Source organism: Martes martes (genome assembly GCF_963455335.1).
Source record: "Martes martes genome assembly, chromosome: 2".
Lineage (NCBI taxonomy): Eukaryota > Metazoa > Chordata > Mammalia > Carnivora > Mustelidae > Martes > Martes martes.
The window spans coordinates 199,372,889-199,444,021 of NC_137889.1; the positions used below are offsets into that span (position 1 = coordinate 199,372,889).

Here is a 71,133-nt window from a genome sequence, read left to right on the forward strand (position 1 = left end):
TCAGCTTTGTAATAGAGCTTGACGTCTGGCGTTTTGATGCCACCGACTTTGGTTTCCTTTTTCAACATTCCTTTGGCTATTCAGGGTCTTTTCTGGTTCCATCCAAATTTTAGGATTATTTGCTCCAGTTCTGTGAAAAATGTCAATGGCATTTTGATAGGGAGGGATTGCATTGAAGGTGTAGACATTTTCACAATATTTGGTCTTCCAATCCACGAGCATGGAACGTTTTTCCATTTATTTGTGCTTCCTCAGTTGCTTTCATGAGTACCTTATAGTTTTCTGAGTACAGATTCTTTGTCTCTTTGGTTAGGTTTATTCCTAGGTATCTTATGGTTTGGGAGCAATTGTAAATGGGATCGACTCCTGGGATGCCTGAGTGGCTCAGTCAATTAAGCATCTGCCTTCTGCTCAGATCATTTTCCTGGGGTCCTGGTACTGAGTCCTGCATTGGGCTCCCTTGCTCGGTGGGGAGCCTACTTCTCCCTCTCCCTCTGCCTGCTGCTCCTCCTGCTTGTATTCTCTCTCTTTCTCTCTCTCTCACTCTGGCAGATAAATAAATAAAATCTTTAAAATAAATAAATAGGATTGACTCCTTAATTTCTTTTTCTTCTGTCTATACTGTTGGTGTATAGAAATGCAACTGATTTCCGTGCATTGGTATTTTATCCTGCCACTTTGCTGAATTGCTGTATGAGTTCTATCAATCTGGAGGTGGAGTCTTTTGTTTTCCACATAGAGTATCATGTCATCTGCAAGGAGTGAGTTTGACTTCTTCTTTGCCAATTCAGATGCCTTTTATTCTTTTTGTTGTCTGATTGCCAAGGCTAGGACTTCTAGTACTATGTTGAACAGCAGTGGTGATAGTGGACATCCCTGTTGTGTTCCTGACCCTAGGGGAAAAGCTCTCAGTTTTTCCCCATTGAGAATGATATTCGCTGTGGGTTTTTCATAGATGGTTTTGATGATATTGAGGTATGTGCCCTCTATCCCTACACTGTGAAGAGTTGATCAAGAAAGGCTGCTGTACTTTGTCAAATGTTTTTTCTGCATCTATTGAGAGTATCACATGGTTCTTGTCCTTTCTCTTATTTATGTATTGTATCACACTGATTGATTTGCAGATGTTGAACCAACCTTGCAGCCCTGGAGTAAATCCCACGTGGTTGTGGTGTATAAGCCTTTTAATGTACTGCACAATCTTATTGGCTAGTAGTTTGGTGAGAATTTTTGCCTCTGTGTTCATCAGGGATATTGGTCTGCAATTCTCCTTTTTGGTGGGGTCTTTGTCTAGTTTGGAGATCAAGGTAATGCTGGTCTCATAGAAAGGGTCTGCAAGTTTTCCTTCCATTTTGATTTTTTGAAACAGCTTCAGAAGAATAGGTGTTGGGTGCCTGGGTGGCTCAGTCCAGTAAGTGTCTGCCTTTGGCTCAAGTCATGGTCTTAGGGTCCTGGGATCAAGTCCTGCATCAGGCTCCCCACTCTGTGGGGAGTCGCTTCTCCCTCTGCCCCTCTCCCCCCCAGATCACACTCACTCTCTCTCATGAGAATAAATAAAGTCTTTAGAAAAAAATTTTTTTCTAATTTTTTTTTTCTAATTTTCTAATTTTTTTCTAAAAATTTAATTCTTCTTTAAATGTTGGGAGAATTCCTCTGGGAGGCCATCTAGCTCTGGACTCTTTATTTATTGGGAGATTTTTGATGACTGCTTCAATCTCCTTGCTGGCTATGGGTCTGTTCAGGTTTTCTATTTCTTCCTGGTTCAGTTTTTATAGTTTATACACTCTAGGAATGCATCCATTTCTTCCAGATTGTCAAATTTGTCAGCATATAGTTGCTCATAATATGTCCTTATAATTGTATTTCTTTAGTGTTGGTTGTGATCTCTCCTTTTTCATTTGTGATTTTATTTATTTGGGTCCTTTTTCTTTTCTTTTAGGTAAGTCTGGCCAGGGGGTTATCAATCTTATTAATTCTTCCAAAGAACCAGCTCCTAGTTTCATTGATTTGTTCTACTGGTTGTTTGGTTGGTTGGTTGGTTGGTTTGGTTTGGTTTCTATTTCATTGATTTCTGCTCTGATCTTTATTATTTCTCTTCTCCTGCTGGGTTTAGGCTTTCTTTGCTGTTCTCTCTCCAGCTTCTTTTGGTGTAAGATTAGATTGTGTATTTGAGACCTTTCTTATTTCTTGAGAGAGTCTTGTACTGCTATATACTTCCCTCTTAGGACCTCTTTTGCTGAATCCCAAAGGTTTTGAATAGTTGTGTTTTCATTTTCATTTGTTTCCATGAATTTGTTTTATTCTTCTTTAATTTCCTGGTTGACATGTTCATTCTTTAGTAAGATTCTCTTTAGCCTCTGTGTATTTGAGTTCTTTCCAACTTTTCTCTTGTGATTGAGTTCCAGTTTCAAAGCATTGTGGTCTGAAAATATGCAGGAAAAATGTGTCTCTTGCAGACAGCATATCAATGAGCCTTGCTTTTTTATCCAATCTGATACACTGTGTCTTTTGATAGGGGCATTTAACCCATTTATATTCAGAGTAACTATTGAAAGATATGAATTTAGTACCACTGTATTGTCTGTAAAGTGAGTGTTACTGTATATTGTCTGTTTCTTTCTGGTTTATGTTACTTTTGGGGTCTCTCTTTGCTTAAAGGATGCCTTTTAATATTTCTTATAAGGCTGGTTTGGTAATCAAAAATTCTTGTAGTTTCTGCTTGTCCTGGTAGATTTTTATTGCTCCTTCTATTCTGAATGACATCCTAGCTGGATAAAGTATTCTTGGCTGCATATTTTTTCTCATTTAGCACCCTGAATATATCACGCCAATTCTTTCTGGCCTGCCGGGTCTCCATGAATAGGTCTGCTGCCAGTCAGACCTATTCCTGCCAGGGTAGAATCATTATTCTACCCTAGTAGGTTACCTCTTGTCCCAAGCTTCTTTCAGGATTTTCTCTTTGTCTGTGAGATTTGTAAGTTTCAGTATTATGTCAGGATGTTGACCTATTTTTATTGATTTTGAGGAGGGTTCTCTGTGCCTCCAGGATTTTGATGCCTGTTTCCTTTCCCAGATTAGGGACGTTCTCCACTATGATTTGCTCCAGTATACCTTCTGCCCCCCTCTCTCTTTCCTTTTCTTCTAAAAATCCCAATTATTCTAATATTGTTCTGCTTTATGGTATCACTTATCTCTTGAATTCTCCCCTTGTGATCCAGTAGTTGTTTATCTCTGTTTTTCTTATTTTCTTTATTCTCCATCATTTGATCTTCTATCACTAATTCTCTCTTCTGCCTCATTTATCCTAGCAGCTAGAGCCTCCATTTTTTATTGCATCTCACTAACAGCCTTTTTAAATCTCAACTTGGTTAGATTTTAATTCTTTTATTTCCTCCATAAAAGGATTCTCTAGTGTCTTCTATGCTTTTTTCAAGCCCAGCAAGTATCTTTATAACTGTTACCCTGAACTCTAGCTCTGACATCTTACTTATACCCGTACTGATTAGGTCCCTGGCAGTCAGTACTGCATCATGTTCTCTTTTTTGAGGTGAGTTTTTCCATTTTGTCATTCTGTCCAGAGAAGAACAGATAAACAAGAGAACAAAATATTAAAATGGCAATAGCGACGCCAGAGAAACATACACAAAACAAATCAGAAGAGGTTTAAACCGGGGGGGGGGGGGTGAAGGAAAATATAATCAGGCAAGTAAGCAGAATAGGGCAATACACTGAATTCTGTGTGTATTTTGGTCTGTTTTTTAGAAAACTAGATCCCAAAATTATAAAGAAAAAAATATGAATAAAAATAAAATTGAACACAATGAAAGGGTAGAATGTGTTTGTAAAAATGGAATTTAAAAGACAAGAAAAAAACAAAAGAGAAAGAAAACAACAACAACAAGAACAACAAAAAGGGAAGGGATATAAACAGACAGACAGGTGAGCAGAACAGAGTTATGCACTATCTCCTGAGTGTGTTTTGGTCAGTTTGCTAGAGGAAACTACATCTCAAAATTGTAAAGGAAGAAAAACTTACATGTACAAAAGTAAAATTAAATATATTGAAAGGATAGAATATAACTGTAATTTTGAAAATAAAAGAGTTTAACAAAACAAAAAAAACAAAAAAGGAAGAAGAGGAAGGGAAAAAAAAAGAGAGAATATGATCAGACAGATGGCTAGAACAGAGCCACACACTAGATTTTGGGTGTACTTTGGTCTGTTAGAAGAAACGGCATCTTAGTGTTTTAAAGAAAGAAAAACATTTATACACACACACACACACACACACACACACGGTTAAATACAATGAAGGGATAGAATGCAACTGTAAAAATGAAAATTAAAAAATTTTAAAAGGAGTTGATAAAACAAGAAATTGAAAAGAAAACATTTTTAAAAATAATGAAAATTTAAAAAATTATCTTTGAAAGATTAAAGAATCGTGAGAAAAAAGCCACGAGTTCTATGTGCTGTATTCCCCTGGCGGGGGGCATGGATTGGTAGGTAAACTTGGTCTTGGCCGGATGTTCTTGCTGGTCTTCTGCAGGGGGTGGTGTCTCTGCCCCAGGTGGACTTGCGCTGCCCTGGCGAGGGGCCAGGCTAAGTAATCTGCTCCGCTTTGCTCTGTGTGGCTTTTGTTCCCTCAAGGATTTCTGTGCAGCTTTAGAGGATGAGAAGGACAACGGCGGCCTCCCAATCCCTGGCCCCACTCCTCGGTGAGCCTTCGGGGAAAGGCAGTCAGTCACCCCTGACTCCTGCCGCACTCTGTGCTCACCTGGTCTGTGACCCAACGTTTCTGTGTCTGACACAGGACCCCGTTTGAAGTCTCCAAACCCTGCAGACTCCTGTGGTGCACTCCTGAGCCGCTCCTCCTGGGGAGGAAGAGCGGTGGCCCGACTGTGGTCCGGATCAAGGTCTATGGCAAGGCCGAGCCGAGAGCCCACTCCTCAGCTCACTCTTTGCAGCCGGCTTTCCTGCTCCCACACCTGGGAGCTCGGCCGCACTCAGACATCCCGGGTCTTTCTGTGACCCCGAGGGTCCTGAGACCACACTGTCCCAGGTAGGATCCCACCCCCACTTAGCCACCCGAGGGATGTCCCTCACCAGAGCCGACTTCTACCTGACAGTTCTGGTGTCGTGCTGCCTGGCTCTATGACTTGCCGGGAGCCAGCTGACAGAGGGTCCCTCCCCCATGGTCTAATCCATATGCCGCCTTGGATTCACTTCTCCGTACGTCCCACCTTGCACAAAGCGGTCACCTTCCTATTTGTAGAGTTGCAGCTGTTTTCTTGGAGCGCCTGTGGAGTCTGCAGGTGTTCAGAATGATTTGATAGCGGTCTGGAGGAATTCCTGGGACCAGACGAAACTCAGGTCTCCTACTCCTCTACCATGTTGGACTCTCCTCTCTCATTTTGCTGTTTCAAAGCAGTGTGGTAGTTTAAAAAAAAAAAAAAGCCACATATCCTTCAACACTGCGTCCACGCCATGGTGGAGCCTATTTCTCCTCCGAGACTGTGAGCCGTACGGGATGACTTGCTCCTAGTGAACAGAATACTGCTTTCGTGATGGCATCTGACTTGCAAGACAAGATCACAAAACACGTTGCAGCCTCCTCCTGGCGCTCTTGGATGGCTCACTTTGCAGGAAGCCAGCTGTCAGGCCCTAAGGACACTAAAAACGCCCTGTGAAAAGGTTCCTGTCTTAAGGAACTGAGACCTTTACCAAGAGGGAAAGAGGAACGGAGTCTTCTTGCTAATAGCCATAGGAATGAACTGTCTTGGAAGTGGATCCTCTAACCCCAGCTAAGCCACCCCCAAATTGCTGATCCCTAGAAACTACAGAACAGCATTCATCATTTTAGCCACTAAATCTGGTAAGCTGTTATGCGGCAGTAGATAACTAATAAAGACATGGTACCAGGAGCGTTACCACCCTAACGCCTCGAACTGTGGGCACGGCTTTGGAACTGAGCAGTTGGTGGAAACTGGCAGGGCCCTGAGCGGTACTAGTGAAAGCCTCCAGTTCCGGGACTAGACTGCGAGAAGTGTGACGGCCCTTCGGGAAGCTGCCAGCAGCGGCTTCAGGGGAAGCGAGCAACAAGTTACTGGCAACTGGAGTAGAGTGGTTGTTACTTAGTGGCAGGACATTTAACAACACTGTCACCCACAGGAAGGGGGAAGGTAAAAATGTAATGAAAGTACTGAATGACCGAGCTAGATTTCCAGTCAAAATGTTGACGTTGCTACCACCTTCTTTTTGCTGCATATAGTAACATGTGAGAGAAACTTAGGAGGACAGCCGCAAAGCCTCCTGCAAAGTGGGGTACAGCCACTTTGGAACAGAGTTTGGCGGTTTCTTACAAAACTGTAATACTCTTCCTAGACAGCGGCAACTGCTCTCCTTCTTGTCAATCCAAAGGGGTGAAAACGTATGTCCATACCTGCACATAGATGTTTATAACAGCTTTATTCATAATTGCCAAAACCTAGAAGCAACCGAGATGTCCCTCAGTAGGTGAATGGACAAACACACCATGGCATATCCAAAGAATGGAAAGTTATTTAAATAGCACTAAAAAGAAATGAACTATCCAAACCACAAAAAAACCATGGAGGAAACATAAATACAAACTACTAAGTGAAAAAAAAAAAAAAAAAAGGTAGGAAAATGGTAGATAGTGTCATGACTCCAACTCTGTGACATCTGGCAACAGGCAAAACTCTAGTAAAAGATCAGTGGTTGCCAGGGGTTAGGGGGAAAACAGGGGTGAACAGGCAGAGCATGGAGGATTTTAGGGGTAGTGGAACTACCCTGTATACTGTAATTGTGGATAATTATCAGTATACACTTGTCTAAACCCATAGAATATACAAAACTAAGAGTGAACTCTCATGTAAACTATGACTTGTTGTGATACTGATGTAGGTTCATTAACTGCAACAAATGGATCCCTCTGGTGCATTTAGTTTTGCTGTGATCCTAAAACTGCTCTTAAAAAAAAAAAAATAGTCTATCCAGAGGCATCAGGGTGCTCAGTCGGTTGAGCAGTCCACGCTTGGTTTCGGCTCAGGTCATGATCCCATGGTCCTGGGATAGAAGCCTGCATTGGGCACAGCACTCAGGGGGAGTCTGCTTCAGGATTCGCTCTCCCTTTGCCCACCCCACCCCCGCTCTTTCTCTCTAAAATAAATAAATAAATCTTAAAAATTAAAAAAAAAAAAAAAAAAAAAAAGTTCATTTTTGAAAAAGGATCCAGGACTGGTTTTGAAAATTCCTGGACCAAAAGTATATATGGGAACTTAAGTCTGTCAAAGATGACACTGCTGATCTGTGGAGATATGTGTAACTTAAGTAACTGACTGAGAATTGGTATCCAGAATATATAAAAATCTCCTACAAATCAATACTTAAAAAAAAAAGCTATAAAAAAAGAACGAAATGGCAAAAATCTATGTGAAATGACCTCCATCTCTCTAGTAATCACTGAAATTCAAGTTAAAACAGCATCATTTAATAAAGTAACAGTATTTCCTCTCTTTGGACTTTATTATTCATTTTTTAAACGTGTAGTTTGATTATGCTATAAATACTTTAGTTTGTTCTTTTCATTTATAATAAATATTACCTATTGTAAACATTTTTATGGCTTCAAAATCTTCCATCATGTGGATAAATCATTAACTTAACCATTTCCACAGTGAGGTTGGATGGACAGTTGGATTGACGGAACAATGAAGGCATACAAACCCGGTGTTTAAACAGTACGGAATTAGCTGTGCTCTGTTCTTACCTGCATTTTTAAATAAGTACCAGCTAAAGACTGTACTAGGAAAGAAAAGTTTATTTCCTTATAAAAGAGAAAAAGCACCATATCAGTGCCTTACTTTTCTATTAATTTTCAAGATCTTTTTTAAATCTCATAAAATACATTAAAAAATAAACAATAGTTAATTTTTAGTTTTAATTTTTATACAGTAAAAGGCTGTCATTTGGTAGAACTGTACTATTCTTGGTAACACAGTTTAAAATGTGTTTATCTACAATAGTTTGAAGAAGAGAATATTCTAATTAAACATTCTGATTTAATTCTGAGTTGTCATGTGACACTTTAAACAGATTATAAATTTTCAAAGAATTAGAATATGAGGTAATAAAACACAATTTATACGTAACTTTTAAGAAATTCTACCACTTTTTAAACCATAACTTTTATGATTCAGGAATATTTCCTACTGCGTTCCTGCTCATCACAAGCATCAGTTTGTTAGCAAACAGCCGTTTTCCTCTCTGGCCAGCTGAACTTCCCCCTTTTTAGGATGCTCTCAGCCCTATGCTATGCCTTTTCTGATAGTTCCATAAGCAGCCTTGTATTATACAGTCATTCTGTAAGTCTGCCTCCTTCATTGTGTCAGATGGCACAAACAATGTCACACACTGAGCATTCAATATACATTTTTGTATTTCAAACTAATCCCCCCCAATGGAGGAGGGGTAAAACAAATAATTGTCACAACTATAATCATTGTTTCATTTCACAAAGATGAAACAAAAATAAAATAAAAGCAGATATCTAATCATTGATGAGAAATTTACTGAATGCTCACTTTGTGGCAAATACTATGGTAAGTGCTTAGAACATTCTCAAAATTTTCAAAACAATCAACGAGGTAGGTAGTGGTATATTTACAGAGAGAGAACGGACGGGGAACAAATCATATATTCAAATTCTTGCTAAGCCCCTAACTTCCTAGGCACTGAACCAGCACAAGTGATACAGCAGAGAACAGACTCTGGCCTCTGTGGAACTTGCTGGGGTCACATACAAAATGGGCCAGAATTCTAGGTTCATACATCACCTTGTAAATATTCTGAGCTTGGAAATGGGTGTTCATCCCTGAAATGGATCCATACTTCGGACTGACAGAAAAACAGAGACTGAAAAGTTGGAGCTCAGACTCTGATGACCTCTTCAAAGTATTTTTACCGTCTTCGACCCTGAAAGATCACTCTGCCTTTGCTGACAGCACCCAACCTTGTGAGAATCTCATCTTCAGGTTTATAGAACATATTCTCAAGGGAAGATTTACACAATAAAAGGCATCGGGCAGAATTAAGATACTATGTGATTAAAGAAATAAGAGTTCAGACTTTCACCTTTCCACTAGCTGTTTTTCTATCTTGCATATAAACCTCAGTTAAGAGCAGGGTGAAGCCACAGTACAACAGGAGTCCAAGCACAGAACGGACTTTGGCCTCCTGGCCTCTAAGCGGGGTCCAAATGTCCTGAGGAAGGAAGGGTGAGACTTACAGGTACCGTCAGAAAGAAGTCATGCGGCAAAGCTGTGAACCCTAGGGGCTATGCCATTTTCAATTTTATTTACCTCTCTCAAGGAGACACCCAGTTCAAAAGTACAAACAAACAAACCAAACAAAGAGAGAGAGAGAGAGAGAGAGAGAGAGAAGTTTCAGGTCTGAAATATCAAATTTGCATTGGACACTTCCTGTTAAACACTGAAGCTGCTGAAGGTGACTCTGAGAACTCCTCTCACCCGGCCAGGGTGACTCAAATCACTGAACTTCAAGGTTTTCACAACGGAGGTCCAGTGATCTGAGGCATCTTTGCGGAAGGTCCCAAAGTTTCAAGTAAAACCAAAAGTGAACACAGAAAGTGAACAAGAGAAGTTTTAGAAGCTACTTTCTCATTCTGGTGGGCAGAAAACTGCCTTTTACTCTCAAGTAACAGAGAACACTTTTCTCATCTACCACAATACGATCTAGGAAATCGGAGGCAAAGGCACCCGCTATTTCCAAATCAACGACTTGCAAACAGAGGCTGACCATGGCCCTGTGTCCCCTGAAGTCTACTCAGCCACGCCAAGGGAAGGGAGACCAGCACAGCAGTCAAGACACAACAGGACCTCTCTGAGATTAGGAACCTTTTATTGAGACAAAGCAAACCGTGGGCTGAAAATACCACAGCATGAAGGCAGGCTGAGGAGACCAATCTGACTTCTTTTTCCTCTATGGTGGTCCAAATGACAAACTAAAGACACTCCACGATTACTGTTTATACTTAAGGCAATTTAAAAAGCAAGGTCGTAACAAAAAAGCCTATACCTGGCATTCAAAAAGATACTTACAATTTTTGGATGGACTAAAAGAGCTTCATTGGCTATGAAAAACCTGTACAGCAGGGACCTGTTCTGAGCAGGTAAGCCTATATACAAGTAAGAACCTCTTACTCTTGTAACACTGTCCTGTTTAAAGAGAAAATCTTAACTCCCATGCCCTGCAGAGGCCTCTGTGACCCCAGCAAAGCACAGACCTAGCTCTATTAGAGAACTATTTACACGGCACTACAGATACACATACGACCCACATCTGCCCCCTCGCATTTCCCAAACAGGCTATGAATGCCTTCTGGGAGGGTTAAGGCTCATTCGTTCTTGTACCTACAGTGCCAATCAGCAGGCACCCAACATTTTTCTTCTTTGCATGAATGCTAAGTGAAAATGATTTTACACCACCACTATCGGTTACATTTCACACATTCCCACCATTACCCACCTCCAAAACAGAAACACTAAACTGCTACCAAGTTTACTGTGTTCTTCACAATAAAGTACTTTAGGACTCTTTAATGTAAACAGACAACCTTGATTAATTTTCAAAATAATGATACAAATGTAGCATTCTTCTTGGGATGGAACATTTGCTTGGAAGTTACTTCATTCTTTTTCTCTTTTTCAAAAGTGCATCTCGTAGTGCCAGCTGGAACAGAAGAAAAATTATTTAAACGTGGGAATCTTGGGTACACTGTTATACTAACTTGGTTATACGGCAGTGTACCAGAATGGAATCACTAAATCAACAAATCGTGGATGCTATTCCTCGAATTCCCAAGCACTGTTCTTTGATGCCTAGAAATTTTTTAAGACCCCTAGCTTTTGAATTTTAACAATATAGATACATGTTTTTATTTGTTTGCTTTGAAGAATTTTGGAGGGTGGAATTGGCCTTTCTATCTTAATGTTCAAATTTTTTGGATTTTATGGTTTTTAAGTTATTGATTCCTTGCCTTTATTCATATCTGGGTCTTGGTATGTCTTTGTAGACAGACAGAATAGCTAAGGGTAGACACTTAAGGTAGAAAAATTAAGTTCATTTTAACCTAATTTGTATGGCCGAGGAGGTATTTCTCAACTCATCCATGTCTTAATTTCTCATCTGTAAAATCTAAAATCCCAGTACCTACTCATATTGTTGGATACTGATTAAGTTAGTTAAAAAATGGAAAGCTTTAGAATAGTCAAGGCACAGGGTAAGAACTGTATGTTAGTTGGGGCGCCTGGGTGGCTCAGTGGGTTAAAGCCTCTGCCTTCGGCTCAGGTCATGATCCCAGCGTCCTGGGATCGAGCCCCGCATCGGGCTCTCTGCTCAGCAGGGAGCCTGCTTCCTCCTCTCTCTCTGCCTGCCTCTCTGCCTACTTGTGTCTATCAAATAAATAAATAAAATCTTAAAAAAAAATAATAAAATCCGAAAGGGTACCTCCCTTTACATCTCGGTTTTAACAACCTCTCTTCAAAATGCTGTCACTGTATTATTTACATGATGTTGTTGGACATAGTTTAGAACCAGAAAAATGAAGTAAGCAGATAGATTTTATTTTGTAAGTGTTTTATTTATTTGACAGAGAGAGCCCAAGCAGGAGGAGCAGCAGCAGGAGAGGGAGAAGCAGGCTCCCCACTGAGCAGGGAGCCAGACACAGGGCTTGATCCTAGGAAACTGGGATCATGACCTGGGCCAAAGGCAGACACTTAACCGGCTGAGCCACCCAGGAGCCCCAGGCAGATTTTAAATGGCACCTTAATGTAGTTAATACGCCCCTGGTGCCCGCACAGATGGAACACGGCCCTGGAAATCGGGCCATTAACTTTCTGGCCTGGCAGGCTCATACTGGCTAGCAGTCCAGGAACACCGGTTAGCTCTTGACTTGGTTTCCTGGCGATCCTTCAGAATACATTTAGAAACGCTCTGGTACATTCCCCGTGGAGAAAGATATGAAAACATGAATCTATTTTATTATAATGAATTACTAAATAAGAGAGCCGGCTGGGCAGCCCAGGACTACACAGCAAAGCCTGTACATGGATAAAATGAAATCCCTAAAACCTGTAAACATAAAAGCTTTGCAAAAGGGCACATAAGGAAGGATCGTATTGTATTTCACAGATCCGGTGTCAAGAATGTTAGCATAGGGGTGCCTGGGTGGCTCAGTGGGTTAAGCCTCTGCCTTTGGTTCAGGTCATGATCTCAGGGTCCTGGGATCGAGCCCCGCATCGGGCTCTCTGCTCAGCGGGGAGCCTGCTTCCTCCTCTCTCTCTCTGCCTGCCTCTCTGCCTACTTGTGATCTCCGTCTGTCAAATGAATAAATAAAATATTAAAAAAAAAAAAAGAATGTTAGCATAGGGCTGACCTTACAGACCGTCTAGCTTCCACTCCTTTCATTATAGAGGAAGAAAACGGACTCCCCTTTGGTCACACAGGTGAATCTCACCCCAGTTAGGTGTAGGATTTACATGTCCTGACCACTTCCCCCTCTCCATGCTCTCCAATAATACTACCATTAATCCTAAGACACACATAACACAGGGTCCTAAAGGCACAACTGCCTCAAGGGTAAAGAAGTCTTAAAACGACAACAGTGCTCTAACCAATCAAGTTTCACTGAACTCACCTGCTTTTCTCGGAAGGAACGCTTGTTTTTTGACCGGACGTTATGGCTGTATCGCATCATCATAAAATTTTTCTGTTTTTTCTTCTCTTTATTTGTGGAACTGGAAAATGGGTTCATTTTGGTTTTCTTCCTCACAAATTCTTTTCGGTCTGTCTTTCCGGCCTATTAGCACACACACGAGAACACTTCAAGGGTCACCTCCCCCCCAGATGCGTCTCCGCGATGTCAGGCACTCTACTGGATGCCAAGGACAAAGAGGATGGAACTCAGTCCTTGTTCCCCAGTAACTCGCTTCAGGGGAGAAATGACCATGGTACATTGAAATGGGGCAAGGGAGCTCAGTGGAAGAAAAGGGCCTAATTCAGCCAGTCGGATCAGAGGAGCTTCCTAGAAAGGAATGAGCTGTTTTTGGCAGGATGAAGGCATGCACGGTGGGAGAGAGGGGGAGGGCAGAGACTGTCAGGAAGTACGGACAGAACATGAGAAGGGGGAGAAGGAAGAACATGGATTTTTAAACTCATCTGAACAGGTTCCAGTACAAATGGAATGCAGAGGGTGATGTGGAACCAGTATGGGATGGTGCCCAAAACAAATAAGGTGTAGAAACCAGAGCAGGCAAGAAAGGAGGTTGGAGAGGCTGTAGATGTGCAACCAGATAGGCCACAGCACCTGTCAGAGGCTTTTCTTTAATGACTATAAACATCTCCCTGCTTTCCTAATAGCTTGGATAAATGCACTGAGCCTCCCAGATACCAGCACAGGTGCAGGGCCTTTCTGTGTTCCACATCTTGTTTTGGATTGGTGGTTTCATGCTATCTAGTTGTTAAACCTCATCTAACAGAACACCTAAAGCCCGTGCATTTTCTTCTATGCTATTTATACCTTTATTTAAAACATCAGAATAAAATACTGCTCTTCATTTTATTTCATTTTTCACCTTATTTGTTTTTTGTTTGAAGACCAGGGACTGAAACGGTCCTTCACTTACCATGGCCGTTGCTAGCCGTGTCTCCTTGTCAGACTTCGGTTTCTTATGAAGGCGTTCAATGTCCCGAAGAGAAAGCAGCTCACCCCTGCGGTGAAGGACACATATCGTATGAAACCAGGGTGGAGGTCCTTCTCCTGATGCGCTCACCACCACAGGAGCGGACTGAGGCAGCCCCGGGGATGGGCTGATTTACCTGGACTCCTCATCACTATCGATTTCAACACATTTCCTCTTTTGGGCTTTCCCCGGGGCAGCATCAAGTTCCTTCCTCATTTGGGCCATGCGGATTTTCTGGAAGTCTTCCTGAGTTAAAACTCGGCTCGTGCTAACGGCTGCAGCTTTGGCTTTCCGCTCCTCCACGGGCATGCTGTTGAGCTTCTGGGACTTGAAAGCACACAAGAGAGGTTTAAAGAGCTACTAGCTCAAGCGAGAGCTAAGTCGTCCCCCCCGCCCCGCCAGCCCAGCACGAATTAGGTCTTAAGAAACATCAGAGTGCTGCCCTGTACAAGGACGTTTCAGGACTTACTATTTCTTGCTGTTCTTCGTCAGAAGAGTGGAGCACATCAACCCACCCGCCGTCGGCATCTGCCTCCTCACTGAGACTGGTACTCTCCCATCCATCTGTGTGACACACAAGACATTTTTAGTGCTGTCACTTTATGCTGTACTCACGGTAAGTCTAAATAAATTAAGCAAAAGTAAGGTAAAAGTCAATGGAGCTCTACTGACCAAGAATTGGACAATGTTTATGGTTAAATAAACCACATCAATTTAACTAATTTATAGAATGGGAAATAAGCACTGACCATATATCTACCATACACTAAAACCTTAAAATCACTTTTTTTTAACTCTCATGACTCAACAGAAGAGGAAGATACCCTGTAAGTGAAGATACCTACCCCAAGCCACACTGCTAGAAAACGTGGCCCTACGGTGAAATCATAAAAATCATGTCTGAACCGAGAGCCAATGTTCTTTCCACCAAAACAGCAACTGGACATTTCTCTTGGCCACACAGCAAGGGTCTGACAACTTGTCTAAGCGCATTTGTACATGTTTTTAGAAACTCGTTAGAAACAGTCATTCAGAGAACGGAAGTCGAAGATTCTGGATGTGGAAGGACCTTGTAGATACCTCAATGAGGAGGAATTAGTACTTAATGGAGTCACGGCACAATAAGCTTTTGAAATCACAGACGCTTGCAGCTTTTCAGTTGTTCCCCACAAGGAAGTGGTTCAGCTTTCCGGTACGGCACATACACAACCGCTCCCGCAGAAGCCTCAGCTCTGCCTCTAGTCCGGTCGCTTGCTACATTCCACCCTGTATCCTACATTGTAAGTTTCTTATATCCTTCAAGGCTTTGCTCAGTTTGCCTGGAAAATCTCCACTTTTCTACCACTCCTCACTTATTAGTCAAGATACACAGCTCATGGGTCAGCATCTCTGAGGTTTTTTTTTTTTAAGATTTATTTATTTGAGATAGCACGCAGGACCACTTGAGCATGTGTAGAGGCAGAGAGGGATTCAAGGAGACTCCCCACTGACTGGGGAGCCTGACACAGGGCTCAATGCCAGGACCCTGAGATCATGACCTGAGCTAAAACCAAGAGTCAGATGCTTAGCTCACTGAGACACCCAGATGCCCCTCTTTGAGACCTTTTTTGAACTTCTGAGGTAGACCTCACTTCTCTCTTGCCCTTAGGCCCCATTTCAATCATAAATCCTGGTAACACTTTATTGCTGCGCTATTTAAGAAAGGTCTTCAAGGACAGGACACCATTCATCTTTACACTGACAGTGGCTAGCTCACAGGTAATGCTTTATAAGGTTTTGATGATACAATTAATGAATTAATATGAAGAAGACAGGACTCTAGTAATCAAGGAAAAAAGGCTAATCCTGGAAATCAGAATGGAGTCTTCTCAAGCATTCAATAATGTTCAACAAGTGTTCTCCTTCAACAAGGGGACTGCTTGTTGGGGGACTGCTCAGGACTAATCCTCATCATTTTTTCTAGGCAACAAAAAACGATTATTTTTCCTGAATGCCCCGCATGCTCTATATAAGGGGCAGCCGTCCTGAGGACATGACCTCTACACTACAATGCAAGTTCCCTAAGAGCAGGAACCATGCTCATTTTGATCCCCCATGCCTGTTAACAGTGCTTGGCACATAGTCCTTGCTCAATAAATATCTGTTCAATGGATGTTCAGTCAGCACAAAGATTTCAAGATCAATACAGTATAGGAGTGATTTTATCTCCAATAATGGCGAAATGAAAACGAACCTTCATCGTTTTCAGCATCCTCTTCTTTCTCAACTTCTAGAACTTCTGCTCCTGGAATGTAATCCTTAGCATCCAATTCTCCATATTCTTGCACTCTTGCTTCTAGTGAGGCCTCTGTAGGCTTCCCCTAAAGGAAAGAACATTGTTTTGAAGATTTATTTATTTGAGAGACAGGGTGCACGGGTGTGCTCGTGCTCGTGGGGGTAGAGGCAGGGGGAGACGACGTCAAGCGGATTCCCTGAGGAGCGCGGAGCCCAAGCATGAGCATCAGGAGGGGGTGCTTAACCGCCTGAGCCCTCAGTCACCTTCTCCACCCCCTAAAATAAGGGCTTGGTTTTTTTTAAGTAAGGTTTTTAGTAAGGTTCTTAGATGGCATTATTCGTGAAAAGGATTCTTAGGGCACCTGGGTAACTCAGTGAGGCATACACTCTTGATCCCAGCTCAGGTATAGAACTTAGGGTCGGGAGTTTAAGCCTCCAAAGGAAAGGACTCTAAGATTATGAATGTAGAACGGAGAATCATGAACAATGGAAGTAATCAAACGACAGAAACAGTCGACTCATGCTTTGGGGCAAAGTAAATCCCTCAGCTAGGACTCTGCCTCCTACTTCCTTGCTCTCCTCTGATATGATCCGGAAACTGGCAGTTCGTCGAGAACAGCTACTCCAATTCTCAAGTCTTGAGAGCGCCAGCTCTCTTTCTGTTCCACACACACATTTCTCTTCCTTCCCGCTTCCCAAGAGGTCCTACCTGGCTGGTCCTACTGGCTGATGTCAGTACTGGCATCAGTTACTGACTGATCTCTGGAATTCTCATCTGTTAATGATGCCACAAGCTTTCAAGAGGAAACGGCCTGATGGGTCTGTAAGACTCAGTCAGCATTAAGGAGCGTGTGCCCACTACAGAACAGTTAAAGCGACGAGATTTAATTCAATTGTGTTCTGAGAATAAAATTACCAGTACGCATAGTGGAAGCTTCAAAAACACTAAAACTCACACTGTAGGAAGCTAGTCTCACCTTCTGAGACTGTAACCTTTGATCAACATATGCATGTCTCACTCACCCGGAATTTCTTCTGCAACATCTTAGGATTCAGTGTTCGGAAGAGCTGAATCAAAGTTCTAGCAGACATCATCACATCTGTAAAATAACACCTTTAATCAGGAACTCCAGAGCAAAGAGTCTATTGAGAAAAAAGAGTCACTTCATATTCTTTGATCTACGGAGAATAACAGGCATCTTACTCTTATCTCTGTGTGTTTTATACTGAGCCAGGTCTTGGAGAAGTTCTTCAGTCATGGCTAGAGGACATCGAGCTGTTATCTCTTTTATAGCATTGATTCTAGAAAAGGAAAATGAATTTTTATTTTAATTTTTTAAAAATTTTTAAAAAAGATTTTATTTATTTATTTGACAGACAGAGATCACAAGTAGGCAGAGAGGCAGGCAAAGAGAGAGAGGGGCAAGCAGGCTCCCCGCCAAGCAGAGAGCCCGATCTGGGGCTCAATCCCAGGACCCCGGGATCATGACCTGAGCCGAAGGCAGAGGCTTTAACCCACTGAGCCACCCAGGCGCCCCAGGAAAATGAATTCAAAAAGCCCAAGCATCAATCTCAGATGGTTCAATCTAAGAAGGTTTCCTAAAAAGACTAAATCAAAAGGTATATAAATTGGGGACTTCAGGGTCAACAGTCCATTAAAAACATATCCTCTGCCTCCGGGTACATTCTACATACCCTACTGTCATGACCTCCCCAGAGTTCTTGTCGGTGACAAAATTGTTGGCCACAGTCATGAGCACTGACTGAATGATCTGAATTGGGAATAAAAGAAAAGAGATGAGTGTTGAGAAAATGCCTCTATCTACTCAAACATGCGAGGCTGAAGGGACAATAGACCGTTCACGTAAAACTGTCTTCCATCCTCAGTCTGGGAGCTGGACGGAATCAAGACTGAGAAAGACAGATAAAACTACTTTGGTAGCAGTCTTCCTGGCTATCCTTAGATTAAATTCTGCTCTCTTTTAATATTATTTTTCAAGTTGGATTTAAACAACTGCTTTGACTCAGGGCAACCCAATGATTTTATTTTATTTATTTTTAAGTAGGCTCTATACCAGCATGGAGCCCGAAACAGGGTTTGAACTCATAACCCTGAGATCAAGACCTGAGCTGAGATCAAGAGTTGGATGTTTAAGCAACTGAGCCACCTAGGTGCCCCTCCAATGCTATTTTAACCAAAGAAAGGAATTATCAGCGTTGAAAAGAATTACTATAAATAAGTTTACTGGCACTCTTTTTTAATTTACTGATATTCTTGACTTCTCTGACAAAAGCTTTAGCAATCAAAGGCAGGATTCTCAACTTTTCTAAAACGAACTTTATTTTTCTATAGGAAGTTTTTTTTTTTTCAGTTTCTATAACGAAACTTGTGTGTCCATCTCTTTAAGAGTTAGTGTCTCTTCTCATTTTGAAGAAAAACCAGCCCTGCGGGAAAAGCCACCATGATATAGTTTGTAGTGGCACTGCTAGGAGACAGAAGTAAGGGGTAAGAGTTCTCACCTCGGGGGGTACTAGGTGATGAGATGCTTGGGCAGCATACAGAAGGATCTTTGTTACTTCTAAAAATGTAACAGAACAGAAGGATCACAGTCGGTTTACTGCTCTGCCTCTCAGGACCATTATTAAACACAGCAAGCACATTCTCGCCTTAGACGCTACTGCGGCTTAACTCCACCCGGAACCCCCAGCCCCAGAGCCCTGCAGGCTCACACCTCGCTTCCCTCAGGTCCCTACTCAGTCGCCGCCTTTTCAAAATGTCTTTCCTGATATATTCTAACCTAGAATCTGCCCCAGCACTCTGTATTGTCTTTATTCTTCCCTTTTCCTCAAAATACTTATGTTCATGTAGACATTTTAAACACAGACATTTTAAACTCTCTGGATCTCCCTCCAGAATGTGAGCTCTACGAAGGTGAGGACATCCTTTATGTTCTCTGTGGAATTCTTAGCGACTAACTCAATGTCCAGCCTAGAAATCACTAAATAAACAAGTAACTAAAAACATAAATATATACGCACGCTCTCCCTTCAAAGGGGCGGCGTATATTAGGAACAAGACCTCCGGCAAAAGGAAGAAGTGAGGTGAATCCCAATTTGCCATTTACTTGCCGAGTGACCTGGTCTTTTTATTTCTACACCTCACAGGACTGAAGCGAGGATCTGATGAGATGATTATGGAAAGCACTTATTAGCACAGCACCTGGCTTATGTTAGATGTTCAACAAATGCTGGCTTCCTTTCTATCTTGATTCAAGTTCAAGGCAAAAGCTACCATCTCTTCTTTCCTGCCCTTATGTTGTTTTCAACTGAGAATACATGTGAGGTCAATGATAACGTAACATAAAATTCTGGTATCTATTACAGTTACAGTAGGTCAGATTCATTGGTTAGGACTTTCTACCTGTTTAAAATATTACAAAAAGACATGCTTTGAGAACCCAGTCTTTTGTCTTCTAAAAATAACTGTTTCTTAAAGTTGATAAGCAGATTAACCCATGGCAGATGGGGGTAAAGAAAACAAAAGGATTTCCCTCCCCTTTTCTTAAACAGAACACACTTTACTCTTAACTCTTGCCTTTAATAATTCCAAAACAAAAGGCATGAGTAGTTATTCCCACCCAAGGTCAGCAAAGGAACATGGCAAATGGGAAACTTACCTCTTTGGTGGGGCTGCAGAAACCTTTGCAGAAAGGGGTAGAAATTGAAGAGAAAAAGCTGTAGAAAGAAGCATAATCTTTAATATTTATGTAACTGATGCTCTAGAGTTTTATTTTTCCCTAACGCAATTTTATCACCAACCTCAACTAACTAGGGATCATTTTTTATTTTTGTTTTTTCTCAACAAGTATTATGATCCAATGTACTGTATTACCCAAGGAAAGGGAGGGTATGCTGCTGTCATCCTCCTTATGTCTGGGAGAAGAAGTGCATGCACAATAAACCAGGAGGAAAAAAGGCAACCAAAAATGTAACTTCTTCTACTTTTAAAATCGGTGTGGCTGCAGAACTAACTTTTTTAAGTCTTCAAAGATAAAGAGGATTATAGGAAGGAACAGCAATGATATTAAGGTTCCAAAGCAAGGGATAACATAGTAACTCGAGCCTGAATAGCACGTGGTATAATTTCATCACCCAAACCCCACGGTTCTCATTTTATTACTGGATACCAGTCCAATCACACTGGAGGAAGCTCGCTATTTAGCTCAACACTACTCTGAGCTCTGTATTTTGCAGAGAAGACACTAGCAGTCTGGAGTCCCCCTAAATAAAGGCAACAGAGTCTAGTTACTAAAGCAACTGTAGTTTAGAAATGGTAGTTGACATACAGTATCATATTACTTTCAGGTGTCCAGCATCGTGATTTGACATTACCATACATTACAAAATGTTCACCAAAGCAGCTGTAATCTTTAACTACAAGGAGAGAAACTTTGGAAATGGACTTGTCTTACTTAAAGTTCACCATGTCAGAATAAATTAGTTTTTTCTATTTAGCCACAAAGCAAAACCAGGACCAGACCAGTAATAAGGAAGATGTAGATTCAGTGTAAAGATGGATGCTCAACTATAGTCAGTTGTGAAACTCTAGTATCACTTCTATCAAACCATGCTTAAATTACACATCACTTCTGCTTTCCTATGAAGCTCAAATTCAGGCCTGACATGAAATTTCTGCACAAATATAACATAAATTCACCTGGTAATTGTGCGGTAGGACTACAGCCCATGGAGAAAAGGCATTTTATTCGTTAAGATGTTAAGTTTTTCTTAGGAAAAGGGAATAAGTGCTTTCACCCACATGTACTTTCATTTTTAACTGAATATATGTTGACACTGCTAGATTTTCAACAAATAAGGCTGTTTTACTTTTCTTCTTTAAATAAACTTTTCGAAGGGGGTGCCTGGCTGGCTCAGTTGCAAGAGTGTGCAACTCCTCATCTCAGGGTCACGAGTTCAAGCTCCATGTTGGGTGTGATTACATAAAAATAAATAAATAAATAAATAAATAAATAAATAAAATTTAAAAGCTTTAAAAAATAAATTTTAAAAAAACATTCTGAAGAAGGGAACACATTCAATGATGTACACAGCAGCAAATCTCAAGAGTGAAATGATAGGGAACAACCTCAATGCCATTTCTTCATGGCCTAACTTTCTAGAAATCTCATTTTCTACAATAGCAGTTGGTCTGTGAGTATGTGTGAAGTTTCCATATGTACGCACTATACAGATGTATGTATATATGTATATAAAATACCACCAAGGAGCTCCTATAATTTAATTCAACATGAAATAAATGACCAGAGAATTCAGGTTTGCGAACACTGAAAATCTACCAGAGTGGTCTGGAAGTCAGTAAAGCTATAAAGGGATAAAGAAACTGCAAAATGGAGTAATAGCTGATAAAAATACATGGGTTATGATGGCTCAGAAAAACGTACGTGTTGATCAAATAAAGTAGAAAATCAGAACACAAAATAGTCTGTCCATAAAAATATATGTAGAATTTAAGATCCGTATTTACTGATAAGAAAACAAAGTGATAAAAATTGCTGTTTTCGGAGTGGAAGATTTTATTCGTCTCTAAATTGTATGGGTTTAAATGGTTTTGAGGGATAAAATTAAGCCGCTGTTCTACCTTAGTGGCTTTCCTTTCACCAGGAATAATTCTATTTCTAATATTCTCACCAAAATGAGAAACACAATGTAATTCAAACCTCGTGAATTCCCACCAATCTGGAGATGAGGTTCATGAGCATCATTTTCACCTCAAACCTCTCCGTAGAACTCTCTAGCTGCTTTAGCAGTTTTTCTGCAAAATCTGGAAAGCAGAAGATCAGAGGAGTCCACTGTGAGTTTACGGTCTGTACAGCATTATCTGACAGGTGTAGAGAGAGGCAGTTGTTAGATCAGTGACTGTGGTAGTGAGTGTGGAAGTGAGTATGGCAGATCAGTGACTGTACCTGAAATCACTCTGCTGAACCAGGACAGTTACGAACAGCAGCATCACCGAAGGTGAAAAGATTCACACACAGGTGAATGGACTTTCACTGGTGCCCAAAGTTAAGTCTGAAGGATCCCCAGGATTTTGAGCATCCACATCTTGACTGACTGTTTGATAAGAGCCCCACTTAACAGTTCTCAGTCTTGTTCCCCAAAGTGGGGTCCACAGACCACCGGCCGCTGGTCTACCTCATAGCTTGTTAGAAATACAGCATCTCAGGCCCCACCCTAGACCTACTAAGTCAGAATCTGCACCGACAAGAGATTATCAAGTTTTCATTTAGTCAAGCACAATATCCTACCACTACTGTTCGTTAAAGACACAAAGACTCTTCTTCCACATTCTTCTTTTGCTGTGACTGGGAATTACAACTTTAGAACATAATTCCCCAGCTACAACCAACTAGTAACAACAATTACTGACTGTTTATTATTAAGTGCCAGGGAGCTTATATTCCTTGGTAACAGCCAGAGAAAAGGCCAGAAAGGAACTTGGCAAGTCATAATTATAATACCTTGGGGATCATGAATCAAATGAATAGCTGAAAAGTTAAACACCTCTGGTTTCTTCTTCTTTTTTTGTTTCTGAAATAAAATGAGAAGAAAAACATGTACATTACACCACACTATTGCAGGAGGGGAACCTACAACAAATTTCCTTCAAAAACTTTCTTTCAACTAGAACTAAAGGTGGTTTTTCTTTTTACATTAAACCTCGGAAATGTATCAGCAAATAGCACCCGTGAGACTTAAAAGAATTTAGAAATATAAACACTTAAAGACAAAGAAGGGCTAAATGAATGAGGTTTCAGACTAACCATGACAAAATACAAAATGTATTTCATTGGTATACTCTTCTGAAAAGATGAATCCAGCAAGAACACCCTATTATAGGCCATCTTGATCACAAGTGAAAAGTGAGTTTAATCAAATTTATTCAAGTCACAGACTTTGCTAGAGCTGAAAACATTTCATCATCTAAAAAACCGGTACTTAAAAATTCATCACACATTTCTAAGTTTCTCAAAAATTCTATTTATTTCAAATTCTTAAAAGCTTTTGCTAAAAACTCCATATTCTACAGTCTAATGATTCCTACCTCATTTGCCAGGTACAAGCCTCACCTTGAGTACTTTCATAGCCTTTTCCAACCTCTTCTTGTGTTTGGAGCTTTTCTTCCCTGTGGCGTATTGCACTAACAGGTCTCTCGCTGTTGGTCCTTCATCCTGAAGAAGAAACTACTTTGTAAACAAGGAAAATCTGCATAGAAGCAAATAGTAAGGCTTTCAGAGACTTCTTTGTATTTATACTCTGCAACTGCTATCAAAAATGAGCACCACTTAAAATTCAATAAAAAAGATTTGCCTATGTGTACAAACAGGTCCATATAAAGACTGTCACTAAACACTGGTTTTTGTTTTTGTATTCTGCTTTTAATTCTTACCCAAGTATAAAATACAACTTCATTTTTATTTGAAAAAAGAAACTGGAAACACTGTCATTAGGAAAATGCTTAAGCTATAAAACATTCATATTCTGGAATACGTGGAGGTTAAAAGAATGAGGTAGATCTGTGTGTACTAAATGCATGTATATCTATATATACAACACAAAGAAAGCAGGTTGCAGACTAATGCACATATTATTTATATATATTTCAAAGATCTAATATACATATAACATATACACATAAATGCATGGGAAATAAAATGGTTATCTGTGAAGATAAAACAGAGAAGTACGAATAAGACAGGATCAAGAAAACTTTTACCTATAGTATCTGTAATTTTTTTACAATAAGAATATATTATTCACATATTATTTAATAACAAAATGAATTAAAAGAGCTTATTAAATTGTCTGGTACTGTTACCACAATGCTAATATGAGAAAGGATATTTTTTCTTAGAATTTTTTGATTTTACTAAAAAATATTTTTTAATAAAGAAAATTTCATGACATATATCTTCATTTTGCCTTTTAAAAAGATGCCACGATATTATTCCTCTCCTTCTCTAAACACCCTATGATACTGACATCATCTCAAAAAATACACTGGCAGCAATTTTCATTCTAAGTTTATATAATGAGTTAGAGGTACAGCTTTTGAACTAAGAACAAGGCTAAATGAATCCAATTAGTTCTTTACCCAATCTTAGTGAATGTAAGTGACGAATTCTAAATAGAATAAAATCTCAGGATGGCAGAACACAATAAAAGATAAAGGTAATATGTAAGCGTCTTTCTAACTTGAGCAGTCACGGATTTTACAATTTGTACTGAGAGCAACAATGAAATGTGACAGACTACGGTCAAGTTCAGAAGCATCTATGGTTGAACGTATAACCTCAGATTCTGAGTCGCTGTCCTGTTTCTCCTCTTCATCTTTCCCAAGGAAAAATGTCAAAGCAGCAACTAATATCTAAAGACCAATCAGAACGAAGTCAATTACTCACCCCAGCTTACAACAAAGAATAAATACTTTTGTTTATGCATTATTCTCGCACAGAACTAGGATCTGAAGGAATAAAATCAGACTGATGGGATTTGGGCCCATTTTTCTCAATTAAAACACAATGTTGTTATAACATTATTTGTCCCAAAAGTATATATAATTTTAAAAAGATATATTTAGATAAGAACAGCCAGGCTCTATGCAGTTACCCTTTAAGTAGACTACTAGGAATTTCTACATCCCTGCCCCTACCCCAAAAAGTGACACTGTAGCCTTTCTAACAAAAAGTCAAACATGTTCTTAAATTTCTTTCAGCTATGCCTGGGCCCAAAGGAGCAGGCAAGAATTATAGGAGAAAGTAAACACTAAGGCTATCGTTTACTACAAAGCATTTAAAAAACTCCGAACTTCATTTGCCTCCTCTAAAGCACAGATGACCCAGGGAAGCAGCACGACCAAACGTGAACTGCGAGCCCATACGGCACCTCTTCCTCCCACGCCCGTCTCCTTGCTACTCATGGCCTTCACACAGCCCTGTGGACGCTCACCTTGGTGACCTTGGAGAAACATGCGGTTGTGATCACATTGACCGTTTTGGCATCATTCCTGGGGTAAGACATATGAGTGTTTTCCAAGTAAATTTTCATTCTCTTGCATTTCAAAGCATTGACAATGGCACAAAACAGACAATATATATTCCTGCATGTTAGACTCCATGGTTTAAAAAGTTGTGGGTTGGGGCGCCTGGGTGGCTCAGTGGGTTAAAGCCTCTGCCTTCAGCTCAGGTCATGATACAAGGGTTCTGGGATCAAGCCCTGCATCGGGCTCTCTGCTCAGTGGGGAGCCTGCTTCCTCCTCTCTCTGCCTGCCTCTCTGCCTACTTGTGATCTCTGTCTGTCAAATAAATAAATAAAATCTTAAGAAAAAAATAAAATAAAAATAAAAAAAATAAAAAGTTGTGGGTTGCAAAAAATAAATAGTCATAGGAAAAAAAAATCATGGATTGCTAAATTGTCAACCATAGGTAAACATTTAATTAAACTTTAGCCCAGTCTTATGTCAGAAAATTTTGCAGCCATTTAGTATGGGCTGTTTTGAAGAATTTTTAATGACACAGGAACACAGTCAAGATAAGAGAAACAAAAAAATGAATAAAAACTTAATAGTACTGCAAAATCCAACCGTACCTAAAAATTCATATGTTAAAGGGGGCGTCTGGGTGGCTCAGCTGGCTAAGTGGCTGGTTCTTGATTTCACCAGGTCATGACCTTAGGGTCTTGGAGTCTAGCCCCATGTGGGGCTCTACATTCAACAGGAGTCCGATTGAGGATTTCTCTCCCTCTCCTCTGCCCCTCCCCCTCTCCCTGCTTGTGTGTGCATACGCTCTCTCTTTGTATAATAAATTTATTTTTTGAAGATTTTATTTATTTGACAAAAAGAGACACAGCAAGAGAGGAAATACAAACAAGGGGAGTGGGAGAGGGAGAAGCAGGCTTTCCACCTAGTAGAAAGCCCGATGCTGGGCTCGATCCAACGACCCTGGGATCATGACTGGAGCTGAAGGCAGACATTTAACGACTGACAGGAGCCCCATAAATAAATAAATCTTTAAAAAAATTCACACTAAAGAAAAAAACAGGAGAAAAATATCATAAGCTATAAACAGTGATCACCTCTGGGTGATGAAACTATCAAAAAAAATTAAAAACCCTTTCTAGCTTCTCCTAATTTTTTGTTGCAATGAATATTACTTTTATAGTAAAAAAGATATGAATTAGGAGCAATGTATCAATAAACCAAAGTTTACAGAGCCTGATAATTTACATACATGGGATTAACAGACTTGAAAATCCTCAGAGTGGCAGGGTAGAAAGAGCACAGACTTCAGTCTGACATCTGGGTTTGAAGGTCAGCTCTGCCCTTGCCTAACTACTAAGCTTACACTCCATGAACTTTAGTTTTGTCACCTATAAATGGGGATAACGCCAGATAAGCTACATTATGTTGTTCCAAAGGTTGAAAGAGATCCTATGAGGCGGAGGCGGCTCAAGAAATGGTTGCCGATGTTATTAGTTATTTGGATTGCTATTTTTTAAAAATTTCCAACTTAATCTGTGACAGAGATCAAGAAAAATATTTGTGTACTTTGTAGTAATTATAAATGAGTGAGAATCTCCTTCTCAAGAGAGAAACATATACGTTACCAGATGTTTTTTCTGTAGAGCTCAATCATCACATCCAAAGATATCTTAGCTGCAGTTGCATTGCTGTCTCTTAGCATGGTGTACATGAAATTCTGCAGCACCTTAAGAAAAAGAGGAGAAAGAAGACTTAATATAACACTGTATTATAACATATACAATGTATAACATGTATAACATGTACACTGCTGGTGCATACTGCGAACATGGGAAACAAAAGGGTACTTACTATGTTCACCTTATTGTTCTTGTGTTTTGCATTGATATTCTTGATATCAGTGACGATATGTGTGTACAAAGTCTAAGGAAAGGAAACAAAAACATACACATTTAACTAACGTTTCTTTCTTTTTTTTTTTTTTTTAAGATTTTATTTATTTATTTGACAGGCAGAGATTACACGTAGGCAGAGAGGCAGGCAGAGAGAGAGAGGAGGAAGCAGGCTCTCTGCTGAGCAGAGAGCCCGACGCGGGGCTCGATCCCAGGACCCTGGGATCATGACCCGAGCCGAAGGCAGAGGCTTTAACCCACTGAGCCACCCAGGCGCCCCTTAACTAACATTTCTAACCTTGCTCAGTTTGGAGAAAAGTACAAATGTGTGGGAGAATTTAACTTTACCTACTTTTCATTATATAAGCACCATAAACAAAACACAAAGCAGCAGCAAAAATGCAAAAGGGAAGTTGCCCTATTAAGGCTGAACAAGGAGTTACCATATAACCCAACAATTCCAAGAAAAATGAAATATATTTTCACACAGACATTCACAGCAGCATTATCCATAATAGCCAAAAAGTGGAAACAACCCAACTGTCCACTAACTGATGAAAAGACAAACAAAATGTGGTATAACTATATGACGGAGTATTACCTGGCAACAAAAAGGAAGGGCGTACTGACACATTTAACAACGAAGATGAACTCTGAAAGCAATATGCTAAGTGAAAGAAGCCAGACACAAATACTACACATTGGGTGATTCCATTTATATGAAATACCCGGGACAGACAAATCTATAGAGACCAAAAGTAGATTAGTGGTGACCCAGGCCTGAGAAAAGATGGGGAAATGGGGAGTGAATGCTAATGGGAATGGGGTTTCTTTTTGAGGGGGATAAAAATTCTCCAAAATTGACTGTAGTGATGGTTGCAAAGTCTGTGAATATAAAAAAAACCGCTGAACTGTACATTTCCAATAGATGAATCATATGTGAATTATATCACAATAAAGTTATTTTTATAAAGGAAAATTGCTCCATTTACTTACCCCCTAACTGGTTTACCAATACCACAGGTACCCAAAATATGCTCCCACAGACAACTTTTATCTCACAGTTAGGCCCAGAAATACAATTGCTAAAATCAAATGGTGGCAGTCTCTTAATACTTGGAAAAAAAGTTTTTTAATAAATGCAAACTTAAATTTTTCTTTCTTCAATTTCTTTCACAAACCTTCAGCCCTAGCATTACTTATACAAGCAAATACGAAGTCACAGGGAAATCTTAATAACAAAAGAAGTGTTTGGGAGATAGGGTGGGGGCTGTCAGAGTTCGCGGTGTCCAGCCCATGCTCTGATGTAGCTCACTGGTGAAGTACAGGTGAAAAAGGCAGGGGTACTGGAGCCGCACTGCCCCGGTTTACATTCCTGCCTCCCCACTAACATGGCCTGTGACTCTGGGCATCTTACTTTACCTCCTCAAGCCTCAGCCTTTTCATTTGTAAAATAACAGTAATAATACACCGGATCTCACCTTGTGAGTAAACAAGTATTTAAAAAGCTCTGAATGGTAGCTGGGAAAAACTAAGCACTCAATAAATGTTAGCTATTAGCACCACGTTGTATGCACACAAGCACTGATTTTTTCCTATTAAAATTTTTCTTAACTGCATCCAACAACATGGAGTATTAAGAATTCAACCTAGGGGGCACCTGGGTGGCTCAGTGGGTTAAAGCCTCTACCTTCGACTCGGGTCATGATCCCAGGGTCCTGGGATCGAGCCCCGCATCGGGCTCTCTGCTCAGCAGGGAGCCTGCTTCCTCCTCTCTCTCTACCTGCCTCTCTGCCTACTTGTGATCTCTGTCTGTCAGGTGAATAAATAAAATCTTAAAAAAATAATAATAATAATAAAAAAATAAAAAAGAATTCAATCTAGGGACGCCTGGGTGGCTCAGTTGGTTAAGCGGCTGCCTTCGGCTCAGGTCATGATCCCAGGGTCCTGGGATCGAGTCCCACATCGGGCTCCTTGCTCAGCAGGGAGCCTGCTTCTCCCTCTGCCTCTGCCTGCCTCTCTGTCTGCCTGTGTTCACTCTCTCTGACAAATAAATAAATAAAATCTTTAAAAAAAAAAAAAGAATTCAATCTATAAGTTTTAGGGGCGCCTGGGTGGCTCACTGGGTTAAAGCCTCAGCCTTCAACTTGGGTCATGCTCAGGGTCCTGGGATCGAGCTCCACATCGGGGTCCCTGCTCAGGGGGGAGCCTGCTTCCTCCTCTCTCTCTGCCTGCCTCTCTGCCTATTTGTGATCTCTGTGTGTCAAATAAATATATAAATAAATCTTTAAAAAAAGAAAAAAAGAATTCAATCTATAAGTTTTAACGTCACTGCAAGGAAAAATGAAAATATAAGGGGGGAATAAAGCAATTTCACTGCTCACCTTTCGCAGAAGCTTATCATGGCAACGCAGAAGTTCAAAGAAGAGTTCCAGCAAACTCGATGGGTTGATGAGATTCTTATTTCTCAGCAAGATCAAAGCTTTGCAAAATGTCTAAGGAAGGAAAAGAAAACATACTATGTGATAATGATGAAATAAAGATGAGAAAAGGGAGCATGTATGTCCCAAAAGAGCACGCTACCTTCTACTAATTAGATACTATTCTGGGCACTGGAACAGAACAATCAGCCTCTGCCCTCACGGACCTTCCACTGGGAGCAGGCAGAAGAGCAGACAGGAAGCACGTAAACAGGTGTATCTCAGACAGTGACATATGCCACGAAGAACGGTAATATCACTGATACGCAGTGACTGTGGGGGGGCCTGCTTTACACATGGAAGTCAAGGAAGTGTCAAGATAGGACAAACCCGGGGCGCCTGGGTGGCTCAGTTGTTTAGGTGCCTGCCTTCGGCTCAAGTCATGATCTCAGGGTCCCGAGATCAACTGTCACATTGGGCTCCCTGCTCAGCGGGGAAATCTGCTTCTCCCTCTCCCTCTGACTCTTCCCTGCTTGTGCTCTCTCTGTCTCAAATAAATAAATAAAACTTTAAAAAAAATATGACAACCCCCTAGTGACCCATGAATGCACAAAGATAAGAAAGGTGAGGTAACAAGAACAGAATAAACTGGAATCATCAATCTGAATTTGTGACCTTCCAAGACAGTCCTTGGATGTACTGTTAGCACCAAGAATCAGCCAACAGCACTTAACAGCACGCCCGCTTACCACCAACTTTCACAAGTACCCTTATCGCCCAAGGTTTGGCTTCTGCTACCATTCTGCATTAATGGAACAAGTAATCCTTGGAGAGTAGTTGATTCCAAGTCTTGCAGCAGGAAAAGCAGTAAAAAAGGTTTTAGAATTATTTCTGCCAGAATGTAAGGATGCTTTCAAAAATAACAGGGGCTTAGGGGCACCTGGGTGGCTCAGTGGGTTAAGCCTCTGCCTTAGGCTCAGGTCATGATCCCGGGGTCCTGGGATTGAGCCCCCGAATCAGGCTCTCTGCTCAGCGGGAAGCCTGCTTCCCCCTCTCTCTCTGCCTACTTGTGATATCTCTCTCTCTGTGTGTCAAATAAATAAATAAAATATTTTAAAAAAGAGGAGCTTAGTCAAAAGAACTGAGAAGCTCCCACTGGCCAGGTGATAATAATTTGAACAAAAAAATAAATAACACTTAAAAAAAGAAATGAATACAAGGGGCATCTTCGGTTAATGCTGGTTAAGTGTCTTGACTCTTGGTTTCAGCTCAGGTCATGATCTCAGAGTCAGGAGATCGAGCCCTGCGGTGGGCTCCAAGCTCAGCATCGAGTCTGCTTAGAGTCTCTCCTTCCCTTTCCCTCTGTCTCTCCCCGGCACCACAAAATACATGGGTATTTTGTTTCTTCCATTAAGAAACAAAGTCTGTTCTATCTGCATAAGTAGGAAAAAGTGAGCAAAAACTTGGGAATAATTCAAAAGTCCTGGGAAAATAACAAAACACTAGGCAGAAAGTCCAGTAGCTGTCAAGGACCGGCGGTCAACACAATCACCAATTAGAAAGAGGAGCCACCAGTTTGTTTTAGGGACACCCAGGTGGCTCAGTCAGTTACGTGTCTGCTCAGGTCTGGATCCCGAGGTCCTGGGATGGAGCACCGCATCAGGTTCCCTGCTCAGCGGGGAGCCTGCTTCTCCCTCCCCCTCTGCCTGCTGTTTCCCCTGCTTGTGCTCGCTCTGTGTGTCAAATAAATAAATAAATAAAATCTTAAAAAAAAAAAAAAAAGAGGATCCACCATCTTTTTTAAATGAATCCTTTAAAGAGGAATGCTAATTACACACTCAATCCCTTGTTTCCGAGGAAAGGAAATCTCCATTAATTATTTTTTAAAGACCTATTAATCATCATAAAAAACTATAAAGAAACATACACACATTTACTTATTCAACAATGCCTGCAGACCAGTTTGGTCGGGTACTATGAGACACACAAAACTTAAAGGAAACCTCATTCCTTGGGAAGACACTAAGTCTCATACTCAAAATCCCAATCTGTATGACCTATAGGGACTTGAAGTTTTATGACGTAAGTAGACGTCCTTGGACTAACAGTTTGAAGTCTCTTGGGCTGTGCTTCCAGGTCCCACATCCCAGCTGAAAGTCATTCAGTGGACAACCCACACCTTGAAACTCTGGCTTGTCTGATATCTTTTCTTTCAGGCCTAATCAAATTAATAAAATCCTAAAGAAGTATAAAAACGGTAGAACTACAAAAAGTCCAGGAAAATCTAAGAGAAAGAAACAAAACTGAATCTACACAGGTAGTCTAAGTTTTGGCATAAGATATTAACATGCTTGTGATCATAATATTTGTGTCAGTTCTACCTGCTGTAGCGGTGTCTGAAAAGCAGATGTATGAAATCTGAAAATGCCTCCGGCTGGGCTCCCAAGAAGCAGAGGCCGATTCATTACAGTGATTTGTCGAGGGGTGGTCTCTTCTAGAAGAGAAGTAAAGGAAGCAGGGTAGGGCAGACCAAGGAAAAGCTGAGCAAGGATACGTCCTTGGCTGGAGACCAGCTTTAGTCCAGTCACACAGAAGCCCTGGAGAACGAACTGTAACACAAAGTTGGACCCACACTGAGGGAAGAGGCTGGGCTTTTGTACCTCTGGGATAGTCAGGTACCAGCCATAGGCTGAGAGGGCAACCTCCCATATGCTAGGGCTGTCACTTAGCTGGAGACAAGGCACCGGAGAAAGGATAGCTGGGGGCCAGTACCAGCCAACATCCACCACAGGTGAGGGAGACAGGAGCACAAGGCTGGTAAAGGGGATCTCAGCCAGGACTGAATATCAACCACTAAAGCGACAATATTTAAATGCTCAAACTGGCCAGTTAATGAGGAAATTTACAAAATCAAGCATTATAGGAGTTCTCCTAATCAATTCTGGTTTGGCACTTCCCAATTCGAACTGAATTTTATTCAAACTCTTAAAATTTATTTATATATTTATTTGACACACAGAGATCACAAGTAGGTAGAGAGGCAGGCAGAGAGAGAGAGGAGGAAGCAGGCTCCCCGCAGAGCAGAGAGCCCGATGCAGGGCTCGATGCCCGGACTCTGGGATCATGACCTGAGCCGAAGGCAGAGGCTTTAACCCACTGAGCCACCCAGGCGCCCCCAAACTCTTAAAATTTAAAAATAAATGAATACATAAAGCACTGTAAAAACTGTAAATTATAATTAGAGTTCTTAATGTATAAGAGATTTGAGTGACTAGAAGGAATCACGTATTTAAAGGACCATCCTGGCAGGGTTAGCATGCTGGAAAAATAGAAAGATCAGAGAGAGAGGAATGTAGCAAAAAAGGAGATGAGGTCAAAAATACTGGCAGGCGCCCCTGGCCGGCTCAGTCGGTAGAGCATCTAACTCTTGATCTCAGGGTTGTGAGTTCGGACCCCACACTGGGTACAGAGATTACTTAAAAATAAAATCTTGGGACGCCTGGGTGACTCAGTCGGCTAAGCTGCTGCCTTTGGCTCAGGTCATGATCCCAGGGTCCTGGGATTGAGTCCCGCATCAGGCTTCTTGCTCAGCACGGAGCCTGCTTCTCTCTCCACCTCTGCCTGTTTGTGTGCGCGCGCGCTCTCTCTCTCTCTCTGATAAATAAATAAATAAAATCTTTAAAAATAAAAAATAAAATAAAATCTTTCTAAAAAAACCCCAAAAAACAAACAAACAAAAAAACCCAAAACATTGGCAAGAAGCAGATTATATAGGGACTTACAGGCCATGTTAGTAATTTTGAGTTTTACTCTAAGTGTAGATGAGAAGCCACAGAAAGATTTTAAGGAACAGGTGACACATTCTGATTTACATTTTAAGAAGATGTTTAGCTGAGGCTGTCCTCATTTAAACACATTATTTGCACACATAAACACAGCACAATAGATCAATCCAAATACTGGACCTACCATTCGAAGATCTGGATCCAAGACAGTGTGATTGTAGGAGAGAAGATCTTTCAGCTCTTGAGGAAAATTACTTAAATGTTCTGGATAGCAGTGACCAATCTGTAACAAAGCAAAGGTTCTTCTGAAGTTTCTTTCTCTCCTATAATTCATATGCACATACACACGATGCTCTGCAAAAGGAGAGTAAAAGGCTGTTTCACAGAAGTAGATGGTTTCAAATAATTTTTCTATTCTACATGCTAATTTCCTGACTTCTTTCATATTTCTTCTAATCTTAGTAAAACATGTGTGACAAATTAGAATCTGCTCTTATGATGAATTTGGCAAAAAAACCAAACAGCCTCAAAGTTTTGCTTTGGTTGGTTCTGCGAAATGCTCCAGCAAAATCTTCTAATTCGGCTTAGGGAGAAAATAAAATTTGCAAAAAGGGAAACTTAAAAATATTTTTTTAATTAAATTTCCACTCCTGACTGGAATAAGGTTGGGTATTACTGGAAAAATATTCTGCAAACTGTATAAAACAACTGGTCTACGTTTTACTCAGAAATCCTCTTACCTGTGCCATAAACATCACCAGCTCTGCCAGTTCTTTGCTAGGTTTATTTGGTTGTAATTTGAAAATCTCCACATTGGATTTGTAGTGATTATACTGCTGTAGAAACTGTAGGAAAATAAAATTTAAGTTGGTCACCTTCTATTATATGGCTTTCTCAGTAAAGAATGAGAAATTACTTAGTAGACATCTCTGACAGTGGCATGGAGAAAAAGGTATGGCAAAAGTGTGCAGGAACATCTTTTCCTTACCCACATCCTTCAAAATAAGTTTTGAAAAATGTGAGCACATCATAGGTAATCTAAAGACCCTTTCCTTTATCATTAGAAACGTAGGTTATGTGGTGTAAAGCACATTAGAGCAAGAATCAAAAACTCATATTCAATATGTAGAACACTCACAGCAGCAGAAAAATAAAGGTCAGAATAAGTAAATTATATTGCAACTATATAAAATTCTCCAGTCAAAATCCCCATCTTCCTTCAAATAATGAATAAGATTTTATCTTGGAGTTCTACATAGGATGTGTCAACAGCAAAAGCAATACACAAAAATAATGATAACAGCTTCCACTTATTCAACACTTGCTATATGCCAAGTCATTGTGTACCTCATTTAATTATATTTAATTCTAACAACCCAGCAATCTAATGTTGGAACTCACCAGGCCTCAGTTTCATGCCCTATATCTACTCTCCAGCGGCAGGCCACAGTTTTAAATTGTGTGAGTGTATGAGAGGCACTGTGAGAATGAGGTTTTTTTTTAAGTTTTATTTATTTATTTATTTTTAGAAAGAGACAGAGATGGGGTGCCTGGGTGGCTCAGTGGGTTAAAGCCTCTGCCTTCGGCTCAGGTCATGATCTCAGGGTCCTGGGATCTAGCCCCGAATCAGGCTTTCTGCTCAGCAGGGAGCCTGCTTCTCCCTTCCTTCTCTGCCTGCCTCTCTGCTTGTGATCTCTCTCTCTCTCTGTCAAATAAATAAATAAAATCTTTATTTAAAAAAAAAAAAAAGACAGAGAGCATGAGTGGGGGGAGTGGCAGAGGGAGAGACTCTTCAAGCAGACTCCCTGAGACAGGAGCCCATGACAGCGCTCTATCCCAGGACCCTAAGATCATGACCTGAGCCAAAATCAAGAGTCAGGTGCTAACTGAGCCACCCAGGTACCCTGAGAATGACTACTTGTATTAGCAGCCCTAACGGGCCCAGGGCACTCCGTATTCATTATCTCCAATTGCCTGGCTGGCATCTGTGTTAATAGACATCTTAAACTAGCACAGTCAAAAAACAAAACTCTTGATTTCCCCCAACAAAACTCTTAGGCCTCCGCTTTCTCCAAGACCAGGAGTCAAGAAAAAGACCTACAGCCCCTACATGCTTCAGATAAGACCCTGCTCTCTTGACTCCACATCACCATTGACAGGAGTGAGGAGAAGGCCCCAGAACTCCGTGTGCTCCCGACAAGATCCTTAACTCACTTCTTCCCCCTCCTAGCCATAGTCCAGCCGCCACTATCTGCCTTGAGATTGTTAAGAACTAGTATCATCACGCCCCTTAACGTTCATCAGTCACCACAAAGGTCCAGGACTCCCAGGTCATCCCTTATTCCCCTCTCTCTAGTCCCCAAACCGGAGGAGTTAAGGACTCTTGGGAGGGGCCAGGACATAATTCTTTTTAAAGCACTCCAGCCACTCCGACGCTCCATGGAAAACTGCTTCTCTGCGGACACAATGCTGCCCCGTTTTCTTCCGCTCAGCAAGTGTCCTCTTTGTTCGTCGGTGCTGCTTCTAGAGCACTGACATCCCTCCAGACTGGGACCCCTTCCTGCTCCTTAACTGCCCCCACGGCCAGCTTTGAATCTTGCGTCCGGAGGTGCACTGGCGGCTCTCGGAAACACGTCCCGTGGCAGGCTTTCCGACACGCGGGTCATCCAGTGTCACCGACCTACTCAACTTAGGGGTCTCTGAAGGCAAAAGGCTGAAAATCTACATGGAAGTTAGAGATGGGGAGGGGGCATTTGTCCCTCCATCTCTATGAGATCGGGAGAGAAGCCTTAAAGCAAAATAATAATAAAATAAAATCTCTAAGGGTGTTTCCTTGGCAGCAGGGACTACAGAGTAGAGACGGGCAGCAAATTTCCACGACGTGGGGAACGAAACCAGAGGCATGTCCCTCCCTCAACCTCCTGTCTCCTCCCGAGGGATCCCTGGACCTAACCGAAGAACTTGGGGCGAGTCAGGACCCAGCTCCCCTCTACGCCCTCCCCCGGCCCGGGCCCCGGCGCCACGCCGCACTCCCACCTCCTCGACGTAGGCTGGCGGATCCCGCTTTATCAGATTCTGCAACTGCGGCAGGTTGCTGGGCAGCTTGTTATTGTTTCTGCCAGACATGTCGGCGGCTGACGGGCTCCGCAAGGAATAGTTCTAAGAAACCCCACACCTCCGGCCACCACCAACCGTGTCGGCCGCGTGCGGGAATCCTGCTTCCGAGAATAACCGGAAGCAGCACACGGGACGCTGGGTAGGCGGCGCCATGTTGGCTCTTAAAAAAAAAAAAAAAAAAAAGCAGCAACCGGAGAGCCTACGGGAGCCTCGGAGTGTCAAATTTACTCCCACCGCCGAACTGCTTATTAGGGGTTTACACGAGGTTTTGATTTTTTTCCCTCAGAGACATTAGTTTATATCGTCATTCTGACACTCCTATGAAACAAATAGATAAGAATTAATCGTCTTTTAAATCCAACAGCCTAAGGACGGAAGCTTTTCTTCTGGGAGTAGAGAGACCGTCTCTCCCATTTTGGGGGGTGGGAAGAGCGGTGAGTTGCGTGACGCTCTTTTGCTGTAACTTTAAATCGTTTTTGTTGAGTTTTTGGTTGTTTCAACCCACCGAAGGTCACCCAAGGGAAAAGGGGTGTGGCCTGGGTCACACGTCCTCGTGCCGATTGATTTTAAAATGCAAAGTAGCTTGTACGTGAAGGACCGCCTTTGTTAGAACCTTTGTGGGGACTCTTCGGGCGCCGGTTGCTGGTAATTCGGCGAGAATACGTTTCCGCAGGGTCGCCGTGTGCAACAGCAACCGTGGGGAACGAATCCATGAACGACTTTCGGTGTTGTTCCCGCAAAAATACGCGTGATCGCTCACTCTGTGCCAGGCAAGGTTCAGGCACTTCGCTCGCATTACTCATTTAGTCCTCGGAAAAGCCCTCTCAATTAGGATCTGTAATTATCTGCACCGCGCAGGGGAGGAAGCAGGCTCGGTCAAACCGACTGCCCGAAGTCATACCTACCTGGTGTGGGAGCTGAAGGGTTCGGTCCAGTTTCGACTGGAACTAGATGAGAAAGAAAAAAAAAAAGGAGCCTCCCAGCTGTCACCTAGTAACCGATCCGGCGTTAGTAGAGGGACAGTGGCATTCTCTCGCTTAAGGGAAACAATTTCAGGTGCACCCGGCTGCCTTAGTAGGCTAGAGCATGCCACACTTGATCTCAGGGTTGTGAGTTCGAGCCCCACGTTTTCGGTAGAGATTACTAAAATAAATACGTTTTTAAAACCCCCCAAAAAACAATTTCAGGAAACAGCAACTTCATTTCACTTCAGGTCATCACAGAACTGGATAGAATGAGCCCAAAACAGGATAACTGTAATCACACCTGAGCACAAACAAAATCAAGACTGTGTGCAAACCACCATTAATTTCTCAACTATGTTTGGAAAATGGCTGTTCTGTTTATTAATTGTCGAGTCAGGCTCTTGTGAAGTTATTAAGAAGTAAATGTAGGCAGTAATTTTTTTTTTTAAAGCCTATTCAAGAGGGCATCTCGCTGGCTCAGTCTGTAGAGCCTGCAATTCTTGATCTGTGGGTCATGAGTTCAAGGCCCACGCTGGGTGTAGATATTACTTACATGAGTAAATAAATTTTAAAAAACTTAAAAAAAAAACCCACTCATAGATTTAAATTTTTAAAAAGTCTATAGGTTGTATTAGGAAAAAAAGTATCCTCAAAATGAAATATATTAAAAAACTTTTTGAAGTTATTTAATAGAATTCCTGTCAAAATCACAAGCTTATGTACTATGACTCTTCCATCACAAAACTATGACATGAATAAAATACTCAGGCCATATCACAAACTTTTATTTGCCACCTGTATGTCAGGAACTAGGGTAGGTGCTAGGAATCCAAAAATAAACGAGGCATGGGCATTTGCCCTTGGGGAATTCACAGACTGAAAAGGGAGACAAATAGATAAGCACTATTAAAATGAATAAAAATGTTCTTACAGTAGAGCAGGGGAAGCCATGGAAAGGACAACCCAGCCTAGAGGAACCAGAATGTCTCATAGTTATGGTACTACTTGATTGAGATCCTGAAAGAAGAGGAGTTTTTCTGGAGGAGGGGAAGAAGGGCTTTCCACACAAAGAAAAAAGGCTGTGTAGAGGTACAAAGGCTTGGAGATGTCTGGTGGAGTTAAGGGATGGCCAGAAGTTTGGTGTGACTAAATGTTGGGAGGGGGATGTGCCGCCCGGAAGGAGCTGAGAAAAATGAGTCAGGGGAGGTTATGGAGTCTTACTGATGGGAGGGTTTTGGTGCTCATCTAAGGAGGGCACGTAAATCTGCTCAAGAGAAAATGAAGGCTGAGAGTGACTAACTGAATACATATTTAAAAAAAAATCTATGGGACGCCTGGGTGGCTCAGTTGGTTAAGCCGCTGCCTTCCGCTCAGGTCATGATCCCAGCATCCTGGGATCGAGTCCCACATCGGGCCCCTTGCTCGGCAGGGAGCCTGCTTCACCCTCTGCCTCTGCCTGCCACTCTGTCTGCCTGTGCTCTCTCTCTCTCTCTCTAATAAATAAATAAAATCTTTAAAAAATAAAAAAAAATATTTATTTTGACAGAGAGAGAAAAAGAGAGTGTGCACAAGCAGGGGGAGCAGGAGAGGGAGAAGCAGGCTCCCCACTGAGCAGGGAGACCGATGAGGGGGCTCCATCCCAGGACCCTGGGATCATGACCTGAGCTGAAAGCAGACACTTAACTGACTGAACCACCTATGCACCCCCTCAATATGTATTTTTTAAATATTAAACAATGGCTATGTTGTATGAAACATAATCTACACTTTTTTTAAAAGATTTTATTTATTTATTTATTTGACAGAAATCACAAGTAGGCAGAGAGAGGGGGGAAGCAGGCTCCCTGCTGAACAGAGAGCCTGATGTGGGGTTCGATCCCAGGACCCTGGAACCATGTCCTGAGCCAAAGGCAGAGGCTTTAACCCACTGAGCCACCCAGGCACCCCAATCTACACTTTTTTTAGAACGATTTTTTCTATTTATTTGACAGAGAGAGGGAAAGCACACAAGGGGAGTGCTGGGCAGAGGGAGAGGGAGAAGCAGGCTCCTCCCAGGCAACCGAGCAGGGAGCCCGATGCGGGGCTGGATCCCAGGACCCCTGGATCAAGAGTCGAGCAGCTGCTTGACTGAGCCACCCAGGCGCCCCCATGTTTAAGTATATGAGCCAGATCAACACTGGGAAAACTCCATATTCATTTCTATATTTGGAAATACCTATAGAAATATATATATTGAGTTGGCAAAGGAACTTTCCATCTTTTTCTGATCCCTAAATAACTTAGACCTGAAGTGAGTTACTCTAGGAAAGAAAATCTCCTTTCTACCTTTGCAAAAGAGACCCTATAATAATTATAATATGGATCCGAGCGTCTGGATTCAACTGGAGTAAAAATCTCGGTATTACAGGAGCCCAGACTAGGGGCTGGTTTAAATTTTGATTGCATAAGAAGCACCCTCTTCTCATATCTTTATTTGGGGTGCCTTTTGTGGGAATACGATATTCCAGACAGCAGCCTGAATGCCAGCCTTGAGCCATTAGATCTTTCTTACAAGCAGTAGGAAGAAGGAAGATGTGGGGAGGCGAAAGGGTGCACCTCCCAGCTGAATTAGCCTTATAAGAGTCCCGAACAACGCAACACTGATGCATTTATCTCCTTGGTCAGAACTTTGGGAGATGGATAGTCCTACCAAGGGGTGTTTTGGCCCGGTACAATGAAGCTTTGACTAAAGGAAGGAGAGACTGTGTTTGTTTTGAAGAATAAGGAAAGGTTTCATGAAGATGGGTATACAGATGGGTCTTGAAAGCGTGTGTGGGGGGGTGGATATATAGACGACAAATAATAACTTGATTGAGACAGGCAGTAACCGCCCAAGAGTTTATTAGTATCATCTGTGTAAGAGAACTTCATGAGGTTCCTTAGGGAATGTTTCCTTCTTTGTAAAAGGAGAATGTTGAACAAACCCAGTTCTCACGCCAGCTTCATAACTGGAGTTATGATCCATATGATGATCCATGGAAATTTTCCATTAAACTAATGCTAAATATATTCTCTTTACTTATTTAACCTTACATGAAACAATAATACCTGGGAATGATGGGTTTGATGTGCTAGTGGTTTGATGTGGTGTTTTTTGAGCCCATCTAAGGCCAACTCCTCTGCTTCCACAGGGGATCCTACCCTTTGTTTTTTTATGAACATGTATTTGTTTTACAGATTTATTAAGAGGTAATTAGTGTGCAAGATATTGGTCATAAAGTGTACAACTTGATGAGTTTTGATACATGTATGCACCCACAAAATCATTATCACTGGGGTGCCTGGGTGGCTCAGTGGGTTCAAGCCTCTGCCTTCGGCTCAGGTCATGATCTCAGGGTCCTGGGATCGAGCCCCGCATTGGGCTCTCTGCTCAGTGGGGAGCCTGCTTCCCTCTCTCTCTCTGCCTGCCTCTCTGCCTACTTGTGATCTCTGTCTGTCAAACAAATAAATAAAATCTTTAAAAAAAGTCATTATCACCATCAAGATAACGAATATATCCATTACCCCCAAGTTTCCTTGTGCTCCATTGTCCCCAAACATGCAATTTGCTTTCTGTCACCATAGATAAGATTGCATTTGTAGAAATGTTACATGAATGGAATCATACATTTTTCTCTTTCTCTTTTTTTTTTAAGATTTTATTTATTTATTTGAGACAGGGAGAGAAAGAGAGAGAGAGTGAAAAGGAGCGGCGGAGAGGAGCAGTGCGGGAAGCAGACTCCCCACCGAGCAGGGAGCCCTACACGAGGCTCTCTGGGATCACGACCTGAGCCAAAGGCAGATGCTTAACTGACTGTGCCCCATACATTATTCTTTTGTGTCGGACTTCTTTCATTTAGTATAATAATTTTTTTAATGAGAGGTGTTTTTTTTTTAGATTTTATTTATTTACTTGAGAGAGAGAATGAGCACTGTTAGGTCCATAATCAAAGGAGCGAGACTGATACAAAGCGAAGGTCAAGCAAAGCTTTATTCCAAGCCAAGCATAGAGAATCGAACCGACCGTCAAACCAACTGGTTGGGGCCGCCTCTTATAGAGAGGGCGACCCCTCCCGGCCTTACAGACTAACTTTATAGAGCAAAGGCCATGTGGTTGGGCCTGGCCACATACAGGTGGGTGATGAGATTGCAACACTCAGAGAAAGCTGCACAGTCATGCTAGGTCACACACGGGTGGCCAATTGAATTACAACTTACCCTGGTAGCTATTTGAACTAGCCTATCATCTTGGTCAGAATTGGCGCCCAAAAGGTGGCACCCACACTCCTTGGTAGTTAGGGAGACAGTATGCACGCCCCACTGATTGGATGTCTCCCCCTGGCCTGACCCGCCCTTGTATTTGGGCTTTGTTACCTGGGACTGGTTTCCCAGACTTTTAAGTAAGTTCCCCGGGGGCGGGGGGACAAGGTCAGTTTAAGTTTTACTGCATAAACAACAAAATCACTGTTTAACCGGATGGAATCACTCTGGCTAAATAGGCCCTTATAAGCACAAGTAGGGGGAGTGGCAGACAGAGAGAGACAGAGAAGCAGATTCTCTGCTGAGCAGGGAGTTGGACATAGGGTTTGATCCCAAGACCCTGGGATCATGACCAGAGCCGAAGGCAGGCGCTTAACCGACTGAGCCACTCAGGTGCCCCTAGCATAATAATTTTGAAATGCATCTGTGTTGTGTATGTCTATCAGTAGTTCATTCCTTTAATTCTTTAGTAATATTCTATCATATGTATATAATGCAATTTGTTTGCCCATTTACCTGTTGACTGTTTGAATTATTCCCAGATTCTGGCAATCAATATTTGTGTTAAAGTCTTTATGCAGGCATACATTTGCATTTCTCTTGGTGAATGCCTAGGAGTGGATGGTTGGATCATATGATAGGTTTTATTTAACTTTTTAAGAAACTGCCAACCAGTCCTTTGCTTCCATCATTCCACTAAAACTGTTTTCATCAAGATCACCAGTCACCCCGATGTTGCTAAATTCAATGGTCAATTTTCATCCTTTTATCTTATCTGCAGCATTGGATACAGTTGGTCTCTCCCTCCTGGAAACATGTTTGGTAACTGGCCTTTAACTGATATCTCTGCTTCTTCCTTCGCCCCCCCCCCCATTATATGTGTCCTTATAGTGGTGGTCAGAGGGACCCTTAAATGGATCAAGTTACCCCCCAACTTCTGTTTTCACTCAGATTTTTTTTTTTTTAAGATTTTATTTGTTTGTTTGACAGAGAGAGATCACAAGTAGGCAGAGAGGCAGGCAGAGAGAGGGGGGGAAGCAGGCTCCCTGCTAAGCAGAGAGCCCGATGCGGGGCTCAATCCCAAGACCCTGAGATCATGACCTGAGCTGAAGGCAGAGGCTTAACCCACTTAACCCAGGCACCCCCTCACTCAAATTTAAAGCTAATGTCCTTGAGTGGCATAGAAGGGCATACATAATCTGACCCCACACTTCCTCTCTCCTCTCCCATCACACTCCCCTTTGCCCACTCTGTCCAGGCAAAATAGCCTCCTGTCTTCAATGTGTCAAGCCTCAGGGCCTTTCCACTTGCTGTTTCCTTTTTTTTTTTCTTGAGGATTTATTTATTTTGAGAGAGAGAGAGAGAGAGAGAGCGAGCACATGTCGGGTGGGGCATAGGTAGGGAGAGAGAGAGAGGATTTCAAGCAGACTCCCTGCTGAGCATGGAGCCCAACACTGGGCTTAATGACCCTGAGATCATGACCTGAGCTGAAACCAAGAAATCAAGAGTCAGATGTTCAACCAACTAAGCCATCCAGGTGCACCCCCCAGCTTTTCAAAAAGATTCTTTAAATTTTTTTTTTAAGATTTATTTATTTATTTATTTGAAATACAGAGCTCACAGGTAGGCAGAGAGGCCGGCAGAGAGAGAGGGGAAAGCAGGCTCCCTGTTGAGCAGAGAGCCCGATGTGGGGCTCGATCCCAGGACCCTAGGATCATGACCTGAGCCGAAGGCAGAGGCTTAACCACTGCGTCACCCGGGCGCCCCTAAATTTATTTTTAAAGAGATTTTTTTTATTCTCAGTTAGAAATACATTTGCTTTATTTAATTCATTAATTTATTTATAATTTCAAGTTTTTATTTGAATTCTAGTTAGGTAACATATAGTGTAATACTGGTTTCAGGTGTAGAATTCAGTGATTCCTCACTTACGTATCACACCCAGTGCTCATCACAAGCGCCTCCTCTGACATAAGCACCCCAAGTCTTGCTCCCTCCCTTTGCTCACATCTCTGCCCAAGAGACACCTTGTTAGCGAGGTCTTCCCTGATTTCCTACCCTGCCTCCCACTCCACACCTCCTTCTCCTGCTCTGTTGCTCTCCATCGCTCTTGTAAGCCTCTGGCCTAGTGTGTATTCACCAGCTCCATTGTCGTCTCACCGTCTGCTCCTGGAGTATGACGACGACGACTTTGTTTTGTTCACCGTTCGATCCTCCACACTCAGGGCAATACGTGGCACATAGTAGGTCATCAGTTAGTATTTGTTGAATGAATAAATACACGGTCTCTTGTGTCTTCCGCCTCTTTAGTTGAGTGATTTGATTTACTAAAGTAACTTAAAATATCTTAGACATCCGCAGGCAAAATTTACTTCGAGATCAGTAAGTGACTAACATGTGAATTCTAATTCTTGTCTCTCTTTCAGAAACCAGTAATAGCGATCATGTTCAGAAAAGCCAGGCATGTGTTTAGTCCTTTTCTAATTAAAATATCTCGTTGGGGTGCCTGGGTGGCTCAGTTGGTTAAGCAACTGCCTTCAGCTCAGGTCATGGTCCCAGAGTCCTGGGATTGAGTCCCGCATCGGGCTCCCAGCCCGATGAGAGTCTGCTTCTCCCTCTGACCTCCCTTCTCGTGTTCTCTCTCACTCTGTCTGTCTCTCCCTCTCAAAATAAATAAATAAAAATCTTAAAAAAAAAAATAAATAAATAAAAAATCTTGTAAAAACTATTAGATTAGCCACTAGAGGGAGCTCATGCTTTTTTTAAACAAGAAAATTTTATCATTTGCCAAAATGACCACAGGCAAACGTGAAGGGAAATTTCTTTTCAAGGTTAATATAGTTTTTTTCTCTGAAACAACCACAGCCAAGTTCTTATGTCAAAATGTTCCTCAAGAACCATATAGTGGCTTTCCTTTTTATGTCTTTGTACTTCAGACTTCAAAGGGTGATAATATTTTAGTTGGCTTTGGAAGATACTCAGTCAATTTGTGATAGTGGGGAATAGCTCCTTTGAAGATAAAACCACTGTGCATTATATCAATATTTAATCTCCTAAAGGGTACAGAAGCAGAAGCTGGCTCTTATCCTTTTGCCAGATATCTTGGGTGTGCCTTATAAAACCAATGCGGTTCATTGCCTTATTCTGTAAGATCTGTTGTTACTGCTGGATTAACTTAGAAAATGTAAAGACTATTAATGTGGTTGAGTCTGGGTCTTCCTGCTTTTCACTGTCAGAGGAACCCATTAGGAAAATTCCCATCTTGGACCCAAGATGTTCTAATACCACTATATAATTCTTCTATGCATGAGAAATAAAATATATGTGCTGCCGAAGTGAGCGCAACATGAGAAATAAAATAGACTATGGCTAATTTTTTGTTTGTTTTGTTTTAGCAAAGTATACAAACATTTTGGGGTCCCATTCAAGAAGACAAGTTGCTAGAAGGGGAGAGAAGATGTCATATGTATAAATTCTCTTTCTTTGCTGATAAATTATGCTTGCTTTTTTTTTTTTCCTTTCTCTCAATATTAGGAAAAAACAAATCTCTCTGTGGCCCAAATGATATGAAGGTTGTGGTGAGATATTCTCAAGGATCTGCAACCTCAAGGATCACATTTATTTTAGGAAATAAATCAAAGTGATGAGAACACTTTTCTCCTTTCCTATTGAGGAAGGTCATTGAAAGATGAGACTGCCAGTGGACCTGTGCGCTGGACCTGGGAGATCGGAGGCTCCTCACCCCCCCTCCACATTCCAGTGTGGGTTTCGCTTGCTTTTCCAGCTCCCGGGGGCTGCTCCAAGGACGTAGCCTTGGTGTGATGTTGAGAACACCTGCACAGTATATGGGACTGAACTCAGTCAAGGCCTCTTTATAAACTTTTAGGATTTGGTGGGCTAGTGGGGATCCCTTCATCCTGCTGCTGCCCAAGACAAGCCTAGTGTGTAAGTTCTCTTTATTTACTAAAACTGCTACCTGCCAACCTGGAGTATGCCTGCCTCATGCATTGGTCTCTCCCTGACATCTGCGTGAAGGGGGCCGATCTCAGATTATACCAAGGATGCTCTAGGGAGAGCCGTGAACCTACACCTTCCGCAGAATGTTCTTCTTAGTTACAAAAGGAACAGCATCCCCTCTGTTGTCTGACCCCCTCCTCGACCTGAGAGAGCCACAGAAGGTAACTGGACGGTTGGAAACTCTCACTTTCAGGCAGAGGAATGCAGCAATGTAGAAAGAGCCTGGACATTACTTAGCATTGTATTTGATAGGAAATTAAGAAATAATGAAATTCTTAGAAGTTCTTTTCTAATTTCTATCTCATTGCTATCAAAATAACCTAAAATAACCTAAGACCAGAGCAGTAGTCTTCTCGCATTTTGGCAGTCCTAGATTAGTTCCCTACAGCAGTTTATTTTTGAATATGAACATAGTGAAAGAGTACTGGGAGCATCATTGTAAAATGTGGCCAGGTGAAGCCATCAGGTAGCCATTAAGTCAAAACTATGATGTCCTGGAGAGAAGAGTGAACACTGAATGCTTTGCAAGACCCTTTAGAGGTCCTAGTCCCTCATGCTTTAGTTGACAGATGAGTAAACTGCTACTCAGAGAGGCCAGGAGATTTGCCAGAACTACTCGGCCAGGGTGTGGCAGACAGGTAATATTACTTCATTTCCAGAATCTTCATTGTACTTTCACCTGTAAGCTTCCTCCCAGTGTTAAAAGTCTGTGTTTGGGGATGTAGGAGAGAATATTAAAGATAATGCAGCTAACAGTGATCAAAATGAAAAGTGTACATAACCTGTGTCATTTGGGTTCTCTGGGAAGAAGGCATGGAGACGGCATTGAACGGACCAGGGGTTTATGGGAGGTAACCCTGGCAAAAATAAAACAGGGAGGCAGCAGAACTGGGCAGAGACAGCCTGACTGTGAGGCAGATCTAACAAAGTCTTAGTTGACCTGGTGGGGAGCTCCCCGGTAAAGACTGCCCAGAAGGGGAAGTCCCGCATTTGGCAAACATGGCCAGGCCCTAGTGCTCTTTCTGTACTCGGTCGTTGGCTGGAAGCTGCCCCATAAGAACGTGGCCCGAAACCGGACGGGACCCAGGCTGCGGCTAACTGGCCTGCTTGCGGTGAATGGCAGGGTCTCTGTTGCTCTGAGCCGCGCACCTCCGTGGCCGCCAGCCACATAACCCAAGTGGCCCCCAAGTGCTCAAGCCTTCTGGAGTCACCTTCAGCATCCACATAGGGTGATGAAAGCCTCTGTCCACCAATGAGAAATCCAAAAGCTTTCCTGGTATTTCCAGAGTCCCGGGAAGGCTCGCATTCAACATGGGAGTTGCACAGCAATGTTTGAGAGCAGGTCATCGCTCCCCGGGGGATTTCCCTCTGCTGCTCTCTACCTTCACTCCAGCCTGCTGTGCCCCTTCCCATCTCCCCCTCCTGCCTCTCTTTTTGCTATTCCAGGATCCCCAACACCCTCCCCAGCTGCCAGAGATAATTCCTGTTTCTTTATTTTTCAGAGAAATTGAGCTCACTCTTGCTTTAATTTCCATTCCACAAAAACTCCTATGTCAATCTGGTCCTCATCCAAGGCTCCAGGCCAGAGATATCGATCTGCCTTGAGGTCCGTTCTGCTGTTGGCCATTTATAGAAATGATGGATCACAATTTTAAATAATAAAACTTTTTTCCTGTTATATGGTTAATTTTTTACATTTCTCTCATAATTACAGATTTTGGTGTTCAGTTCCTCCTCTGGAGGAATTTGTGTGTCTGATGGTTAAGAAAGGCTGAGCCTAGGGGCACCTGGGTGGCTCAGTTGGTTAAGCAACTGCCTTCGGCTCAGGTCATGATCCTGGAGTCCCGGGATCGAGTCCCACATCAGGCTCCCAGCTCCATGGGGAGTCTGTTTCTCCCGCTGACCTCTCTCCTCTCATGCTCTCTCTCTCATTCTCTCTCTCTCTCAAATAAATAAATAAAATGTTAAAAAAAAAAAAAAAAGAAAGGCTGAGCCTAATGGGTCCTGAGCTCTACACAGAAGGCAGAGGCCAGGTTTTGTCCCCTCGAGATGGAAGTACCAGCAACCCCCATCCTTTCTAAAGCAAAGTGAATTCTTTATGAAAACAGTCAACTTGAAACAGTATAATAAAATACTATATTTAAAGAATGAAATTTCTTTATTCATATAGCAAGCTTTTTAAAAAAGATTTATTTATTTTAGAGAAAGAGAGAGCACGAGCAGGGGGAGGGGCAGAGGGAGAGAGAGAGAGAGAGAGAAGCACTCTCCGCTCTCCACACTCCCCTCTGAGTGCGGAGCCTGACACAGGGCTCGATCCCACAATCCCACCATCCTGAGCTAAAATTGATGTTTAACTCACTGGGCCACCCAGGCGCCCCTCATATAGCAAGCTTTTAAAGAGAGCAAATAGTTATGGAGAATTTGACATCTTTCCCTGTAATCTTTTATCAGTTTGGTCCAGTTCATAATGTTATTCACAGACTTAGATTTAAGGCTCTTTGTGATTTAATTACTTCCTTAAAATGTAGGGTCAAAAATCCTCCTGGGAACTTTTAAATAACTTTGTATCAAAATGCCTCTAGTGATCTTGGCTTAGTGACTACCATGAAGCTCATTAACTCCTTATCAGCAGGGAAGGTTGCTTTTCCCCCCTATCACTTAATTTCATCTTCTCTCTATACAGGCCAAAAAAGAAAGCATCTGTAATTGCAGCCTCCCCCTGTATCCTCCTTTCTGTGAAGAAAGCCACTTTCTGTTTTCCCAGGACGGATAAAGAAATCTCAAATAGCTTTCCCAATGAACTGACCTAGAGATCACTGACATTTAAAGTTACAAGGACAGCTTACTGACTAAATATTTTACTGATTTCTTTACCAGTCGTTCTAATACAAAAACTTTGTTCAGATGCAAACTGCTTTCTGGTAGAGCAAAATAATTTAACTTTTAAATCAGGGAATAATTCTTAAAGTTTATGACAGGGTCGTCATAGTGGGAGGATTTCAGTGTTTCCGGGAGCATTCTGGGATGGAGTCCTGGATGGGATGGGAAAGCCAGATTTGAATCATGAATTGGGTGGGAGTCAGGTGGGGGTTAGGGGAACAAATGAATAAAAGAGAATCAGCAAAGCTGAAGGCAGAAGTGAGCGTGGAAAGTTTAAATAATAGCGGTGAGAGTAGTTGCGAGTGATTTGGGAAAAGCCTAGAAGAAAATTTAGGGTGAAGCATACGTCATTTAAGTAAAAAAATACATATTAAGTCCTTCCAAAGTGCCAGGCTCTGCTCTAGGCACTGTGGATGCAGGGGTGAAGAGGACGTTTTCTGCAGTCAGGAAACTTAAATTAGCGTTTGTGGTGGGGTGGGATACTGGCAATAATCACATAAGTATTCTTAAAATATTCAAAATATATAAATATATAAATAAATAAATATAAAATAAGTATATAAATGTATTTAAAATTTCAGATTGATGAAGTTTGATTGATTTATCAGATTGTGATAAAGGAGAATGAAACAGATTATAGTTTCCAGATCTTCAAAATTGTGTGTCCTTCTAGATAAAATTATAATAGGCATCCTCTGCATGTGTGTCTTATTCTTTGGTTAGTTTATGTTGGCATTCTTATTTCCCATACGAATTTCTTAGTAGGAATCTTTTAAAGCCGCTGGCCCGTTTTGTGAAGGATGGCTCTGTTAGCACTCTATCTTACAATCCTCTTAATCCCAGTTCTCGTTTAGAGGTAGCCAGAGAAGGCTGTGCCCACGTAAGTGGCAATCCATTGTTACAATGTCTGGAAGGGACTGGATGGGGGCATGTGTCAATGCCTTCCAGTTGGGGGTGTCTCACTTTTTGCGCAGGAAGTCTCCACAAGATATGAACACCTGACAAATGCATTGAGTGAAGCTGGGTTCAGATTTAGAGAAAATCCTCAGCTTTTACTTTTTAAAAAAAATTTTTTTTAAAAAGATTTTTATTTATTTATTTGACGGGCAGAGATCACAAGTAGGCAGAGAGGCAGGCAGAGTGAGAGGAGGAAGCAGGCTCCCCGCAGAGCAGAGAGCCCGATGCGGGGCTCGATCCCAGGACCCTGAGATCATGACCTGAGCCGAAAGCAGAGGGTATTAACCACTGAGGCACCCAGGCGCCCCTAAAAAAAATTTTTTTTAAGGAAAAATGTTATAAATATTCTCATTTCATCTGTTCTAGAGGGTATGCATGCCCGACTTTGGAAAGCACTACAGTAGAGAGGGTTTGGGGGCAGGATGGCTGTTTCATTAAGCTTGCGAAAGGACAGAGACTCTGGGACGTGACATTTGAGGTGACACTCAAATGATGAGGCAGGAACAGTCAGGCAAAGAAGAAGGCACAGGCGTATCAGGGAAGCAGAGGCTATCTGAGTATTATGGGAATAAAGGGTTTCCTGTAGGAATCAGATCTGACGCAATGAGGAAGGACCTTTGGAAGTCAAAGTCTGGGGGCATATTCAGGGAATTGGAGAAAGGTTCACTGATCAACCCTTCAGAAGCACTGGGACAGCTGGACAAATCTGACCTTGTACGAACATCCACGAGGCCTTAACCCATCCAGTGCCACCTATAGGAAGTGGTTGCTTCTGTGTGACTACGGCCTCCGTGGGTGCACTTCCAAGTATCCGGTGGAGGCTGTGGGCCGGTTGTTAGTCACAATGACAAGTTTGTCATTTTATGTAATCAAGAGTAATGGCCACTCCCTCACTCCCGGCTTCCAAATCTCACAGAAGTGCCTCTTGGGTTAATTCTGACTTAGAACCACACAGGGAAGGAGATTCTGGGAAACCGAGTTCCCAGGTTAACCAACTTGGTATAGCACAACCCAGCGTGACAGGAACAGCATGTGCCAAGGCCATGAGAAGGAAATGAACTCAGTGCGCTTGAGAGACAGAAAGATGAGGCTGAGCCCCAATAAGTGAAGGGGATGATGGAGGGAGCATGGTCAGAAAAGCAGGCAGAGCCTAAACTCAAAGGGTTTTGTAGGTCCTGGTATGCTTGATTTAATTATAAAATATAGTATTTTAAGCAAAGGGGTGATATCCTATGAGTTGTACTTTGAAAGGATTATTCTGGCCGTCAGAATGGTAAGGAAGAGAAAATTTGATCAAAAGAGACAGGAGAGGGTGCCTGGGTGGCTCAGTGGGTGAAGCCTCTGCCTTTGGCTCCGGTTGTGATCTCAGGGTCCTGGGATCGAGTCCCGCATCAGGCTCTCTGTTCAGCAGGGAGCCTGCTACCCCCGCCCCCTTGCCTGCCTCTCTGCCTACTTGTGATCTCTCTCTGTGTGTAAAATAAGTGAAAAAAAAAAGAGACAGGTGAGAAAATAGGAGGCTATTATAGTCTAGGAAAGGGACAATAATGGCCTGGACTATGAGTATAAAAATGCAGATACAGAGAACTTGTCAGATGAGCTTTTGGCCTTTTCCAACGTATTTTTTTCAGTCCTGGTAACATCTCTCTGTGTATGAGATGTGGAACCCTCTGTTGCAAGGGAGGTACAACAGAGGTGAGTGATTACTGAAGGTTGGGACTGACACCAAGTACTTTCTATGCATCAGATCTATGCTGGTTCCATTCCTCACAACAATCCTGAATGAGGAAACTGGTGCACAGACAGGTTAAACAGTATACTTGAACAAGCTCATGTAGATAGTAAGTGGTGGGCTCCTGATCTTAACCCAGATATCTAAGAATCCAGAATCATAGCTCCCTCCACCGCCTCCTGCAGTCTCTCAGGTTAAAGCCCTTGGGGGAGTCATGTCCATTGTCAGCGGCTGCTTCCTGTCCAAACATCACACCTTCTGGCCTCCTCTCACATGTACATCAAATGGACAAGGCTGATAGTCTTTGTACACTCTCAACTTTCTTAGTCCACACTGCATAACATCTTTAACTTCATTTCCTGGACCCTTAAAGAACTTCTCCAATGTTTAGATCTCCACTAAAACTAAATGAGGCTTTATGGTATTTAAATATATATACTTTCAGGATATGGAAAAGAGGGCGTCTTTTGTTTCCTAGGTGTATATCTCAATGAAATAGCTTTATCTTTCAGGATTAGGAAATAAACTGCCTTCTACATAACTCTTCAAAGTCAATGCTGCTTTAAGGTATTGTCATCATATTCTCAGTTGAAGTTTTTTTTTTCTGTCCCCAAAGAATTCCATGTCTTTATCTCAATCATACCCTATCTGATGTGGAAGAAAATGAATAAGGACACATGAGAATTACCGTTAAATGTGTAACAGTTGAGGTACATGTTCAAGACACTAAAAAAAAAAATCTGTATTTATTTTCTGATCAATAGTCTTTTTATTGATGCTATTCTTTTAATAAAGAAAATATTTGAAAGTACAAGTTATATATGCCAAAATTGATTTGAACTTTATTGCTTAGAGAGTACACATGTATATATAAGTAATGAATGATTATCATGTAATATATGTCATAGGTACTTAGTCAAAGATGTGGTCTCTGGTTATTTGTTATGCACGATCCATTTTTTTTTTTAAAGATTTTATTTATTTGAGAGAGAATGAGGGAGGGAGAGAGGGGGAGAGAGAGAGAGAGAGAGAGAGCATGAGACGGGGGAGGGTCAGAGGGAGAAGCAGACTCCCGGATGAGCAGGGAGCCCGATGTGGGGCTCGATCCTGGGACTCCAGGATCATGGACCTGAGCTGAAGGCAGTCACTTACCCAACGGAGCCACCCATGCACCCCGCACTACCCACTTTACCTGTGAGACACATGGTAACTGGGTCCAGACTCTCAAACTGTGGAATGTTCAGAGTTTTCAGGGGTTACATATTGAAGGAGCTGAAGAGTTTCACGATTAGATAGGATGCTGTTTGGATGGGATCGCCTCTAGGCAGCTCTAGAAATCTCCTGCAATGTTAGAAGTGACAAAGTCTGGCAGAGTAGGTGCAAGTTTAAATTCTGGCCAGAGATGTTCTTTCCTACACAATTCACTGAACCTGCTCTTCAAGAGGGTTTCTAAGCCCTGTTGAAGCTAAATGGGCACCAGCCATGCCTCCGCTAACAGGATTTCCTGCTCCCTCCAGCTCTTGGTGTCTTAATACCCACCCTTCCTCTGAGACCTGGTATGGTAATTGATAATCACAATACTCTACAAACTCTGAAGTACTCTACAAACTCTGAAGTACTCTACAAACTCTGAAGTACTCTACAAACTCTGAAACGGACAATGGCATTTATAGCTACCTAAAAGGAGTTTTCAAAAGGCACTTGGTGGCTTTCTTGTCAGACAGAGAAAACAGGCATGTCAGGAACGGTACTGGAGGAATTTTTGTAGCGGGTGTGGAAAAGTTGCATAAAGCTCCTTCCTACTGTAAGATTCTATGATTCTAGGTATCCTGTACTATTTCATGAAAACAGTTCAGAATATCCGGTGATTAAGCATTTTCTTCCTATTTGCTGGAGAGGCCAAGTTGACATCCTGTCATAAGGCAAGACTGTTGCATCACCCCCATTCCTGTAGTGACAATGACCTGAAGATAAGGAATAAAAAAGGTTACCAGGGGTTAGACAATACGGAGTAGCCAGTACAGCCAGTTCCTGCTCTGAGATGGTCTGGTTGCCCTCCTACCTGTCAAAACTGCAACTGACAAATTAGTCAAAAACCTAGTTCACAGTCTACTAGGCACGGCGGCAGATTCAAGGAAATAAACAGTGGTTGGCTGCCCTCAAAGAGCTGGCAATCTGGTTGGAGAAACAGAATCAACATGCAAAAATTAATTAGAAAACAGTCAAGCGCTCAACTGTATGGTACTGAACACAAGTGAAAGGAGAGTTTTAAGAGAATTCAAATGTCCAGAAGGTTTTGTTTAAGAGGCAGGATTAAACCGAACCGAAGACTGGGTCCAAGTAGGAGAAATAGGGAGAAGGCGGCGTTCCTGTGGAGTGCTGGGGAAAGAGTGATGAGGAGAAGAGCCAGGTGAATGCCCTGTGTAGTGGAGACAGTGAGAACAGGCTTGATGGAAGCAGAGATAAACAGCGAGACATACAGTGTGAGCCTGGGCAGGTGGGATGGAGTCCCATGTCCTCAGAAGCTGGACCTAAGCTTCTGGAAGCCAAGTGCTAGTGTCCTTCAGTGGTGCTCCCCAGAAACAACCAGCATGGGTCTCTCAGAAACACGGTGAGGCCTGTAGGCGGGTTCAAGTACAGATGCTAAATGGCCTGGCAGCTTGGCGAGGTCCAGCTTGGTGCCAAACTCCTTGGCTTCCTAACATGTGGACAGGCTGGGGCTTGCTGGCAGGTGCCTCAGAATATCCTCTGGAGGCTGGAATTTGTGGCCTGGGAAGTACAGGGCTGCTCTTCCAGGCAGCTGTTGCGTGTGGGATGGGACCGTGTACAGGATGTGATTGTGTGTGCATCTGTCCAGATGTGGGTGTTAAGACTGTGATCCTCAGCATGATGAAATTCAGTTGGTTGGTGGTAGAAGAACAAAGTCCAGCTATAGCCTTTAACTACTCTTTACATTTGGATTTTAAAAGCAACTTTCTAGCTTTAATTACAATTTCACAACAATGCTTAAACTGCTCTAGGAAAAAAAAAAAGCTTATGTATTAAGTTGCCATCCCCTTTTAGAATTATTTCAGTATAACTAAAAAGAACATTTTTCACACAAAACACTTGTTGGTAAAGTGGCTGTTTATGTGGTCTTCTTTTGATGAGGATGTTGAGATTTTTTAACTTTTAAAACTTTCTTGCTTTTTTGATATCTTTTTCCTTTTTTTTGCTTTTTCTTTTGGTTGACCTGTGAGGAGAAAGAAAATGAGAGTAATATTCCTTTATCTTACCAGTTTTCCTTCCTTATATTATATTTGGACTCTCCAGACTGTTTTTTTAAATTTTTTTTATTTTCAGCATAACAGTATTCATTGTTTTTGCACCACACCCAGTGCTCCATGCAATACGTTTTTTTTAAATCTTCAAAAATGGTTTAAATTTGCTTCACTCTCAAAAGGGCTTCTTTGATTCTCTCTACTGATTTCGAGGAGGAGGCCATAGCCTCCTAACTGGTCTTCTTTCCTCTATCCTCCAGGCTTATTACTGCCCTTACTCCAACTCTGCTTGTCCAACCCACAACCTTTGAGGCTAGCACTATTATCATCCACTTTTTACGGAGGAGGAGACGGAGGCTTGGAGAAGGTGGCTTACCCGAAGTTGACAGCTAGTACGTGGCAGAAGCACTACACCATCAGACTCCAGAAGCAAGCTCCTGGCTTTGTCCTGGTCTACTTTTCTACCTCAGTTGCTTCTCTCCCTTCACACAAACTCCAGCCACACTACCTGAGGCTCCCTGAACACAGCAAGCTCTCATGAGTCCTTGCTTTTTCATGCTGTCATTCTCTTGGGGAACATATGAAAGGAAGACATATGAAAAGTCTTCCTTAACACTCTCTCTCTGCCCCTCCTTCTGGCAGGTATAAGGATTACTCCTTCTATAATCCTCAAGATTCTGGTACATATCTTTATTTTTCTCACATTGTACTATAATTAATTGTTAGCACATCTGCTACAGCAGGAAGGGACTACAGCTTATTACTTTTCCGTCTTCAGTGTCTCCCTTTCAATCCAATACATATTTATCACATTGAATAAGAAAGGTAAGCTCCCTCTCCTCATGGAAAACACTTCTAGTGGGGATATAGACAAATGATGTTATATGCAGAAATACAATTACACATTACAATGATGACATTATTCTAGGAACAAAGTAGGAACACAGTTATATAAAAAAAAGTATCCTTAAAGAAACTACATAGATTCTTTGTTTTCGAAAGTCAATTTCTAAAAGAAAGAAAATTTTGTTTCTCCTGGTCACTGACCTGTTTTTCCCACTCTTTAATCAATTCTTTCACAACTGCCAAATCTGGGTTTAGACATGTTTGATATCCATTCTTCATTATTGCACTGCCAAGGAAATAGCAATGAGTTATTTTTCTCTACTTTCAGTAATTTAAAATGCCTCATCTTACCCCCAGAATTCAATCCCCCGAATAGAATGTATTTATGTCATCACAATAAGCATCTGAGACTTTCAGTTTTTCTTCCCACCTTTTTGTTTTCTTAATGAGTGGGGGAACTTAGATAAATTTCTAGGAGAAACACAACCCTAAATTATTTAAACTAAAAAAAATTATCATATGAGCATTTCCAGTGTCACTAAATATTCTTTGAAAATACACATTTAATGGCTACATAATATTCCATTGGAAGGCTACATAAGATTTTATCTAATTAGTCCCTGACTGTTATATTTCTAAGACACCAATGTTTTCACTATTATAAAAATAATTGTTAAAATAATATATATATTATAAAAAAATAAAAAATCCAAAAGGTACATGCAATGAGAGAAGCTTATATCTAAAGATAATATTAGTTGTGCTGTGGTGAAAATAGCCATTTATGTTTAAATGAAGAAGCAAAATAGAAAAGTTGTTAATAAAGCTATTTTTTTCCAGAAACAATGAAAATCAGCATGAAGTTTGCTATATTTTCTAATGAAAGTCCCTAAAACATAAAATTTTTAAAGACATGACTAACAGACTGGCTGACTATTTTAAATCACCTATGGCAGACTGTCCAGGAATAATTTAAAAATTTTTTCTTTAATTTTTCTGTATAATCTGAGAGTAAGAAGAGTCATTCTATAGATCAGCCTTAATTTAGGTTTCAAAAGATTGAAACTAGCAATTCTAATCTTTAAAAAGGTTATTATTTTTAAGTTTTTATTTAAATTCCCGTTAACATCCAGTATAATATTAGTTTCAGGTATACAATGTAGAGATTCCACACTTCTGTATAACACCCCGTGAAAGTTGTTATTAATAGGAAAGAACTAAAGACACGATACTGACATAGTAACAGTTTGATTTCAATAGCAAAGAACAGTAAATAATCTACATTTAGGCATTGCTCATATAGATTATGGTACATCCATATGATGGAATGTAATTTGGCCATTAGGAATGACATTATTAGAAAAAATGATATTACAGAAGATTTACTGACAGGAAATGTTCATGATGTAGTGTTAATGAAAAAGCAGACTATAAAAGTATGTAACATATAATTTTGTTTTTATGTTTACATACAATACATATGTACATGTATATATATGTTTATCTATATATATATACACAAATGTAAATGAGGGAAATTTGGAAGACTATAGGCCAAGGGGTGATCAGTATTTGTCACTGGTGGTAGGAGTATAAATGATTTTTATTTTCTTCTTTTGAGTTATTTGTGTAAGGGCCTATTTAGCCAGAGCGATTCCAACCGGTTAAACAGTGATTTTGTTGTTTATACAGTAAAACTTAAACGGACCCTGCTCCTCCCCCCACCGGGGAACTTACTTAAAAACAAGTCCGGGAAACCAGTCCCAGGTAACAGAGCCCAAATACAAGGGTGTGTCAGGTCAGGTGGAGATAACAGCCTGGGTGCAGGGATGAGTCGGGCCCGGTGGAGACATCCAATCAGTGGGGCGCGCATACTGTTTCCCTAGCTACCAAGGAGTGTGGGCCCCGCCTTTTGGGTGCCAATTCTGACCAAGGTGATAGGCTAGTTCAAATAGCTACTATGGGGTGAACTGTAATTCAATTGGCCACCCATGTGTGACCTAGCATGACCGTGCGACTTTCTCTGTGTGTTACAATCTCATTGGCCACCTGCGTGTGGCCAGGCTCAACCACATGGCCTTTGCTCTATAAAAGTTAGTCTATAAGGCAGGGAGGGGTCACCCTCTCTGTAAGAGGCGCGGCCCCAAACGGTGGGTTTGATTCTCGATGCTTGGGGCGAAATAAAGCTTTGCTTGACCTTCACTTTGTATCAGTCTTGCTCCTTTGATCACAGACCCATTATTGGGGGACCTAACAATTTGCATTAAATTTTTTCTACATGCTTGGTGATATATTCTCCTTGGCTTAAATGTCTACCAAAAATTCCTTGTTGTTTAGAAGAAAAAATGCAGACCACACTCATGGAGGGACAGCCATCTGAATTTTAAGCATCTATATGGGCAAGGGTCCTAAGGGTAATAATATTCACACTAAATTTAATGTTCCTGCCAATATGGTACATGTGTGTTGGATGAGGTTTTACTTACATGATTTCAGTTTTCTCACAATAAGAGCTTGGGGCAAATTGTTTAAGGTCCTTTAAGAATTTTGACTGGATTGTTCCTTGGCTGGTGGTAATGCAGAAACAGCGTCTATTCCTCATTGTTGGGGTTCCTAAGGGAAAGAAAAAGGGTAGAGAAAAAGAAAAAAACACTGATCAAAGGTAATGTCTCAATTTAGATGATCCATCAAAATGATACATTTGACTTGGTCACGGTTGTTACTGTCACATACTGCGTATGTTTGTTGGGGAAAGTGATAAAAAAATAAAGTTACCAACCAGTGGACCTGTGAGCTGGACCTGGGCCCTTGAAGACTTCTCTTCCTCTCCCCTGTACTTACAGTGTGGGTTCCACTTGCCTTTCTGGCTCCCAAAGGCTGCTCCAAGGACAAAGCCTTGAAGTGGTTGACATGAAGTTGAAAATATCCACATTGAACCCATGACTAAGCCCAGTCAGGGTATCTTTTTAGGTTTTTAAGATCTGGTAGGCAGCTGTGGGGATCCATTTGTCTTGCTGCTGCTCAAGACGAGCCCCTATGTAAGTTTCCTTTGCTATTGTTATTATTATTATTATTCCATTGTTATTATTAAAACTGCCACCTACCAACCTGGAGTGGCCTGTCTCTTTTTTTGGTCTCTCCCTGCCCTCTGAGTAAAAGGCCTGGCTTTAGATGCCAGTTGTGAACCTACACTGTTAATCATTACCACAAAGTTTTGAAAGAGGTATTATCTCCATTTTATAGATAAAGCAGCTAAGGTTCAAAGAAGTTACAGAAAGAACAAAGTCATTCAGCATTTAGGGGGCAGGTGCGAGGTTTTACCTCAGATTTTCTTGAGTCCAAACATACTGCTCTTTTATTTTTTTTAAAGATTTTATTTATTTATTTGACAGACAGAGATCACAAGTAGGCAGAGAGGCAGGCAGAGAGGGAGAGAGGAGGAAGCAGGCTCTCCACTGAGCAGAGAGCCCGATGTGGGGCTCGATCCCAGGACCCTGGGATCATGACCTGAGCCGAAGGCAGAGGCTTTAACCCACTGAGCCACCCAGGCGCCCCCAAACATACTGCTCTTAATTACCGTATCTTACAATCTTAGGAAAGGAGATTTTCACAATATTTAATAAATGCCTATCATAGGTCAGACACACAGATACCTGATTCATGTGTGCAATGTGGGCCACAATTCCTTAGGCAACTCCAGAAACCATTTATTATCTGGCCTTAGTGGAATGGAGTTGGTGTTGGTTTGGGCAGAAAGATCTACTTATAATAATCAATTACAACCACCAAACTCATTCTCCCCACTGCCTTGCTTTTTGATAGTACTTTAAGCTTTCCAAAACTCTTTGAAATACATTATCTTCATTCCTTAATCCTTTAATTCATTCAACATATATTTACTCAGTGCTTACTATATGCCACACATTGTGTGGTTGGTAGAAAAAGCATAACTATAAAGTCTCCATTTTATGGGTGAGAAAACTGAAATCTAGAAAAGTTCATTAATTTGCCCAAAGGTGGTTAGTAAATAGATTTGGGACTTCTCTGATTATTAAACCCTTAATTGGTTAACCACAGACATACTTATCAAGAAACAATATCAGGGTTACAAAAATAATTTAAGAGACAAATTCTTTGATCTCATTACCACCCAGTTCAACAAACATTTATTGGACACTTACTATATGACTGGAATTCACATACCTGGACTGAGATGATTTATGTTTGACTTAGCAGGTCTTAGATATGAACTTTGGATAATGAACTACATCACTGAGAAGCTTTTATGAACGACTCATATCACCTTCTGATGCATGCAATCAACTTTATTGGGCAAATCATGAGACTTTTATAGCAATTCACATTTCTGACACTACTAACCTAATATAACTCTGAATCTCTTACCTTGACCTCCAATCAGCATCAGGAAGATGATACTCAACAAAAGAGGAATACCGCCTTTCTTCATAGTGGTAGTATGGAGTTCTACTGAATTACTCCTGTATTGGATTTCACGCCTGAGAATTTCTTTAGAGAATATGCTCTTGGGAATCATATTTATTTGGGAAATCCATTTCCCAAACTAAACTCTGATTGGCTGTTCTTAGCTGACTTTGCTAAACTGACCACAAGCCCAGTGGTGCTGGGAGAAACCCTGTTCTCAGATCCAAGGGAATTTCTGCATGTTTTATTTCCATTTCACATAAATGGGTAGTTTACAGTAAGGATGTGAAACCAGCATCACTGGCACCCTTTAGCCTACTCACCTGGGTGAAGAGTACACTATATAATGAATATAATATTATACAACAAGGGTTAGAGATGTTGTTTTCAGATGGAAAATACTAAAGTCCAGATAAATAATTCATTTTTTCCCAATTTTCTTACTATTTACAAAATATCCTTCTGTATAATATATAGCTACAATTTTTTTCCTCTATTGTCTACCCGATAATCTTAAATAATCAGCATCTTAATTTCCTCAGGGACCAGGTCATTTCCAACTGTAAGCACATTTTTAAAAAGATTTTATTTATTTATTTGACAGAAATCACAAGTAGGCAGAGAGAGGGAGAAGCAGGCTCCCCGCTGAGCAGAGAGCCTGATGCGGGGCTCGATCCCAGGACCCTGGGATCATGACCTGAGCTGAAGGCAGAGGCTTAACCTTCTGAGCCACCCAGATGCCCCTATTGTAAGCACATTAAAAAAAATTTATTTATTTACTTGAGAGAGAGAGAGAGAGTGCATGCGCACGCATGACTGGGGGCAGAGGGAGAGGGAGAAGCAGACTCCCCACTAAGCAGGGAGCCCAACAAGGGGCTTGATCCCAGGAGCCTGGGATCATAACCGGAGCCAAAGGTAGATGCTCAACTGACTGAGCTACCCAGGAGCCCCCATTTTGTTTTTTATATCACTGCTGCTATAGCTTATTACCATTTTTTAAGTGGTTTGACTAGTCAATACTGGGATCAGTTGAAAAAAGACAAATGGGACTACATCAAACTTAGAAATTTTTATGCACCAAAGAGAACAATAGATGGTAAAAAAGGAACTTACAGGATGGAAGAAAATAATTTCAAATTGCCTATCTGATAAGGAGTTAATACCCAAAATATATAAGGAACTGGCACGACAACAACAACAAAAAGCCCCAAATAACTGGATTGAAAAGTGGGCAAAGACTTGAATAGACATTGCTCTAAATGAAATTTGCAAATGGCCCATAAACACTTGAAAAGATGCTCAACATCATTAATCATTAGAGAAATGCAAATCAAAAGCATAGCAGATATCACCTCATACCCATCAGGATGCCACTATCAAAAAACAAAACCAAACCAGAAAACCACAAGTGTTGTAAAGGATGTAGAGAAGTTGGAACTCTTGGACACTGTTGGTGGGAATGTAAAATGGTGCAGCCATTATGGAAAACAATACAGAGTTTCCTTAAAAAGTTAAAAATGGAATTACCATTTGATCCAGCAATCCCACTACTGGGAATGTCTAAAGGAATCCATAAGAGGGTCTTGAAGAGACATTTGCATACACGTTTTCTTGGCCTTATTCAGAATAGTTAAGAGGCCCCGCAACCCAAAAGTCCCTTGACGTTTGAATAGATAAATAAAATGTAGTATTTACATACAGTAGATTATGTTCTCTTTTTTTAAACATTTTCAAAAGATTTTATTTATTTGAGAGAGTGAGAGAGAGAGAGCATGAGCAGAGAGAGGGAGAAGCAGACTCCCTGCTGAGCAGATTCCTGATGTGGGGCTTGATCCTAGGACCCTGAGATCATGACCTGAGCCAAAGGCAGCCGCATAACTGACTGAACCACCCAGGCACCCCAGATTATATTATCTTAAAAAAGGAAATCTTGTCACATGCTACAAAATGGATGAACCTTGAGGATATCATGCTAAGTGAAAAAAGCCAGTCACTAAAGGACAAATATGAAATATCTGAAGTCAAATCTTAGAAACTGAAAGTGAGAAGGTGGTTGCAAAGGGCTATGGGAAAGAGTGAGATGAAATTAATCTTAGTGGGTATAGAGTTTCAGTGTTACAAGAGTTAAAAGTTCTTGAGATCTGTTGTACAACAGTGTGAATATACTAAACCCTACCGAATTGTATACTTTGAAATGGTTAAGATGGTAAATTTGAAGTTACGTGTTTTTTTTAAACCACAATAATTAAATAAAAAGGGGGTAAGGGATCTGTTACAGGTAATGGAGACCCAAATTAAAGATGACTAAACCAGAAGTGTATTTCTCCCTGACAAAGGCAGGTGGACTAGGACTTACATGGTGGCTCTGCTTCATGGAAATCTCCCAGGCTCCTTCTATCATTTATTTTATGATATGATAAAACGTATGGGTTTTATCATAATATAAAACCTTTGGGTTGGTGTCTCCTCTAGGTTGGTGAAGGGGTCTTTGGGTTGGTGTCTCCTCTAGGTTGGTGAAGGGGTCTTTCCACCACGTCTACTTTCCAAGGACAGGATGGTGGGAAGGCAGAAAAAGGGCATGTTCCTCATTTTTAGACCTATCCTGGAAGTTGCACTCATCACTTTCCAGCACCTTCTATGGGCCAGAACTTATTCACATGACCACACCTGGCTGCATACAAAGTCAGGAAATGTGTTCATTCTGGTTGAACAACTAAGACTCGGAGGTTCCAGTACTTGTGAAACATTTTTTTTTAAAGTTTTCAGTTAAATTCCTGTTAACATATGGTGTGATATTAATTTCCAGTGTAGAGTATAGTGTGTAGTCAACTATTCCATACATAACCTGCCGCTCATCATAAGTGCACTCCTTAACCCCCAGCCCCTATTCAACCCATCCCTCACCCATCTTCCTCTGGCAGCCATTACTTTATCCTCTCTAGTTGGGTCTGTTTCTCTGTTTGCCCCTCTCTCTTTTTTCTCCCTTTGCTCATTTGTTTTGTTGTTTAAATTCCACAAATGAGTGAAATCATATGGTATTTATCTCTCTCTGACTTATTTAGGTTAGCATTATATTCTCTAGTTCCATCCATGTTGTGGCAAATGGCAAGATTTCATTCTTTTTAATGGCTGAATTATATTCCGTAGTATACATATAACTCACTTTCCTTATCTAATTATCAATTAACGGACACTTGAGCTCAGGACAACATTTCTTAACCTTTTTTTTTTTTTTGGTTACTGAGTCTCCTGAGACTAAACTGAATTAAATTAACTTAAACCTAAATTAAATTTCTCCCTAAAGAGAATGATTAAATTTTAAGAAATAAGATTTTGTAGGGTTCAACTTCAGTGGGCCACTAATTAGTGTGTTATCGAAGATTTTTTAGTCTCCTCAAGGACCAGTTTTTGTTCCCGAGGGCAATCTCCTTCCTCACCCCACTGCGAATGGAAGCTATAGGATAATGGGGAACATTTGTTAGCATTTCCTATAACATGGTGCACATTTTTAGACCGGTGCAGAATACTCTTTAAACAAAACTGTGGTGAGCTTTGATACAGCTTGTTCGCTTGGTTATGCTTGATTTTGGTAATGGCTGCGGCCATTCACAGAGTTGGGTTTAGGTCCCAGCTTTGCTACTTAATGACTGCCCAAAATACTTCTACAAGCCTCAGTTCCCCCTGCTGATAAAACTATTACTGACCCCATAGGTTTTTAAAATTAAAGGCAAAAGTTCATTGTCAATTGCAAAGCACCACAAAGCTAGAGATCATTCTTTCCAGCAAAGAAAGAGATGGAAATTCTTAGGATAAATACGAAGGTCCTGCACGGCCTGCCCCTGCCCACCTTTCCAGAATCTTCCTGCATAACCCCGGTCCAACACCCTTTCTTCCCTCTGTTCCTCAAAGGGACACGTGCCTTCCTCCGATCGCGCCGATTTTGCTCAGGCGGCTTCCCCACCTGGAGCGCGGGGCCTGCTCCGCCTTCTTACCCTACTCGTAATCCTACCCAGCTTGGATATCCAGGTTGGCACTTGCCCTGGGAAGACGTTCCTGAGCCCCAAACCTGGTCAGGATCCCACATATGCTCTCAGAGCACCGCGTGCTGACACCGGAGGCAACGTTCCCTTTGCCTGCGATCGATTCTATGCTCCAGTGTCACTGCACCACAGGAGAAGGGGGACGCTTTTGAGGATCCACGCAAGCGCACAGGACCACGAAAGAGCGGGAATGAACAAAGGCTCCAGGCCTGCCTCGACACTGCACCTGCGCGTGCGTAGCACTACCAAGTTCCGCCAGAGGGGGCGGGGCGGGCCAGCTGACTTCCCTGGGGGCCGAGATGCGCGCGCTGCGCATGCCCAGCCAGCAGGCTTCCAGAATTTTCAGTGGGGACGCTAGAGGCACTGCTCACGCCGCTGGCGCCGCTGCTGGGTTGTGCTGCCCGCGCTGATCCGGCCGGAGGAGCGCCTTGAGAGAAAGGTAGTGGCCGCGCTCCTCGGGATGTCTGCTCTCGGCCTGCGTCCGGTCCACGGTCTCCCGCTCCGGAGGCTGTTTCTTTGGGCGGGAGGGGGACGACGCCGGGCGCGGGGCCCGTTTTGCAGTTTCCACACGAGGCTTGGGTGGACGCCAGAAGGGCCTGGATATCGGGTCAGGGTCTGCCTGGCGAGGCTTCGTAGGGTCCTTTGACCACAGTCTGTGGTGACTGGAGAAGGCCTTTTGGACAAGAGAAAAGAGGTGCTGGGGTCAGTTAGGAGCCATGGAGGGCCCACCTCGTTGAGTACGCGGGGCGTGGGTGGGGGCTGGAGGCCCCGCTGCGTGGCCGGGACCGTTCCGGGCATGCGCGGGCTGGCGTGACCTGTGGGAGCGGACGGAGGCTGGGGCCGCTGCCCGCCGCCCAGGCCGTGCCGTCCTCGTTTCCCAGGCTGCCCTTTGGAAGTCGCCTGAAAGCTCTGAGAACACTTGCCTGTCTGGGCAGGACCGAGAAAATCCCATCGATTAGCATTTATGGCCAGATAGGGCTTTTAGGAGAAACAGAAACCCAGCGAGAGGATGTTGCAGGCGTTTCTCACAGTCCCGGGAAAGGAGCCAAGGATCATCAGCACTTTGGAATCAACGATAAATTCTCACTTTCCCTTTGGACATGGCCTAAACCGGCTTGGCTCCCAGCAGTTCCTGTTCCCCAGGGAACCCAACGCTGATGTAACTCTCCAGAGCCTCGCGGAGGCACGATTGTGTCTTCCCGTGTGTCCCGGACTTCCCCCTTTTGCCCTTTTTGGTTATGGAATTAGTGTGGTCGGTTTAATTATGGACGGCTGTACAGGCTCTGTCACAGTGAAAATAGGTCTTCCTTTTACTTGTGAAAGGGGAAGTTTCTTTCAAAATGAAATCCCCAGGCCTGTTCGAATTTCTTACAGGGTGGACTTCCCCTTCTCTCAGCAGCGATTGCTAGTATTAAAGGATGCTGACTTGAAAAGGGTTTATTTCTTGAAAGTCTCAGAAGCCCCTACTTAGCCTTCCGATTTTTCTTTTTTCTTTTTTCCCAATGCAGGGAGTCCTTTCTTCCTTCCAAACTATGGTAAGGTGTCTGCAGGCAAGTCATAGTTGTGTGGGGTTTCAAGTCCTGTCCACATCTCAGATAACAAAGAGGAGAAAGTTTCTTCCTTTATTGATCTTGTATCAGGCCTCCTGGCTTATATCTTTTATCTGAAGCTGAAGGACTAGGTTAAATCTGTTAATAAACTATGCTGAGAGGGATTGTTAGGACACCATTTAAAGGACAGCTGTGGCTGAATGCGGATAGTAACACAAGATTTTTGCTCTGTGATAGTCTGAGGATGTGTTACCATAGTTATTAAGAAGCTGCTGCCTAATTTGAAGAAAAATTATCCTGAAAAGGGAGAAAATATTTTGGTTTAAAAACCATATTTATTTAAAGTGATTTACATTAAAATTCCTTATCTAGGTAACTTTACAAGAAAAAAAGTCCATATTCTTGAGACCCTTAATTTAGTGTTTATCATTCATTTATTTCATTTACCAAGCTTTTAAAAACACAAATATGAACAATAATCTCTGCCCTCAAAGAGCTCACAGTTGAGCGGGGGGAAAGTGGCATTTAAATTAGTGATTATTAAAAAAAAATTAGTGATTATTGTAGAAGTGGTATAATAAAGGATTGTACTCAGTTATTAGAGGTGCAGAGAAAAGTCACAGCTCTGGTTGAATTAGGTCTGGAAGTGAGAGTTGGTTGGAATTTATTACTAGAAGAAGGTGATGGGGAGACATTTTGTGCAGGAGGAGTGAGAAAAAGGATGCCAAAATTTGGAGACTGTTAAGAACTGTGGTAAGGGTGAAGGGTACAGTGATAAAACTAGAGTGGTGAGAAATAAGGCTGGGATTATAGCAGCAACCAGAGGATGAAGGGCCTTGTAAATCCCTTTGCGGTGAGCAAACCTTCAAGAATTTTGACCAAGGGAGTGAGGTGAGGAGATTCAGAAACACATAGGTACACTTATATCCACATCAGACCCTTGTCACTAAGCACTATATTTAAATAATCTTATTTTACATAAACATTTCATTATATTTACATAGTTTACATATTTTAAAAATGACTTTTTTATATTTGTAGGCTATTCTCTGACCACTGGAGTTGCTTCTGTTGGAGTTGTTTCTATTTCATTAATTCAAAAAACCTCTTATTTTTTCAAAGATTTTACTTCCTTGGAATATTTTCCTTTTTGGGAAGCATAGAGACAAGGGATAAAAACATTTTTATATTTTTGAAAACATTTTGACTGATTACTTGCCAGAAAGATTGGATTAATTTTGTAATGCCCCCATCTGTATGTAGATGTACCAGTTTCCCAATTCCTTTGTCGTTTGTATTTTGTTTATTTAATGTGTGAAACTTGGCACCTGAGATCAGTGTTTATTTCAGTTTCTTATTGAGCTTTTAGTTTGTCTTGGCTTAGTACCTGCATCTTCTGTCTTCTCAAGATCACATGTCAAATGGGGTCCAAGTATTGACTTTATGAATGTAAGCAGTTTTTTACATATTTTGAATAGGAAGCTTTAATTCATTTTCAGTAAAAGGTTCTGCTTTTTTTGATTTAGTTGTCTTTTCTTACATAATTTTTACTGAAGTATATTGCACGTTCTAAGCTGAATTGTGTTCTCTCAAAATGATATGTTGAAGTTCTAAGTACCAGTATCTCAGAATGACTGTATTTGGAGACAGGGTCTGTAAAGAGGTAACTGAGTTAAAATGAGGTCATTAGAGTAGACCCCAATCCATTATGACTGATGTCCTTATGAGAACGGTTAGGACACAGACATGTACAGAGAAGACCATGTGAAGACACAGGGAGAAGAGGGCCATCAACAAAGCAAGGAGAGATGACTCACAAACAGACCAACTCTGTTGACTCCTTGATCTTGGAGTTCTAGTTTCCAGAATTCTGGGAAAATAAATTTGTTGCTCAGGTTGCTTAATCTATGGTATTTTGTGTGACAGCCTTAGTAACTCATACAGCCTATATACAGGGGGAAAATATGTATGTGTACTGTAACCTACACCAGCATCATGACTCTGGATTTTCACTGTCAGTGGCCTGACTGTAGCATTCCCTTCTTCCCCAAAGATGTATCATAAATTAGTTTGCCTGTTTTTGAACTATATAAATGGCATTAGGTATATCCTATTTAGTGTCTTGTCCTTATGACTTAATGTTTTTGAGATTTGTCCATGTCGTGACGGAGGAGTTCCATTTTAAAAAATTTTTTATGTATTTGAGAGAAAGAGAGAGAATGAGAGCGAGAGAACATGAGAGGCGAGAGGTCAGCAGGAGAAACAGACTCCCTGCTGAGCAGGGAGCCCGATGTGGGACTCAATCCTGGGACTCCAGGATCAGGACCTGAGCAGAAGGCAGTCACTTAACCAACGGAGCCACCTAGGCACCTGAGGAGTTTCATTTTAATTGCTCTGTTGAATTCTGTTGTATGACTTACCACAAAGTGTGTATTGAGCTAATGGATATTTTGATATTTTTCCCCTTTTGGGCTAAATTGAGAGTTGCTGTTATAAATGTTCTTGTACATATCTTTTGGTGCACATATATATGTGTTTCTTTTGAGTGTATTATTAGGAGTGGAATTGCCGGTTCATAGTGTGTGTGTATAGTCAATGTGTACTGTTTATGCTTCTACCACCAGTGAATAAAAATTTCATCAATCCTCCATTCTCATCTATATTTAATAGCATTAGGCTTATTGCTTTCTTTTTATCTTAATTTTTTGCTCTTAAATGTTTAGAAGTTTTTCCTTTCTACATAATATTGATATCTGTTTATTTCTGTAATGTATAGATATACTTTCCTTCCCTTTGCTTCCCTTTCCTGTGCTGGACAATTAAAATAGTATCACAGGCCACCTCCTTGTGGCCTCTTTCCCCAGCAGTATAGGTCAGGTATTAATTGGCCCAAGAAATCTCCATGTGGGCTCTCTAACCAGCAATATATCCTTGGCAGTGGCAGCTCCTCTACCTCCTCCATCTTTACCCTCCATCCTTCCTTCTCCTTTTCCTCTTCCTCTTCTCTCTTCTTCTTCACTATGTACTTTTACCATTTTTCTGTATTTCTTCATAGTACTTCCGTTTACTCTCTAGTGTCCTTCCATTTTAGCCTAAAGAACACCATTTAATGTTTCTTGTAGGGCAAGTCTAATGGTATTGAACTTATTTAGCTTCTGTTTATCTGGAAATGTCTTCATTTCTTTTTCATTCTTAAAAGGTAGTTTTGCCAGATACAGAACTTTTGGTTGACAGAGTTTTTCCTTCCGTCATCTTTAATATGTAATCATATTCTTTCTGGCCTCCATCATTTCTGGTGAGAAATTGGCTGTAATCTTACTGAAGATCCCTTATATGTGAGGAGTCCCTTCTCTCTTGAATCCTCTTTAGAATTCTTTGTCTCTGAGTTTTGATCATTTGACTATTGGGTAGATCTCTTTGGGTTTATCTTTCTTGGAGTTCACTGAGCTTCTTGGATGTTTGGATTCATGTAGCCCAGCCCATCATATTTGGGATGTTTTCTGTCATTTAGGCAGGTATTTTCTCAGCTCCTTTTTATTTCTTCTCTTTCTGGGCCCTGTATTATGAGTGTATTGGTTCATTTGATGGTATTCTAAGTCCTTTAGACTCTGTTCACTTTTCTTCATTTTTTTTTTCTTTCTGCTGCTCAGACTCAATATTTTCAGTTGTCCTATTTTCACATTGCTGGTTCTTTCTTTGGCTGGCTCACAACTGCTGACGAATCCCTCTAGAGAATTTTTCTTTTCAGTTTTCTACTTACCAGCTCCAGAATTTCTGTTTGGTTCCTTTTTATAATTTGTGTCTCTTTATTGGTGTTCTCATTTTGTTCACACATCATTTTTCCAGTTTCCAGCTATTCTTGGAGCATATTTAAGGCAGTCGCCTTAATGTCTTTGGCAGGTCTGGTGAATGGACTTCCTCAGGAATGATTTTCTGTTAGTTTTTTCCCTTTGATTGGGCAGTATTTTCTTGTCTCATTGTATGCTTTGTGAGTTTTTGTTGCTGAAAACTGGACATTGAGTATTGTGGTAACTCTAGAAATCTGATTCTCTCAATCTTCAGGGATTGTTGATTTTGCTTTTTGACCCCTGGAACCATCTATTGGTGACTTTCCCAAATATTTTTTGCAAAGTAGTTATTCCTTGTTTTGTGTGGTTAATGAAGTTTTCATTTCAATGTCTCTGTGGTCAGCTAATGACTTGACATATCTCTATAAATGTAGGTCAAGAGAAGTGGAACAACACACAAACCTGCTTATGTGTGTTAGGGTAAAATTTATTTGAAGTAAATTTCAGGTAGTTATCTTTGAGACCTGAATCGAAGTTGAATTGAAATGTTACTTTTGTATATCTTCTCTTAAAATGAGGACATTACATGTCAGGCTTTGCAAAATATACTTAATTCGTACCTGAAATAAGGAAAGATTTTGTTCCTTTTTCTACATATCCATGTTTACAACCTAGGAACCATCCCCTTCTAATCTCATCACTCAGTGGTACTTCAGGTTAGTATTAAATGGTATTATTTTGAAAACATGCTTATTTTCTACCTTTTAGAGTCCAGGAGATCTACAAGTCATGAAATAGAGGAAATAGCAATACAACAAAAGTTAGCTTTTGGGAACTAAAAACCCCTTTTGTAATGTACTCTAGCACTGCACACACACACAAAAAACCTTGATTTTAAAATAAAACATATTATCTCACACCTGTGTTCTGTATTTACATGGTTACCTCACTTGACTTGACCTCCCACAAGCTTCGTGCCCCAAAAGCAGATAATAGGGGTGCCTGGGTCTCAGCTGTTTAAGCATCTGCCTTTGGCTCAGGTCATGATCCCAGGGTCCCAGGATGTGGCCCCATGTCAGGCTCCCTGGTCAGCAGGAGTCTGCTTCTCCCTCTCCCTCGCCCTCCCCTTACACTCATGCCATGCATGCTCTCTCTGAGTCTTACTGTGTCTCAAATAAAATCTTAAAAAAAAAAAAAGGAAAGCAGATAATAACCTTAATGATGAAGAAAGTGAGACCCCAAAATTCATTTTTTTCCCCAGGGACATACATCTAGTAAAAGCAGAGTTAAAAATCAATGATAGTTCTTCCTTAAACCATTTTCCTAACTCATCAGTCTTCCCAGATCACTAAATAGGTCTCCTCTTAATTTCACTCAAGCCATTCCTGACCTGCCGTTATTTTGGCTCTCTAGCACTCATCCCTAAAATCTTTCTGGTTACAGACTTTGTGCCACAGGATTTCTTCTCATTGGAGCTGGAAGGAAATTTTTTTCAAGTGCATTAATGAAAGATTGCGTAGAGTTGCAAGTAGCTATGGTTCCAGTTTTCTCAAGGAAATTAAATCAACTTCCTTGAGACAGAAAGACTGAAGGATTAAGAGGAGAAGAGAAAAAGTCAAAGACCTGAGGATGTTAGGACTTTTCAATCCTCCATCCCTGACACAGGCTCTCCACCCCCTTACCCCGCTTTCTGCAGTTTAGTTACATGCAAGATAAATTCCCCATTTTTGCTTAAACTGGTTTAAGTGGGTTTTTGTATCTTGCAACTGAAAGAACCCTAATAAAACCATGTACTTCATACATTTTTTTTTCCTGTACAACTAAAAAAGAGTTGGGGGGGATGGGTAGGACACTTTCTCTTGTACTTACTCTTACCTTTTTAGACATTGAGGATCCTAACTTTCGCATGTGTGTATGTATAGAATGTTAGTGTGACTGGGGGAAGAGATGTGGAAGGATCTCAACATTGGTTACAATGAAAGAAGGAGAGGTGAATTTTTTCTTTATAAATCCTTTCATTGTTTCACATGTTATTTTTGTTCTTTAAATT

The 71,133-nt window shown here is 41.5% G+C and overlaps 3 protein-coding genes across 7 annotated transcripts in view; 1 reads left to right on the top strand and 2 right to left on the bottom strand.

The window, feature by feature from the left end:
- Window positions 1–9,925: 9,925 nt before the first annotated feature.
- Window positions 9,926–36,457, bottom strand: SDAD1 (SDA1 domain containing 1). Of its 2 annotated transcripts, none has more exons than XM_080795583.1 (22): window positions 36,250–36,457; window positions 33,954–34,058; window positions 33,398–33,496; window positions 29,393–29,503; window positions 26,968–27,039; window positions 26,742–26,842; window positions 25,086–25,143; window positions 24,430–24,504; window positions 23,207–23,308; window positions 22,598–22,667; window positions 21,797–21,900; window positions 19,736–19,793; window positions 18,579–18,637; window positions 17,754–17,830; window positions 17,263–17,360; window positions 17,082–17,158; window positions 16,018–16,144; window positions 14,254–14,348; window positions 13,921–14,111; window positions 13,728–13,812; window positions 12,740–12,901; window positions 9,926–10,773 (listed from the first exon to the last, which is right to left on the bottom strand). In XM_080795583.1, the coding sequence occupies exons 1-22, from the start codon at window positions 36,337–36,339 to the stop codon at window positions 10,726–10,728; spliced, it is 2,064 nt and encodes a 687-aa protein (XP_080651709.1). In that variant the 5' UTR covers window positions 36,340–36,457; the 3' UTR covers window positions 9,926–10,725. The 2 variants fall into 2 exon arrangements, with proteins under 2 accessions (XP_080651709.1, XP_080651710.1); XM_080795584.1 differs by having other exon boundaries at window positions 33,398–33,567.
- Window positions 36,458–51,975: 15,518 nt separating this feature from the next.
- Window positions 51,976–59,792, bottom strand: CXCL9 (C-X-C motif chemokine ligand 9). 2 transcript variants are annotated; one of them, XM_080797518.1, is made up of 4 exons: window positions 59,667–59,792; window positions 57,749–57,875; window positions 55,464–55,548; window positions 51,976–54,388 (listed from the first exon to the last, which is right to left on the bottom strand). In XM_080797518.1, exons 1-4 carry the CDS (start codon window positions 59,728–59,730, stop codon window positions 54,284–54,286), a joined length of 381 nt encoding a protein of 126 aa, XP_080653644.1. In that variant the 5' UTR covers window positions 59,731–59,792; the 3' UTR covers window positions 51,976–54,283. The 2 variants fall into 2 exon arrangements, with proteins under 2 accessions (XP_080653644.1, XP_080653643.1); XM_080797517.1 differs by lacking the exon at window positions 59,667–59,792 and adding an exon at window positions 58,122–58,462 and having other exon boundaries at window positions 54,114–54,388.
- A 4,288-nt stretch (window positions 59,793–64,080) lies between these two features.
- The window catches only part of ART3 (ADP-ribosyltransferase 3 (inactive)), a 143,229-nt gene continuing 136,176 nt past the window's right edge, over window positions 64,081–71,133 (top strand). For 2 of the 3 annotated variants that reach the window (XM_080797503.1, XM_080797514.1), the window contains exon 1: window positions 64,092–64,184. The gene's annotated coding sequence lies outside the window, so the exon portion shown is untranslated. Of the gene's footprint in view, window positions 64,185–71,133 lie in introns of all 3 variants that reach the window. The other variant, XM_080797510.1, reaches the window with a different exon arrangement.

Coding starts and splice junctions, on each gene's coding strand:
- CXCL9 (XM_080797517.1), bottom strand. CDS start 58,203: ATGGGTTCAATGTGGATATTTTCAACTTCATGTCAACCACTTCAAGGC. Junction 57,876..58,121: donor AGCCTTTGGGAGCCAGAAAG/GCAAGTGGAACC, acceptor TCTTTCCCTTAG/GAACCCCAACAATGAGGAAT. Junction 54,389..55,463: donor TTAAAGAGTGGGAAAAACAG/GTCAGTGACCAG, acceptor TTCTCCTCACAG/GTCAACCAAAAGAAAAAGCA.
- SDAD1 (XM_080795583.1), bottom strand. CDS start 36,339: ATGTCTGGCAGAAACAATAACAAGCTGCCCAGCAACCTGCCGCAGTTG. Junction 34,059..36,249: donor CGCCAGCCTACGTCGAGGAG/GTGGGAGTGCGG, acceptor ATTTTCCTACAG/TTTCTACAGCAGTATAATCA. Junction 18,638..19,735: donor TCTGCAGCCCCACCAAAGAG/GTAAGTTTCCCA, acceptor TTACATTTTTAG/AAGTAACAAAGATCCTTCTG.